Source organism: Pistacia vera, unplaced genomic scaffold (assembly GCF_008641045.1).
Source record: "Pistacia vera cultivar Batoury unplaced genomic scaffold, PisVer_v2 Contig891, whole genome shotgun sequence".
Lineage (NCBI taxonomy): Eukaryota > Viridiplantae > Streptophyta > Magnoliopsida > Sapindales > Anacardiaceae > Pistacia > Pistacia vera.
In genome coordinates, this window is record NW_022196769.1 from 1 (window position 1) to 72,089 (window position 72,089).

Sequence of the window (72,089 nt, forward strand, 5' to 3'; positions counted from 1 at the left end):
GGAATTTTGTGAAAAATCTGATATCTTCTTTAAATATCAGGACCGACAATCAGGTGATGACGAAGCAATGGCTCTGGATGAGACATTTTGTACGGCTTTAGAGTACGGATTGCCTCCAACTGGTGGATGGGGTTTGGGAATCGATCGGCTGACCATGTTGTTTACCGACTCACAAAACATCAAGGTTTGTGGTCTCTCATGCATTTCTTCCCTGTCATTGGTTCGCACTGTTAGCAGTCATTCATCATCTCTTGTATTTTATTTGTCACAGGAGGTTCTTCTCTTCCCAGCCATGAAACCTCAGGATGAACCATCTGCCAAAGGTACTCCACTTATATGTTCCATTTGGAAACTTTATTTTAGTGCCTTGATACATGTTTGTTCCGGTTGCAATTAGTGTACAATTTGTTGCATATCACAGAGATTACCATTCTTTGACGTTGGCGAATTTGTTTTCTCGTTTATTGGCAGCTGCAGCAAATTAGGTGTTTTGAGGAGCTGAAATCTGATAAGTAAATTTATTTTGGGGCTCTAATCGAGAATCGAAGAGGCAATCCTGCGGTCAAATTTTTGTTATTACTTTTGCACCAGTTATTTTATTTTGTATTTTTGGTCGTTAAAAGGGTCTTATTATGTTATATTATACAACCCATTATATGATAAGAGTAGTGCTCTCAAGTACACACCATAAAATGCTCATATTGAATATATAACATACTTATCAGCAATGTTTTAAAACCCGGTCCGGCCCGGCCGGTTTAACCCGTTTGATCGGGAACCGGTCATTGAGCCGGGCCGGGTTAAGCAAAAAACCGGGATTAATGATTCACCTAGATTGACCTGTGGTTGGACCACAGTAATTGTAGCGAACCACTGGTCCAATTGCTTTAAAGCCAAAATCGGGTTACTCTTAACCTTATCCTAATTTGTAAAAACCTAAATCTAATTTCTCTTTTTCAGTTTTCATTTGACATTCTCTCTTCCACTCACAGTTTCTTCATTCCAGCTTCATTCAATCTTCATTCTTCACTTCAGCTTCATTTCATCTTCACCATTTCTTCATTTTTGTATTTTCGGTAGTTGTCGTCATATTTTCCATAGTTTTAGTATTATATTTTCATCAAACAAACAAATATTTAAGATCAAACAAAAAGTTTCAAGGATTATGAAAATTTAGGATTAGGTTATTAAAATTTAGGGTTAGGTTTTGTATAAGATTAAATGTTAAAATATTAAAGCAAAAAATAAAATGGACCATGAGTGCATTTAGAAATGTAATATTATTTATAGTAATTTAAATTAAGATTAAATTTATCAAAACAAAAAATAAAGGGAGAACGACATTTTCCCACCCAAGGTTTGGTAAAACCACACTTTCCTATCCGTTAAGTTTCAAAATGATACTTTCCCACCCATCGTTATGTTCTGTTAAGAAAATTTGTTCTGAAAAAGGGTAGGATGGTCAATTTATATGAAGCCACATAAATCAAAATTTAAAAATTGAAATATGCTTTTTCCTTCTCTTTTCGTTTGCTCTCTTTTCTTTTTTCTTTATTATTTTTTTTCCTTGTCTTTTATTCGCCATCATCTCTTCCTTCTACGTTGGAGGCTACAACACCGGCGTAACCTGCAACTGCCAGCTGAGCTGGCAGCGTCGCAACCTTTAGCCACGAGCTGGACTGGCTACAACACCACCAATTTAGTTTGCAGCCAACCAAATCGCGGCCGAAGGTAGCATCACAGACACCCAACTCGACCGTGACGCTGACGCCGACACCACAACCCCCTTTCTTTTCCCGCATACTTTTTCTTTTCGATCTTATGGTTTGTGGGTTTGTGATTTTGGGGTTTATTTTTTTGTGGATTTTTAGTGGCCGGAGGATTTGAAGATTCTTTTCTTGAAACGAGTGTTTAGCGTTTGTTGGATGTTAAATTTTGTGTTGTGTGGGTTTGTGAAAAAAGTTAGTATATGAATTTTAATTGTTAAATTTCTGTAGAGATCAAAAAACTTCAATGGGTTTGCTGGATGTTATGTTGTGTTGTTTGGGTTCCTAAAAAAATCTGTATATGAATTTCAGTTGAATAATATTAGTAGAGATTGAGAATTTTAATGGGTTTGTTGGAGGAAGGAGAAGAAGAAGAGGTTGAAGAATGAAAGAGAGATGTTAGAGAAGCCATATGGGTTCTGGGTAGTGGGTAATATGGTCTATGCGAATACTAGAAAAATAAAACTTTGATTCTGCAAAATGTTGTTGTTCCAAAGAGTGTGTGGTGTGGGTAGTAAAGAAGTGAAAGGAGAGACAGAAACCAATCAAAAAAATAAAAAAAACTAACTGATCTAGTTTTGTCATACTTATGCTTCTTCTCTCTTTGTAGAATTTTCACAATGCTTATTTTGATATCCACCCAGCAACCTTTTATTACTGCTCAATTACAGGGTATTATTATTGTTAATGGGAATGTAAATTTATAATTTGTCTCTCTAACATTTTATTAAAAATAATGTTTTACGAGAATTTAACTAAAATTTATATACAATTTTCAAATTTAAGGAGAGGTATATTGGTAATTGACCCTTCACGACATAAAATAATAAAAAAATTATTAAATCAAATAGTAAAAAGTATTTTTGTCTTTATAGTTGAATAGTAACAGATTTTCCTAATGAAATATAATGGTGGGTGGGAAAATGTCATTTTGAAACTTGACCGGTATCGTTCGCCAAATCTTTCATGGGAAATGCGTTCTCCCAAAAATAAATTTAAAAGTAGCGGTAATCGTCAATTAGGTGGAGGCTAAAAATATTTTTTTTTCACTTATAGATGTAAATAATAGAGCCCGTGAGCCCAATTTTTTTCTTTTTGTTTGGGCTTTTGTTGAACTGGTGTAATATTGCTGATTACATACCTAAAATTTATATATGAAGTCATAAACTCTTTTTAATTGGGGTTACATTAACTTTTTAAAGAAGTAATTGTTCATAGTAGTGAGTAAAAATTAACATTTATTTTTTATCTAGCATAGTACGTAAAATTAATAAGAGTTTTTTTTCTTCTTAAATTTATATATTTGCATTCATTTTAGTTTTAGTATAATTCTTATACTAATACATTTTTGTAGCTTATGATTGCTTGAAAAATATTCAAAATTTGTAAGAATGTCAATCAAATAACCCTTTCAAAAACATTCAAGTTTAGAGGTTAATTTTATCTGGGGAGACTAATAATTAAGAGTCTCACCTATTTTCAAAAACCATTAATATACCTCTATTTAGGGTTTATTGATAATTACAAGTTAATATACGAAAATTATTCAGTTAAGATCATCCTGAATTCCTGATATAATTATATGAGGACCGTATTTAAATATGGTTGAATTCACTCATTGGATTGAATCAATATATATATATATACCCAATTAAGCTGGTTATAAATAAAAATAAATTCTACATTGTAATAAGTTATAGGTCTCATCTTAAGGAACTTCCTCAACATAGCAATAATTATTTGTATGTTACAAAAAATATTTGTTATGCTACATTAAAAGTTTAAGACAAAATAAAAGATTTATCTCCAATTATTCGGGACAGTAATTTACTTTCGAGTTATTACCACATCTTTAAACTTGCAGATATGTAATAACTCATCAACGTAAACACCTTTTTGTTAAAGCTAAAATATTTATAAGATTTTAAACATGTTTAAAGCTTCTTAACACAATACTGTCTATCTCTTTTATTAATGTTTAAACCTTGTACTCAAGAGCGAATGCGGTATTAGTTGAGGGTGGGCTACTTAAATTTAAAAAAAAAAAAATATTAATACATACAATTATTGGATTTTAGCCATCTTAACAGAAATATTAATAAACGAAAATATTAATGTATAATTAGTTTTTATTTTGACCCATCCTAATATAAATTTATGGATTTGCCTCTACTTGGATTTGACATGTTTCATTAATTAATTATTAATTCAGTGTATACTTTACATCTCTTCCACATGCTCTATGGATAACTATATATCGAATTCCAAAAAACAAAATGGTTTAACCTAGAATTGATAACAAACAAGTTTAGGTGATATTCAGTAGAATTCATGAGGATCAATTAACCTAAATCAAATCTGCTGTCGGAGAATTTAGATATGAAGTAAATCCAATTTGAATTCAGCATAATTGAAATTTTAGACCCTCGGTTCAATAAAAGATTGTCTCCAAAGTAAATGTTGACTGAAACTTTCCTCAACTTTTAAAGATCATGTGACATAAAGTATATCAATGAACTCATTATTGAGTTACACACGCATAAGACCAAAGGGGTAGCTTGGTAAATACGTAATACGCACCCAATGAGGTAAATATTGTTATGATGATCAAGAGCATAGAAATTATTGATGCCTCATTGGCGGTCATACCCAAAAATGGAGTCAGCACTCAGGAACAGAAATTACATACACATTAATAACAAGCCCTTTGCTTGCAAGTTACTCTGCTCCTGCTCTTTACACTCATCTCACAAGTGGTATCAGCAAATACTCTGCATAGAACAGCTGCAAGAGCAAACAATAATCATGAAATTATAATTTGACATAATTTCAGGCAAACTTTAATTTGAAAAACACAAAGAAATTTCCTTTGAAGTTTTAAAAGCGACAATAAATCTCCGATGAAGTTCTTCAAAGACTTCACCTAATTTTTTTTTTAAAATTTCATAAAATTTATCAAAAACATCTAGTTGAGAGATCCCAACGTATTTTTCAAATCAGAAAGGCTTGCCTTTAACTAAGGCAAACTTTAGGGAAGGTGAATGAAATTAACGATCTCTCAAACAATGAATATGTAATAGCGTGCCAGGGCATCAAGAAAGGTAGAGCTGGTGATAGGTCAAAATGATATTCGAAACAAATGAATAATAGAATTGAAATAATCGAAATTTCATAATGTTCTAGCATACATAATAAGATTGGTGGTTGGTTCATCAGCTCCTAAATGCAAAGGCCATAACTTAGATATAATTGTTAAGAGAGTGGCTGAATGATTCAATAACCACTTGTGTCAAAACCTGGATTGGTGTTTGAACTAATGAAGAGGATATACAGAAAAGCAATATGTAAAATCAACTTGTCCAGCGGTAGCTCATCTAACAAGTTGAATTGACCCCCAACTCCGAGTAAAATAGTCACAGGCTACATTGAGTTGTAAACTTTGATAGCATTCTTGCACAAAATTTGCATTAAATAAGCTAAGAATGATGGTTACCTTCCAGACGAACATATAACAGGAAGTTATTGCAGTTTTGCTCTTTAAATCGACAGATTTGGCACGGTTCCATAGTATTGAAGCCAACATGCCATGACCCAAAACCTGAACCAATTCAGAGAGAGTAAATCAATTTCTAGGGCTCCTTATTCAAAAAATCTATTGAATTGTTTGTTAGATATTAAAATTTCACTTGGATAAAATCATTTTGTGATTAATAAGTGAGCGAAAAGCCTCTACTACTACATGAAACGGTTTTTTATTCATAGAAATTCTTATGATGCAATAACGAAGCCTAAACTACATAGGAAAGAGAAGCTGAATCATTCAATTGTACAAAATTTTATAGATGCCATTGATGTGGTTCACTGATTAAGAAACTAATGACATTACAGTGATGATTTTGCTCCAAACGAAGGAAGATGTCGCTCCAACTAAAATGGCAACACCATAAGCCATTTGTAGTAGAGAGATACAAGTCCAAAACACCTGCCAAGTCAATTACGCACATGAGGATATTAAGAAAAAATTGATAAAAGTAACCCGAGGGATACTTATGCTGAGAAGCCTTTATTTGAAACTGACCCGCTCTTGACCCAAACGTACTGTAAAAGATCGAATTCCAAATATTTTATCTCCTTCAATATCAGGTATATCCTGCATAAAATCTAGTGTGAGCTTACAAGAGAATATATCATTCAAATTGATAGAGCTGCAAGGCCAGACTTTTTTAATTACAAAAAATGCATGTTGTACAAAGAGAATAAAACACAAAAAGTAAAACAAATTTAACATTTTACGGGATCAACATTTAACCATATTCAAATGAAACCCCAATTACCTTAAATAATGCTATAACAACTGAGAAGAAGCTCATGAATGCAGTTGCAAAGATTAGAGGCCTCGAAAACACAGCTGGTCTTCCGTACACATGGGTCTGGAAATTGCCTATCACATTAGTATTCAGGAATTCAAGGTGCACAAACTATGCAAGAGGAAACAGTTCAAGGTAAGTTTTAGCAGATTAGCAAGTAATGAAGGCGGACAATATTTTGGTCCCTGAAATCTATGTGAAAATTATCAAGTTTCTGAGGTCCCCATTGGAGTTCTCAAAAACACAGATTCGACAAGTCATGAATTGAGAGCAATCTCGATTCTGTATATAATACAAGACAGTGTTTCAAGTGCTTATACAAAGGAGAGCCTTGTATCATGCATCAATATGGTTTTGATATTCCTCACTGTCATCAAAATCAATATCAGTGTGGTTATATAGACATCCTGATTTTTAATCAGAAACGAGGTCTATAAGCCATGTATCTCACACCAAAGAGAGAGTAATGTTCAACGGGTGGGGCAGAAAAAGAGATAAAGAAATAAAGAGAAATAAGGAGAATAGAGGGCCAATAAACTAGAAGAATCAGAAAGGGGACAAAACATTTGACGAAGAAACTCAGATTTCCTTATTCAATAACCATCAAGTCTTCTACAAAACTGAGAATAAGAAGACAACTTATATATTGGCCAAGACCTAAATAAAATACAGAACAAAAATTTACTTACAATAACTAACATAACACCAGCTCAAATAAGAAAACTCAGTCAAAGAAATTAGATAAAATCAAAATAACAATATGTTTAATCGTAAGATACAAAATTTCCTAAGGCAATAATTAAACTTCTAAGAGACTTGAAAAGGAAATAGGTGAAAAATGACCTGCATGTGAAGATAAAAAGCAAGTTGAACTATTACTGCTCGAACTGCTAGGATGCACATAGCTGCAACCACTGCAAACCTTTTCCATCTCAACAGTGGCAACTGAAATAGCACAAAGATAAATGACTGTTAACTCTAATAGCCAACTCCATAATTTGAATGAATGTCTCTACTCCAAGCAGCACAGAGATTTTTTTGAAGTTTCTAATGCTATCTCAGCCCTGAAAGCAAATAGAAACCTAATATACTTCCACATAGATATCTAGCTTTGTATTTAATTAGTTGTGATGCTGAAGCAAATACAAGCATTTTCCAGATCAAGCGCTTAAGAGGAATGCAGAGTAGACATTATCTCTGATATGTTTTGTAGATACTTTAGATGCGTAAAATTGACAACATGACTGCATTGTATTCCTGTAAATCTAACGCAGTACCTCTTGACTTCATCACAAACTATTTGAAAGCATGAAGAGGACCATACAAATGCAAGATTATGCAATGAAGAGTCATATGTATGCTGCACTGAGAGCAGTAAAACATATCAATTTGTGCTTCCTAAAATTAGTTGGGAGTGAAAACAAATCACATGCCAATATTGTAATAATAACTCACATTGATTGAATATGCAGTTCCTAGTACAAAACTGATGAAAAGAGCCCAAAACAGCGGCCATGAACCAACAACCCATCCAAGCCAAAAACTCTGTAAAGGTAGAAAGGAAATTATTTAGCATCTTTGCAGTTAAGAATCCGGATCGTGAACAATCAGATTTGCAGAGTTAAACAATTGAAACAACAGTAGCCTACTTTTACAAATGGCACATTACACTTCATCTGTGTTTACCTAAAAATTACTGAGAATTCAAAGTTAAATCCAAGAGGTTTTTACCTGGTCAGTTTATTCATGTTGCAAAATTTAAACAAGGAATTCTATTGACATTTCAAAATCACAGTAACTATCTACTGGAAAAAGTAAAAGACCCCAATTCATTTCAGACAGACAAGTTAGAATCTTTGGGAAGGGCATTATAATAAATATCCAAACTCTAAAAATAAGCCATATGTGAAGTACAAAATAAGCTACTGATGGCACAATCATTGTTGGTTTCGAGAAGTAAAGCTCTCTTTAGAAGGTAAAGAGAAGAGCCGATGAGATGTTTTCCTACCAAAAACTTTTTCTAATCCAAGATCCAGCATGTGTGAGGGTCATTTTATGTCTATTGGATTTATTACTGTTTTGCTACTAGAATATAAAAAAAAATTCTTAATGTCAGAAAAAATTCAAGTTATTGTATCACAGGTACTATAGCTCTAACCTTTCAGAATCTCAAATAGAGCACTGAAGTTCTGAAAGACCTATTCCTTGTTTGATTATCCTAGTATATAAAACTAGTAGTTTATTTTTCAAGATGAATGAAACATGATCAGCTTTATATACTCTTTTTTCCCCCTTGCTTAATCAAAGCCACTTATATTTTGATGATAAAAAAGTAAGACAGAAAAATTAAGATTGTTAAAATAGGTTACAAATGAATTCAATTAAGAAACTGATATTCCTTCTCTAAAACAGAATAACTTTAACCACCACAAGATCTATTTAGTCTCTTCTTCAACAGTAATATTTAGTTGATCATAGGGGGCAACAACTGAGGAAAATTTTCCTGTCTGCAATTTGCAAATTAAATTTATACCACTGTAAACAGCAGATTATTCAATTATAGTTAAATCCAAACAAATTAGAGGAATAACTTTAAAGCTCATACCATGATGGAAAAGGATGCAACAATCAGCACACCAGTTTTGAAAGAATATTCTCCTGATGCTAAAGGAAGATATGGCTTGTTGACCTGCAATGTACAAATCTGCAATTAGATGATCCAAATATGTATCCTTGAATCGTTGTTGTAATTCTGTCCACACAAAGAATGTACAGAAAGTTAGAGCTCTTAACAATAAGTCATGGGATACTCACAAATGCTCTATGGATAACTATATATCGAATTCCAAAAAACAAAATGGCTTAACCTAGAATTGATAATAAACAAGTTTAGGTGATATGCAATAGAATTCATGAGGATCAATTAACCTAAATCAAATCCGCTATCGGAGAATTTAGATATGAAGTAAATCCAATTTGAATTCAGCATAATTGAAATTTTAGACCCTCGTTTCAATAAAAGATTGTATCCAAAGTAAATTGTTGACTGAAACTTTCCTTAACTTTTAAAGATCATGTGACATAAAGTATATCAATGAATGCATTATTGAGTTACACACGCATAAGACCAAAGGGGTAGCTCGGTAAATACGTAATACGCGCCCAATGAGGTAAATATTGTTATGATGATCAAGAGCATAGAAATTATTGATGCCTCATTGGCGGTCATACCCAAAAATGGAGTCAGCACTCAGGAACAGAAATTACATACACATTAATAACAAGCCCTTTGCTTGCAAGTTACTCTGCTCCTGCTCTTTACACTCATCTCACAAGTGGTATCAGCAAATACTCTGCATAGAACAGCTGCAAGAGCAAACAATAATCATGAAATTATAATTTGACATAATTTCAGGCAAACTTTAATTTGAAAAACACAAAGAAATTTCCTTTGAAGTTTTAAAAGCGACAATAAATCTCCGATGAAGTTCTTCAAAGACTTCACCTAATTTTTTTTTTAAAATTTCATAAAATTTATCAAAAACATCTAGTTGAGAGATCCCAACGTATTTTTCAAATCAGAAAGGCTTGCCTTTAACTAAGGCAAACTTTAGGGAAGGTGAATGAAATTAACGATCTCTCAAACAATGAATATGTAATAGCGTGCCAGGGCATCAAGAAAGGTAGAGCTGGTGATAGGTCAAAATGATATTCGAAACAAATGAAAATAGAATTGAAATAATCTAAATTTCATAATGTTCTAGCATACTTAATAATATTGGTGGTTGGTTCATCAGCTCCTAAATGCAAAGGCCATAACCTAGATATAATTGTTAAGAGAGTGGCTGAATGATTCAATAACCACTTGTGTCAAAACCTGGATTGGTGTTTGAACTAATGAAGAGGATACACAGAAAAGCAATATGTAAAATCAACTTGTCCAGCGGTAGCTCATGTAACAAGTTGAATTGACCCCCAACTCCAAGTAAAATAGTCACAGGCTACATTGAGTTGTAAACTTTGATAGCATTCTTGCACAAAATTTGCATTAAATAAGCTAAGAATGATGGTTACCTTCCAGACGAACATATAACAGGAAGTTATTGCAGTTTTGCTCTTTAAATCGACAGATTTGGCACGGTTCCATAGTATTGAAGCCAACATGCCATGACCCAAAACCTGAACCAATTCAGAGAGAGTAAATCAATTTCTAGGGCTCCTTATTCAAAAAATCTATTGAATTGTTTGTTAGATATTAAAATTTCACTTGGATAAAATCATTTTGTGATTAATAAGTGAGCGAAAAGCCTCTACTACTACATGAAACGGTTTTTTATTCATAGAAATTCTTATGATGCAATAACGAAGCCTAAACTACATAGGAAAGAGAAGCTGAATCATTCAATTGTACAAAATTTTATAGATGCCATTGATGTGGTTCACTGATTAAGAAACTAATGACATTACAGTGATGATTTTGCTCCAAACGAAGGAAGATGTCGCTCCAACTAAAATGGCAACACCATAAGCCATTTGTAGTAGAGAGATACAAGTCCAAAACACCTGCCAAGTCAATTACGCACATGAGGATATTAAGAAAAAATTGATAAAAGTAACCCGAGGGATACTTATGCTGAGAAGCCTTAATTTGAAACTGACCCGCTCTTGACCCAAACGTACTGTAAAAGATCGAATTCCAAATATTTTATCTCCTTCAATATCAGGTATATCCTGCATAAAATCTAGTGTGAGCTTACAAGAGAATATATCATTCAAATTGATAGAGCTACAAGGCCAGACTTTTTTAATTACAAAATATGCATGTTGTACAAAGAGAATAAAACACAAAAAGTAAAACAAATTTAACATTTGATGGGATCAACATTTAACCATATTCAAATGAAACCCCAATTACCTTAAATAATGCTATAACAACTGAGAAGAAGCTCATGAATGCAGTTGCAAAGATTAGAGGCCTCGAAAACACAGCTGGTCTTCCGTACACATGGGTCTGGAAATTGCCTATCACATTAGTATTCAGGAATTCAAGGTGCATAAACTATGCAAGAGGAAACAGTTCAAGGTAAGTTTTAGCAGATTAGCAAGTAATGAAGGCGGACAATATTTTGGTCCCTGAAATCTATGTGAAAATTATCAAGTTTCTGAGGTCCCCATTGGAGTTCTCAAAAACACAGATTCGACAAGTCATGAATTGAGAGCAATCTCGATTCTGTATATAATACAAGACAGTGTTTCAAGTGCTTATACAAAGGAGAGCCTTGTATCATGCAGCAATATGGTTTTGATATTCCTCTCTGTCATCAAAATCAATATCAGTGTGGTTATATAGACATCCTGATTTTTAATCAGAAACGAGGTCTATAAGCCATGTATCTCACACCAAAGAGAGAGTAATGTTCAACAGGTGGGGCAGAAAAAGAGATAAAGAAATAAAGAGAAATAGGGAGAATAGAGGGCCAATAAACTAGAAGAATCAGAAAGGGGACAAAACATTTGACGAAGAAACTCAGATTTCCTTATTCAATAACCATCAAGTCTTCTACAAAACTGAGAATAAGAAGACAACTTATATATTGGCCAAGACCTAAATAATATACAGAACAAAAATTTACTTACAATAACTAACATAACACCAGCTCAAATAAGAAAACTCAGTCAAAGAAATTAGATAAAATCAAAATAACAATATGTTTAATCGCAAGATACAAAATTTCCTAAGGCAATAATTAAACTTCTAAGAGACTTGAAAAGGAAATAGGTGAAAAATGACCTGCATGTGAAGATAAAAAGCAAGTTGAACTATTACTGCTCGAACTGCTAGGATGCACATAGCTGCAACCACTGCAAACCTTTTCCATCTCAACAGTGGCAACTGAAATAGCACAAAGATAAATGACTGTTAACTCTAATAGCCAACTCCATAATTTGAATGAATGTCTCTACTCCAAGCAGCACAGAGATTTTTTTGAAGTTTCTAATGCTATCTCAGCCCTGAAAGCAAATAGAAACCTAATATACTTCCACATAGATATCTAGCTTTGTATTTAATTAGTTGTGATGCTGAAGCAAATACAAGCATTTTCCAGATCAAGCGCTTAAGAGGAATGCAGAGTAGACATTATCTCTGATATGTTTTGTAGATACTTTAGATGCGTAAAATTGACAACATGACTGCATTGTATTCCTGTAAATCTAACGCAGTACCTCTTGACTTCATCACAAACTATTTGAAAGCATGAAGAGGACCATACAAATGCAAGATTATGCAATGAAGAGTCATATGTATGCTGCACTGAGAGCAGTAAAACATATCAATTTGTGCTTCCTAAAATTAGTTGGGAGTGAAAACAAATCACATGCCAATATTGTAATAATAACTCACATTGATTGAATATGCAGTTCCTAGTACAAAACTGATGAAAAGAGCCCAAAACAGCGGCCATGAACCAACAACCCATCCAAGCCAAAAACTCTGTAAAGGTAGAAAGGAAATTATTTAGCATCTTTGCAGTTAAGAATCCGGATCGTGAACAATCAGATTTGCAGAGTTAAACAATTGAAACAACAGTAGCCTACTTTTACAAATGGCACATTACACTTCATCTGTGTTTACCTAAAAATTACTGAGAATTCAAAGTTAAATCCAAGAGGTTTTTACCTGGTCAGTTTATTCATGTTGCAAAATTTAAACAAGGAATTCTATTGACATTTCAAAATCACAGTAACTATCTACTGGAAAAAGTAAAAGACCCCAATTCATTTCAGACAGACAAGTTAGAATCTTTGGGAAGGGCATTATAATAAATATCCAAACTCTAAAAATAAGCCATATGTGAAGTACAAAATAAGCTACTGATGGCACAATCATTGTTGGTTTCGAGAAGTAAAGCTCTCTTTAGAAGGTAAAGAGAAGAGCCGATGAGATGTTTTCCTACCAAAAACTTTTTCTAATCCAAGATCCAGCATGTGTGAGGGTCATTTTATGTCTATTGGATTTATTACTGTTTTGCTACTAGAATATAAAAAAAAATTCTTAATGTCAGAAAAAATTCAAGTTATTGTATCACAGGTACTATAGCTCTAACCTTTCAGAATCTCAAATAGAGCACTGAAGTTCTGAAAGACCTATTCCTTGTTTGATTATCCTAGTATATAAAACTAGTAGTTTATTTTTCAAGATGAATGAAACATGATCAGCTTTATATACTCTTTTTTCCCCCTTGCTTAATCAAAGCCACTTATATTTTGATGATAAAAAAGTAAGACAGAAAAATTAAGATTGTTAAAATAGGTTACAAATGAATTCAATTAAGAAACTGATATTCCTTCTCTAAAACAGAATAACTTTAACCACCACAAGATCTATTTAGTCTCTTCTTCAACAGTAATATTTAGTTGATCATAGGGGGCAACAACTGAGGAAAATTTTCCTGTCTGCAATTTGCAAATTAAATTTATACCACTGTAAACATCAGATTATTCAATTATAGTTAAATCCAAACAAATTAGAGGAATAACTTTAAAGCTCATACCATGATGGAAAAGGATGCAACAATCAGCACACCAGTTTTGAAAGAATATTCTCCTGATGCTAAAGGAAGATATGGCTTGTTGACCTGCAATGTACAAATCTGCAATTAGATGATCCAAATATGTATCCTTGAATCGTTGTTGTAATTCTGTCCACACAAAGAATGTACAGAAAGTTAGAGCTCTTAACAATAAGTCATGGGATACTCACAAACCAACCAAACAAACTCTTATACACAAACTAATCTGGTCCTTTGTGTCATTGCCACATCATCTACTTTAATTTACTTAACTATTTCTTTTTGCTATTTTGCTCCTCCATTTTTTTTATGCCACACAGTTTGTATGGTTAGTTTACAAAATGTAGAATCACACATTAATAAACAATAGAGCATCACTAATTGCCGATTTCCACATATAGAATCACATATGCTGTGTCTCAACTACATACTAGAATTGGATACTAAGAAGAATAGTGAATAGGCGGGAGATGTAGATTGTTTGATCAATTCAGTATTTGGCCATTGATGACATATGCAGATTGATGATCCAATCAACAGATCCTCCCAGCATTTGCACCAATATTGCAACCGTTAGTGAAAAGATTCAAGGTCTAAAAGGAGGTAGTTGAAACTTCAATTATTATTATTATTTTTTAATTAAACAATACTGAAACATTATCAAAATGATTCATCCATAAACCTACCTTGTCTATCTCAATGTCTGACAATTGATTCAAACCAACAATATAAATATTCATCATGAGGGCAGCAGCAACAGCCTGAAAGATAAATTAACATATGTTTAATAAATCATAATGATTAGGCATAATAATGAACTGTTCAAACGGTTCAGATGCTTGGATCATACCTCCAAAACTCCAGTAAAAAATAACGGAGATATATCTGAAAGCTTTTCAACAGCAAGGAGAGCAACTGATACAATGCTTAATGCCTGTAAGGAGAAAAAGTACAGTCTGTGGCTTAGTGCTTTTCTCCCTTCTTCTCAATAGAACCAAAAATATAAAAGTAAAACCATATAACTCAAATTTACAAATAAATTACACAAGGAATCTTGAGGAGATCCACCAATCAACATTTAACTTTTATTGAATCTATATAATCAAATGTAAACTTAACTGTGCCTATGATTGTGTGAGGCCTTGAAAACCTGTAAAATGCGTCTATGGCTTTTGTAACCATGTCTGAAACGCTCTTGGGTTTATAAGCTTCAGGCTCACAATCAAGAGGGTTACCCGAGGCTGAATTTGCCAGGAACTTTGGATTATTTCTCTGGTGGAATGTTGATCCAGGCTCTATAGCTCTAACACGAGACTTTTCTAGGATGTTCCATGATTTGGACCTCGAAACTCGAACTCCGTCACAAGAACCTGTTATCCGAGAGACTTGAATTGTGTTAATGAAGGAGTAGAACTGATGCTGAAGAACAGAATTTGAAGTATTTTGTTTTCCGGATCAGTGAGAAAATAGCATCATAATATGTGGCAGATATCTAGCCACAAACAAGGTGGACTATTAGAACAATCTATGAATGCCAGACCACATATGCATTTCTAAGTCTCTAATAGAACACTTAACTATTTCACCTAGGAATTAGGCTTAGCAGAGTAGACAGTATATTAGATCATCAAAATACTAATTCTAAACCAATTTCGTAAATCTTTCATAGATTATTTTATTATTCAAGTAGAAGATACTGCAACAAACAAGTTACTAACCTAAAAAAAAAAAGAAAAAATCAAAGCTCCAATCCTAAAATATAAACCTAAGGGATCTCAAATGTATTAATCAAAAGCTTAGTCAAAGTTACAGTTTGGCATCACAGAAATCATTTAAATTGCATTAAAACCTCATGAAGTTTGACCATCTCTCAGCCACTATTCTATGATAATATTACAGAACTTTCAGAATCAGGCCTCTATGCAACTATTTTCATCCTTCATTTTCTTAAAAAAATTTAATCTCAAAGGCAGAGTAAAGTAAATCCAAGCCTATAATTTACATGCAACCAGTACTAGATTATAAGAAGAGAAAAACTTACTTGGAAAATGACATGCCTTCAAATTTTTACTCCTGCAAGAACTACTTCTACCTATAAAATGTACACCATGCATCAGTTATAATGTACAACATAGTCTGTTTCATAAAAATAGTGTCTTTCAACATAAATAAAACTCTAACCCTGCATGGTCCTATCATGGATTATTACCTACCTCTACAAAAATTGAAATAAAGAAATTAAAAATTAAAAAAAAAAAAAGATACCCAGATGAGTAAAAGCCAAAAGGAACAGAAAAAACACATACCAGAGAAAACTGAAGGAGAAACAGAGGACAGCGGAAGAAGGAAAGTCTCCATAGGAGTGAGAAAAACTGCAGCTTGCTCCAGCAAATCAAAGAAAAATGTTAACTTTCTGCACAGCTAGTAGAGCTTGCAAGACTTTTAAACACGTTATTGAAAGTGAGAGTGATGACGACAATCTTTGTCGCATTAAACAAAACAACAAGCGTGTAAGCTCGTTATTCTTGTTAAATCTCAATTGCTGTCAAGTCAAAAGTACATAATTTCATGTCAAATTGGTTTTCTTCTTTTTTATTTAAGAAATGGTGAACAAAAATTCTTGAACCGAAAAAATAAGAAAAGAAAATGAATATTGTTGTGTGCAGAGCCAGAGACCGAGACTGATAGAAGACAGAAGACAGATGCCAGGTGAATGTATGAGCTTTTTTCATGAAAAAAAAAAAAAAAAAAATTAATTGTTGGATGAATGGTGAGGGCCTTGGCTCTTCTTTATGGAGACCTCATTGCCCCGTGTACAGTTAAATTTGTCGGTTTGCTGAGTTTTAATGTTAGCGGACTTCTATATTACCGGGGTTAAACCGGTTACCCGTGACTCACAACGTGAATTAAGAGTTGATTGAACTATATAAATAATTCGACGAAGAAGCGGATATCAGGATATGTACATATTCCGCAAAAGAATTTGGATATATATAATCAATATGTATCCTTTATAGTAATTTTATATAAGAAGACGATGATTTAACGAAGTAATTAAAATGAATAGTTTATTTGTATTTAAATATTGTTGACTTGGAATCAAAAGACAATAATACATGGTGCATGTTTGGTTTAATATTTTTATCCCTATTCTGGATCCTATTCTCCAAATAGCATTTAGTACAATATTCTAAAAATATTACCCTATTTTTTTAATTACATTTTAACCCCATAAGGTTATTAATTTCACTAAATACCCTTGAAAAAAAAGTTTAAAAATTAACAAAAACACCCCTATCAACCCAACTTGTCAGATTCCGGCAACCACCGTCGGTGATAGCCGGAATCTGTACAACAGCCTAACTTCCGACCAGAAATGGCCGGAAGTTCACCGCTGTGGCCTTTTCCGGCCAGATCCACCACGGATCTGGCCGAAAAAAGCCAGATCTGGCCGTCAGCCACGGCCAAATCTTAGCCATCGTTGACCGAAAACGACGGCCACATCTTTGGCCGTCGCTGACGGCCAAAGATGGCCCTCGTTTGGCCTTTTCCGGCCGTCGACGGCCATAACAGACCGTAGATCTGGCCTTTTCCGGCCAGATCCACCATGGATCTGGCCGGAAAAGGCCATAACAACGTGTTACGGCACAGATCCGACAAGTCTGTGCCATAACAAAATTTTTCGGTCAGATTCCGGCGGTGGTGGCCAGAATCTGACACTGCAGGTGGTGGGGGTGTTTTTGGCATTTTATATGTTAGGGTCTTTAGTTAAATTAGTAAACCTAAGGGCTTTTTTACAAATTTTTAAAATTTACCTCGTAATACTCCCATATCCAATAACCCAATACTATCCCTAAAATCCTATCCAAAATACTAAACCAAACGCACCCATGTATGTCGAGTAGCTGTTAAATTTAATAACCATGAGTGGCATAAATTTACTGGACGATGGTAATATAGTCTTTGTATTCTAGATTTTTCCCTAAACATGAGGTGGAGCAATTAAACAAAAAACAAATATTTTCTCTTTAAATTTATGTAATGTATTTTAAAAATAATAATTTTTAGGCAGTGACTCATCGGTCGTCCATGGGCTTAGGGTAGTTACAGGGGTGGAGCCAGAAAATTTTTGTGGGGGGCCAAAATAATGCTTAATGAAAGAGAGGGCCAGATAAATTAGGAAATTACATTTATACGTGTCACTGTGTTTAAGTTAAAAAATTAAGGGTGAAAATAAAAAAAATGAATTTACCGGGAGTAAATTAATTTCCCATTTAAGTATACAATTGCTGCTTAGATTAGATGCTCTATTTAATAATAGGTTAATTTATGTTTCCCTTAAAATCAATTAAGGGAGTGTTTGTCTAAGTTTATAAGCTGGTCAAACTAGTTTATAAGCTGGTCAAACTAGTTTATAAGCTCTAAAATTAAGTTAACTTATTTGTTTATAACTTTTTTGAGCTTATAAGCAAAAAAATAAAATAAAATAAAAATAACCTAAGTTATTTATTTATTTATTTTACTTATAAGCTAGTTTGATCAAGTATATTATCATATTATCCTTGTTTAATTTTAAAATTTTATAGTATACCCTTGTTTAATGTAATACCCTTTTTAGTCATTTTATAATAAAATATACTTATAAGCCACATTTTATCAAACACTTCAACTATTTATCAGTCACTTATAAGTACTTTAACCAAACATGTAATTGCTTATAAGCTAAAATTAGCTTATAAACACTTGTTGTTTATAAGCTAATTTTCATAAGCTCAGACAAACACCCCTAAATTTGAAGTTAATAATTGTACCCAAATGCATGACACTTTGAATGGACTAACCATCAAACCATTAAAAGTAGATACCATAATTAGTATTTAAAAGTTGCACTTTAATGAATATTGTTTTTTTGTTTTATTTTTTTAGAGTGTTGAAAATGACGGGGGAGTACGAAAAATTGGATACGTTTGTCTAAAAACATGTTTAACATATTTATATGAGAACACAAAGAAAAATAAAATAAAATACAAAATTCCATAAAACAACTTCAAAGTATCACTTATTTGTTTTGTCTTGGAGGGTTCGTTTATTCTATTTGAAATTGTGTTAAAAGTCTTGATTCGAAATGAAAGTTTCTGTTTTAGGAAAGAGAAGATAAAATATATATATATATATAAAGATAAATTTTCGACACTAACTAGATAAGTAAAATTCATAAATGAATAGAACCTAAGTTCTAGCGTTGATTGATTGTGAAACAAGTCCTTTGGAGCCCACAAATTATGGCGTGTGTTTCATATTTATCTTTCTATCTTATTTTGATTAAACATTGATGTTTAGTAGTCAATTTCATTACTAAAAGATGGTTTGCTCACTTTTCTCTTACTAGGACTTTTTGGCTATGTTTGGCTTAGTATTTTTATCTATATTCTGGATCCTATTCTCCAAATAATGTTTGGCACATTATTCCATAAATATTACCCTATTTTTTTAATTACTTTTAGATCCCCTAAGGTTATTAATTTCACTAAATACCTCCTGAAAAAAAAATTTAAAAATTAACAAAAACACCCCCATCAACCCAACTTGTCAGATTCCAGCAACCACCGTCGGTGATAGCCGGAATCTATACAACGACCTAACTTTCGACCAGAAATGGTCGGAAGTTCACCAATGTGGCCTTTTCCGGCTAGATCCACCACGGATCTGGCCGAAAAAGGCCAGATCTGGCCTTCAGCGACGGCTAAAGAAATGGCCATTGTTGACCGAAAACGACGGCCACATCTTTGGCATGGCCATCGGTTGGCCTTTTCCGGCCGTCGATGGCCATAACGGACTGTAGATCTGGCCTTTTCCGGCCAAATCCACCATGGATCTGGCCGGAAAAGGCCATAACGACGTGTTACGGCACAGATCCGACCGGTCTGTGCCGTAACAAAAATTTCCAACCAGATTTCGACGGTGGTGGCCGGAATCTGGCACTACAGGTGGTGGGGGTGTTTTTGTCATTTTATATGTTAAGGTCTTTAATTAAATTAGTAAACCTAAGGGTTTTTTTATAAATTTTTAAAATTTACCTCGTAATACTCCCCTATCCAATGACCCAATACTATCCTCAAAATCCTATCCAAAATACTAAACCAAACGCACCCTTTGATATTTTCTTTAATCAGAATATTGAATTTGAGACGTTAGATTTTTTGAATGGTTGAAATTCATTGAAAATATCAATGTACAATTGTACCATTGAAAATATGGTAAAGAAAGTTAAAATCATGTACAATTGTAATAAGGTGTCTTTTTAATTTGAATAAATTTCAAACATCAACAGAATATAATGTCTCAAATTTAAAGTTCGTCTTTTTAATTTGAATGAATCTGAAACTTCTCAAATTTAAAATTTTTGTTGTAAAATGTAATCCAAAACAGTACAAACATGCAGTAACCAAAATGCAGCAACCACAAATATTGAGTACAGTAATAACGATTAAGCAAAAATAAAGAAGAAGGAAAAGAGAGATGACACCAGACATATAGTGGTTCGGTAATCTTAACGATTACCTACATCCACTCTTCAGAGCAAGAAAGAAAAGTTTCACTTTGAGTTTGAGAAACCTTACAGAAGAATTGGCTCACCCCTTTACACAGGCACAAACCCGAAACAAAACCCTTCTGATTTTACACCCGTATACCCAGATGCTCTCACCACTCATACCACATCAAATAGGCCGAAATTAGTATCAATTTATATAGCAAAAGAAAGACTAAACAATAAGGACAGCTAACACCTACCATCACCGTTGATTCCATGGACGAACCTCAGATTTCCAACACAACACCTCTAACTGATTTCTCTCTCTGTTAACCAAGAGAGAATGGAGAGAAGTGAGCTGCGCACAAGGCCTAAAACAGATTAGGTCGTTCAAAGATAGCAAAAAGACTAAACTATCCCTCAAGCCTTAACAATTTACATTGACCAGCCACACTACAAGTTGACTTCCACGTGTGTCATCAAGTGTCACATCACAACAATTTTGATGATAGAAATTACCAGACGTCTTGATAAGAGAAAAAAATAAATATAAATATTAAAACAGTTTCACGAGATAGCCACCCATTTGTACAATATACCTCGTGTTGTATTTCAATCCTGAGTAGTCGCTATCTATTGGGGCCAACAAGATATTTTATGCTCAACCACATAAAAGAAAATAAAAAAACCGAAGACCTTTTCGTACCAATGTGATAGTGCGGGTAAAAACCATTTGCCCCTCGGTGTATCCAAAATTACTGTTAGGTCCAAACCTTTGGGGTATTATAAGAAAACCTCCTCAACGGTCAATTTTCACTATTAAAACAGTATAAAAAATAAAAAAGTTATTTGATGTGAAACTAATGATTAAATCAAAATAGTGGATAGGATTATGTTGCAAATCTTTCATTGGAAGATTCATACCAAGTTATGCAAATACAGCACGTGGATTATTAAAAAATAAAATTTCAAAAAAAATTTAACTTAAAAAATTTCTGAGCACGTCATTTCATCACTTATATTATGTGGACTGAAATTAAAAAAATATTAAGAAAATTTTATGATTTCTCTAGTAATTTTACTAATGTTGTTTCTATATTGATGTGAATAAAATTTAAATTATTTATCGATTATTTTGTATTACAAAACAAAAACAATTAAACCACGTGACAGAGAAATGCAAAATTTTCAAATAATTTTACAGATGACATTGTTATAATAACTTGAAAACTATAAATTGTATAAATGAATATTCAAGATGATAATAATAATAATAATTATTATTATTATTAATATGAAAAACGAAAAATATTGAAAAATGGGCAACAACAATATTCAAATATGGGCAGCAACAATATTCAAATATGTTTTATGAAGATTATGATTATTTCAAGCTTTTTCTACATAATTACATGACATTACAAGGATGATATTTTATTCCACAAGATATATATATATATATTTTTTTTGACCGAGGTGTCTAGGTCAATTTACGTATACCTCAATATAGATGCTAAAATGTTCCGGTTGCGGAAACAGAGTTTGATCCTATGAGGTTGAAGCCACTGACAATCCACTGTACTGCACATAAAGCAAACAAGAGTGGAGCTTACGTGAACACCAGTGTGGTGTCTGCCGTAGGTACTCCGATGCTCAAGTTAGTTAGATTGAATGAGGCAATTTAGTGAGGGTAAGGGAAGGAAGGGTTACTAGAGGTTAAGTCGGAGACTAGAACCACGACGTAGTAGTATAACTCTTAGGAGTAAGAGCTTGGGTGCTGGTAGGTAGTGTTGAGATTGAATGTCTAAATAGAGGAATGACCTTTTGTAGGATCTTCGTATCCTGATAGGACTCTGAATCCTTAAGGGAAGTGGTCTACTGAATGGGAAAGATCTTGGTTCACTTGATTTGTTAGTAACAGGAGTCCTAATTTACCTAGGATATGAAATCTTGGGCCGAATTAGGATAGAACCAAACAGGAAGAGTCCAACTTACCTCGGTCTGGAAGGCCTGGCCTTAAGTGCTGATGGTGTCGCCCATTCTGGAGGAAGGCTGGTTTTGGGGCGCATGTTTATCGACCCACGTCATGAATTCTAATGCAGACCCAGCCAAAATTGGATCATAAGCTTGGGTCGTTGTAGTGGATCATGCCTATTTGAGCTTGATAAGGGCTCGGGTGATTTTTGACCCCTGCACTCAATTAATCTCCGGGTTTATTAGATATCTAGCAAGGGTCACAGGATACGTTGTTGCCCTTTTTTCAATAGAAATTAATTAATTGTTATTTACACGAGACAATGTCAAATCAAGTTGAATCATAAATCCAAAATCTCAAACTGGGGATATTTTAGTTAATTCATTAATCAGATATGGTCTTCAATAAGATTATTTAAGAGTGAAAACTGACGATAAGGGAGTTTTTGTGTAATACCCAATGGTTTGGACCTAACTAATTTGAAATACACAATGGGGGCAAAATGGTTTTCTTCCAGATAATAAGTTGGGAATTTTTATTAATAGATATATCTATAAGTTGGAATGGAGTGACGTTACAATACATTGAAAATTAGCAGGTCGAGTCTTGGACTTTGGGTTGGCCGAAAAGGCTTGCACCCATCACTGCACAACCCAATTGGCCAATGAAAAGAAGTTATATGAGAGGAAAATCCAACACCAATTACCTTCTCTTACAAACTCTCCTTCACAACCCTAATATGGTAATTCATAATTGATCAGTTTACAATGAGTTCTATGTAGATCCCACTTGATAAATTATAGTTGACCAATTACGAATTGTCATATCGGGGTTGTGAAAAAAAATATTTGAGAAGTGATTATGAGTGTAGTATTACGCTATGAGATAACTCGTGTATAGTTATTTAGTAATAGTTCAATAGTTAATACAATGATTAATTATCTTTCACATCGCTGAATATAATCTTGCGTATGATTAAACTGAGTGACATAAACTCACACATAAAATATTATTTCTTTATTTTCTATTAAGTCTTTTGGAAAAGATACAGCCACCGAAAGTTATACACCGAATTCATGCACCAAATAACGTGATAAAATCCTGACCGTCGATTAATATTAAATTAAAATTAATCAACGGTCATGATTTTATCACGTCATTCGATGCATGAATTCGGTGCACTACTTCGGTGACTGTAGCATTACTCTAAGTCTTTATGCCGTAATCAGTGTTAAATCTAGTTATTCTCGTACTAGATTTTCATCGCAAGATTATCACATAAGGAAAAGAGCATTGTGAAGCACTCCATTGAGCATGTTATACAGCGCTAGATGTGACGTATTTATGAAATCATGCTTCCGTATTATAATTATTATTTTATAGACTTGAAACATAAACATAATCGATAAATGTATAAATAACATTAATGTTGTTGATGCTTGATTTTGATACCAACTACTCACACGTGTAAAATGCTAAAATGACTTAGAAGTCACACGTGATATGAGGGGATTGAATCAAATAAAAGGTGAAGAGCAATATTTAAAGTGATTCGGATGCTTTAAAACGAATCATATGTCCACTGCTATTGTATTAATAAGAGAGAGTGATCAAGTCGCGTTCAGCGAGCTGAGTTGCAGTTTAGAGAGAGAGAGCTATTTTAGCGTAAAATTAGCTAATCCCCACAAATGAGAGGGAAGTCCTCTATTTATAGTGGGAAAGTTCAAGGTAATGATTATGAAAGCTGCAAGTGGGTAGGGGCCTTGCAAATCATTTCTTTGCATCCCATTGACCACCTGCCCGAGGGATTTCCTTGATTAAAGTAGGGCTTTGACATGTGGGCGATCTCTAGCCGCTTGCTGGCCTGGCACTCATCTGTTGTACTAACATGAGCCATGCCACTTGCGCTAGGCGCGACGTGGCCGCACTTGGATGGTACGGAACCCTTATGAACTCTGACCATCCTTTACTGACGAGGCTCCATGTCAGCCCTACTTTTTCTGGCATAATAGAAGTGCCCCAGTTTTTAAGGTTTAAGGATTGGACCTTGAGAACTTCATAATTATGCCATGATTTGACATATCCAAATGACGCTTGGTCGAGTCGACCTGGCTACAAGGAGGTCCCAGAACATTTTTCTATGAGCAACCTAAGATGGTCTTCTTCCGCGAAGTCAATGACTTGGATTAGACCCTACTCAATGCCGTATTGATGAACTTCTTATCTTAACCGAGGTTCGCGACCTGATTACACTTGGCATATTTTTGTTGGAGGCAAGGAATCACCTCGCTTTGCAACTGACATGCGATGAAGAGTGTTATTTTCCAATGACCTCTTTAGATGTTATCCGTTGTGATTGACAGCTAATCCATTAATGAATTGTCCGTTATTTTGACAAACGTGTCCTGTGCGCAATAAGTGCCAGCCATGCGCATTAAATGTAAGACATGCTAAAACGTCATTCCTTATCAGGGCATTAAATGTGGATGAGAGTGCATTTAATGTGGAGGAGAAAATCGAGCTATCGATCGATTATTTCAATGGAGAGACGCAACGATTGGATTTCTCGAAGCGTGGTAGTTACTCCTTCTTGCCGATTGATGACATGTGGTCTTGATCAATGGCGAGAGACGCATTCCGCCCAAACGTCACTTGGCTTCGGGAAGACCAATCATCGTTTCCTCTACTATAAAACCCTAGGCTCGCCTTAAGCAATGTCACAGTACTCATACTTTCAGAAAAAGCAGAAAGCTCTCGCGAGACCAGATTTTCAATCCTTCAAGTTGGTGTGCACTTTCCGTTAACAGTAAGAAGTTCGACCTCCATAACCAAAAAGGTAAGGAAGATCCTTCCATTGCTTTCTTTTTTCTATTTAGTGGACAACTTAACCAGGTGATAATGGTGGGTGTTTATGGCTAGACTTCTGTAAGGAATAGGTTTTTAGGGTACAAACTATTGGGGGTGGTCCCCAAGGGTTTTTTAGGATTTTTGGAAGATACATTAGGGTATTGTTCTTCCATGTTGTCGTACAAAATTCTGTATGGAGATTGAGTAATCTGTATGTGTCCCCATTTTTCAGACCATAAAAGAGATAGACCCTACAACGACCAGAACAAATGAGAGTACGAGCTCGCAGGCGCAAGACACCCCAATGGGTCATGCGCAAGAGATTTTGTCAGTGGTTACCCGAGAGGAAGTACAGAAGGCAGTAGACCAATACGCACTTAGCATAGACGTCTACCGATACAAGTCGCATATAGCTTGGAATCCACCAGAGGGAATGGCTGTGATCTCTGAAGCTATATTCAAATGCGAAGCACTAATTCCTTTCCATCACTTTATCAAGTCGATCCTCGATCACTTCGGGGTTGCACATTTACAGCTGATGTCTAATGCATATATGATAGCCGTAGCTATGTATATCACGTGCGCTGAGTACGGCCTTGGCCAGCTGACTGCGCTGGAGCTCGCTTGCTCGTACTATTTAAAAAAGAGCAAGGACAAAAATTCTTACTACCTCTCGAAGCAATCCACGATCGAGGGAGGCATATTCAATTACCCCAGTAATGTCGGGGCATACAAGACCAAGTTTTTCTTTTTCCATTACGATGGCATCTGCCACTTTAGGGAGCTGAGTAGGTCTTCCCTTTTTGCACTTAGAGAATTTTTTCTTTTCTTTTTGGGATTTGCTTTCTAATGATCTTTCTTGTCTCTTCGCAGGAAACAAGTCGACCAGGTTGACAGATCTCTTTGACTTCAACCGAATAGTTTCATTCGGTAACCTGCCAGATCACTACCGCGACGTGAAACTGCTTGTGACAACCGCCAATTTGAGGAAGTATGACTTCTTCAATTTTGAAGTGACTTTGGAACCCTTACTTCGTAAGTGTCTGCAGTCTTTTCAAATTTTTTCTTTTGCATGTAGCGAACTCTTTTACTACCAGTACCTACATGCAGCGAATATGCTGCCCAAAGTGCTAAGGTCGTTGACAGAGAGGGGGTTCACTTTCCCATAGGTTGGTGCCACGGAAACAGCCGAGGCAGGCCCTAGCGACACCCCTGTCGAAGGAGTGCAGGTGGGGGTGTAGCCACCCACCGAACAATCAGCAAAACCTTCTCAGCCCTAGGGTGTGCGAAAAAATCCAATATCTGGTCCGTATCCGATCTGATCCGAAAAAATTGGATATCCAAAAACTTGGATCGGATTCGGATATCAATTTTTGGAATATCCAGATTTCGGATCGGATATCGGATCGAATCCACAAAGAAACAGGATATCCGGATCCAATCCGATTTTGTCCATAACTACAAGTTTTAAGAAGTTATTTTGGGGTCCTAGGTGAAAAGTGGTAAAGTATGTGGACATTTAGAAATACGATGACAACTTTGGGGGTCAAAATGCAATAAAATGATGATGTGGTAGGGGGTAAAAAGAATCATGCAAAATTTTAGGGGATAAATTGATGTGGTAGGGGGTAATAGGACTTCTGGGAGGTCGTCGACCCAATTTCCCTCGACAGCGCTAAGCTTAGCCTTCAGAGTATGCTTGATGGTCTTATTGACAACTTTAACCTGACCATTGGCTTGTGGTCTTGCGACTGAGGCAAATTTTTTATAGATCCCCAGCTCATCGTAAAACTGAATTTCTCATTGTTAAACTGCTTCCCATTATCAGAGATGAGTGTATGAGGAATTCCGTAGTGGCACACTATATTTTTGAAGACGAAGTCCTTGAGCTTCTTGGTAGTGATCGCGGCCAATGGTTCAGCTTCGGCCTACTTGGTGAAATAATCCACTATGACCACAGCATACTTGACCCCTCCCTTTCCGCCTGACATGGGTCCAATAAGATCAATTCCACACATGGAGAATGGTCAGGGGCTGGTCATTGTTATCGGCTGGTGAGAGAAGCTCGCGGTATGTTCATGAACCGCTGGCACTTGTCACACTTTTTTACAAAGTTAAAGAACTCTTGAAGCAGAGGCAAGTAGTACCCTTGACGAACAACTTTGTTAGCGAGGGATCGCGCGACAGTGTGATTACCACAAATCCCTTCATGTATCTCCCTCATGAGATAGTTTGCTTCCTCGTCGGTTACACATCGGAGAAGAGGGGCGCTAAATGCTATCCTGTACAACTTATCTCCTATGAGTGTGTAACGAGCAACTCTGGTTTGCAAGGTTCTTGCCTCAACCTTGTTATTGGCCAAGGTCCCATCTCAGAGATACTGAATAATTGGGGTCATCCAGGAAACTGATTCTGTCGTAACCATGACCTGTTCAGGCAAGTTGATACTAGGGATCTCTATGTACCAAACATGAATACTGTATGGGCCATCTAAGTCCAGCGATGAGGCAATTCTAGCCAGGGCATCCGTGACAGAATTATTGTCTTTAGGAATCTACGTGATCGCGAAGTGCTTGAAAGACTCGAGTGCGATCTTAGCTTTCTTCAGATAACTAATCATGTTTTCTTCCTTGGCTTGATACTTTCCCAAAATATGATTAACAACCAACATGGAGTTGTTGTGAATACTGATCGCAGTTGACCCCATTTCTGTTGCCAACCGCAGACCAGCGAGCAATGCTTCATACTCGGCCTCGTTGTTGGTAGCTTTAAACCCGAACCAAAGAATACCGTGGATGCGAGTCCCCTCGGGACTAAGGAGGAGAAGACCTGCCTCGGCCTTTTTCCTTTTCGAGGATCCATCGACATAGAGGTTTTGAAAGATCAACATGCATGAAGAGTGGTGGAGATGAACAGTGAAAGCATAAAAGGATGGATTTCAAAAACCGTTTTCAAACAAAGCTTGGAAAAAAGGATTATACCTACTTATTTGCTTTGTATTGATGAAGATTAGACTCAAAGTAATGAGACCTCCACACTTTAACACCACCTTGAGAGATTTAAAGAGTGGCCGTGGCTTTGAGAGAGAGTTTTTAGTTTGCTTTGAGTGAACAATGTGTGTTATGAACTAAAATGCAACCTTTTGCATTTATATATACTTGGGGCAATTTTGCAATTATTTGCTTTTCACTTCCAAGCCTAATAAAATCTTATTTTAAAAAGGGAGCCCAAGTATTTATTATGTCACCCTTTGAATAATCAATATTATTCAAGGGTTCATGTAAACTAAACTAGTTTAGATTAACAACCCATAAATTTACCCTTTTACCCTTTAACTATTAAAAGGTAATTTTCGGTCATCTCATTAATCTTAACGCTTTTAGATATAATAATTAAATATAATTAATTATTGTTTGACCATTTTAACCCTTAAAATATCACAAACAATTTTCTATGTAATTATTACCATAGAAATCCCGTTATTACCCTCGGAAGGTGCTAGCCCTCTTCGGATAATCATTTCTCTCTCTCATCCTTCTCTAACTTCTCAAGGTTATTGGTGTGACCATGTAAGTCCACCGTGGATTAGCCGTGAGCCGGTTCTGGATGAATCCGAAAACTTGTCCAGAGGCCCAACGACTATGGTAAACATCTAGCAATGTGTCATAGTCCCTGAACCACGATGAAAAAATAATTCATTAAACCATTTCAGATCATGCATACCATGTAGGTAAAGTCCCTCCATTGAAATATCCTAATCAAGCATGGATTCATGGAACGTCAAAATCCTAAACTCGATCTTCTACCGAATCGTCGATCAATATGTCAGGAACTCGTCATCACAAACTTGCTTTTGTATGACTAATAATAGACTCTGGCCAGAGATTTTGATTTTCGATATTTATCGACGTTCGTCTAGGAACTTGAATCAGGATGGAGTCCACGGTACTCCTGATCCTATATTTCCGAGTCAATGGATCCCCTCTTGACCATCGTTCGTTTTCGCATATGAACAACGCATGATCAAATAGGCTTTATTGTACGAAACATGATTAGTCTCGTACTTATACACCGTATGAACGATACGCATCCGTATCAGATCCGACTACAATGTCTCAGGTCAAAGGACTACATAGTGCATTGATATAACCAAACGATAAATCTTAACTACATGCTTTTCCAAGTGATTTGTCGTTATTCAGTCACGTTTGAAAAACAGTTCACCAACCGCTAATCCATACCAATGCCCCAATGACGTGACTATCATCATCATCCGTACTTATATCAACTCATGATATCTTTTGAAGCATCCGATATGCCTAATGTGTAATATAGTTGCCCAAATTATATTGTTTCCGTAGGGAACCCTTTTCAATAATTCATTTACCCATTAAATGAATCATCTGGACAATTCATACATATACTTTATTTTAAAGGCATGACTGAATAAAGGAAGCAATTTATATATATGAATTGAAGAACTCTTTCTTCTATTATTTATGATGTATAGATACAAGACAAAATGCTCTGAAACCGACAACACGAATGGTTTCTAGGGCATACACTAATATACATTAATAGGTTCCAGGTCGATAGATTCTAAATAGTTTCATGGGTGACTTCACTAGATTATTGTTCAGATTCCTAAATTAGTTAGAGTGAAAACTCTGAAATGAAATCGGTAACAGCCTGCCCTTTAATGGTTGTTTTCGGTCTGTACTGCAAATCGAACTGATTTAGTTCCATCGCCCACTTGAGTTATTTACTTGAAGCCTCTGGCTTTTGGAAGACTTGCCTAAGCGGGTAGTTGGTTAATACATGAATAATGTGGGCATGGAAATTAGGTCACAATTTTCTGGAGGCGACCAACAAGGCATAAGCTAATCGCTCAATTTCTGGATACCATATTTCGGCTTCTAGCAGAAGCCTGCTTGCGTAATCTACTAGCCATTGGACTCTGTTTTCTTCCCGAATCAGAGCTGCACTGATTGCATGTCGAGAGACGGATAGATACAAGAGAAGAATTTCTTGAGGGAACGGCTTGGATAGGAGAGGTGGCTTTTTGAGGTGCTCTTTTATGCTCTGGAAAGCCTGTTCGCAGTCCAGAGTCCACTTGAACTTCTTGTTGGCCTTGAGAATATTGAAAAATAGCAAGCATCGATCTGTTGCTCTTGATATGAAACAACTAAGAGCCGTTATTCGCCCATTAAGACTCTGAATCTATTTTCGGTTGGTCGGGCTCCTCATATCAAGGAGAGCTTGAATCTTTTCGGGGTTAATTTCTATTCCCCTCTGGTTACCCATATACCCCAAGAATTTTCCCGAGGATACTCTAAACGAACACTTCAGGATATTGAGCTTCATTTTATACTTCAGAGTATACCGAACATCTCAGTGAGATGTGTTATGTGATCTGAAGCGACATGTGATTTGACCAGCATGTCATCAACATAGACTTCCACTGATTTTTCGATCTGCTCAGAAAATATTTGGTTAACCAGTCGCTGGTAAGTCACCCCAACGTTTTTGGGGTCGAAGGGCATAAACTTATAGCAATACATCCCTTAATCTGTAACAAAAGAGGTATGCTCCTCGTCCGACGCGTACATCAGAATCTGATTATATCCCGAGTAAGCGTCCAACTCAACAGCTTGTGTCTAGAGGTGGTATCGACAAAGTTGGTCGATTCTCGACAAGGGAAAGTTGTCTTTCGGATAGGCCTTGTTGAGGTCGGTGAAGTCAACACAAGTCTACTATTTGCTGGTAGGTTTCTTTACTAAGACTAGGTTGGCAAACCAGCTCGGGTAAAGTGCCTCTTGGATGGACCCGTTCAAGAGGAGGTTATCTACCTCGACTTTTAAGGCGGCATACTACTCGGGGTCCATTGCTTTCTTTTTTGGTGAATCGGCCTGACTGCACTGTCAATATTCAAGGCATGACATATAACATTCGAGCTGATCCCGACCATGTCAGCATGAGTCCATGCGAATACGTCGACATTTTTCTTGAGGAAGCTTGTCAGGTCGTTGGCGAGCTAAGGACTGAGATTACTCCCGATCTTCAACACTCGGGTCAACTCGCTTTGATCGACCAATACCTCAGATAGGTCCTCGACTGGCCCACTGTGAGGGCATTCCTAGGTGCAAGGATCCATGTCATCCTCAACCGGGCCATGCTGTGGCTCGATCCTATTAATCGCCATTGCCTGCTAAGGGATGCCAACTAGTGCTCCCTTTCCCTTGCACGCCATCTGCACTACCCTTACATAGCAGTCGCAAGATGCGTGTTGAGATCCAATTACTTCCCCTATTTCCGTCGGGGTTGAGAACCTCATCTTCAGATGGTATATGGAGGTGACTACCTTGAAGTTTTGTAGTAGAGGTCATCCCAAGATGCCATTGAAAGCGGAAGGACAATCTACTACTAAAAACTCAATCTTTTGGTCAGCTTGTTGGTTTCCCCCAACGTGACCTAGAGCGAGATCATCCCCTTGGGAATCAAATAGTCGACAATGAAGCCGTACAAAGGGATAGAGGCAGGCTTTAGATATGCCTTATCTAGTTTCATCTTCTCGAAGGCTCGCTGAAATAAGATATTCATGACGCTTCCATTGTCCACCAGCATCTTATGGACTTCGCACTGAGCTATTTCAAACGTGATGACAAGGGCATGCTCATGAGGATAATGCAATCGCACCGTGTCTTTCTTGGAGAAGGTGATTTCCTCCTCTCTAGGAACCTTTATGGGTCGCGGCGTCGTGCTCATGACACTTATAGGGTCATGACGGGCTTCCCGAGCATACCTTTCCTAGGCATCTCGAGAGTTCCTCATGGGGTGTGGTCCTCTAAAGATGATCCCCACACTATAGAGACCTTTACGACTACGATGTCTTTCCTTGGTTCCTCTTGATTTTTCTCCCAAACAGGAACTGAGTCATCAACATACTCTTTGAAGTGCCCCTATTTAATGAGGTCCTCAGTTGCTTGCTTGAGGGCCCGACACTCGTCAGTGTGGTGCCCATTATCCCAATGATAACGGCAATACTTTTTATTGTTTCTAGCTGAGAGGGGATTCTTCATGGGCTTGGGCTCTCCAAGCAAACTGGCCTCCTCTGATTTATCTAGAACAGCCGATACCGAGGCTTTCAAAGGAGTGTATTGACTATTGTCGTGATCACGACGAGGAATTAGGGCATAAGATTTCTTAGGCTCGTACTTACCGCTGCTTCTTTTCTTTTTGCTGATCATCATTAGCCCATTTATGATCAGCCCTTTTATCCTCCCCCGGGTTGGGAGCACTGCTCGATGGACCGAGGTCATGGTGACTAAGAGCTGTCATGGAACTTTCGATTCGAAGGTACTTTTTAGTAAGGTTATAGAAGCGAGTGAGGGAAACATCGTCCTCAGATTGCAGTTCCTTCCATAAGTCTATCTGCGGGCGAACTCCTACAACAATGAGAGTCCAAATAGACTCTTCGGGAGTATGAGCCATTTTGTGGAGCTCTCTGTGGAACCTGTCTATATAAGATTGGAGGGGTTCATCCCTCTCCTGCTGTATATTGCTTAGGTAGCTTAGCGGCATTGAGAACTTTCTGTTCATTTGGAAGTGCCTCAAAAATGTCGAGCTCATTTGAGGCCATGAGCTGACCGATCTTGCTGGAAGCAACCTGAACTAGCGATTGGCATGGGCAGTAAGGGTTACTACCAAGCAACGACATTTTGCCAAGTCAGAGACTTGGTGGAGCTCCATGAGGTCGTTGACCTCGTATAAATGATCCTGCAGATTAGAATTCCCATCGAATGCTCGCATGTCGGGCATTCTGAATCTTGATAGGAGAGGGGTTGCTAACACTACCGGAGAAAAGGGAGACGCCTCTGCGACCTGCCCTTGCTCATTCTGCTGAGCCTTAAGCTGATCCAGAGCTCGCTGTAGTTTCTCAATCTGAGGTGGCGGAGCTACTTGGGGATCACTTTCTGCAACGTGGGTTCGACCCTCACGGTTGCGGTTAAGGAAATACCGTAAATCAGACTCTTCCTCACCTTGGCTGGAAGCTCCGGCCAATCTTGGTACACGCTGGCTAGAGTCATGTGATTGCATCGGGTGATTCGGGGAGTCTTCCCGACCTCTGCGGTGGTATGAATAGACCCGCGGAGGATGGGAATCCCCTCATGATGATGACCGAAGTTGTTATTTTGGCGATATTGGGGATCTCCCCGCCTTACACCTTTATGGGAATGCCCATGCGTCATGGCGCAGGACAGCTCATGCTGCAACATATCGCCAAGTCGTAATGACACGGGTAATTTACTGAGGGCGCGATCAGTGTTCACTAGTCCCTTGGAGCCCTTGGGTCCGTTGTGCACCACTTGCTTTCCCTTTCTCTGATGTGTTGCAGTGCGCTCGGTATGGACTTTTGCCCTTTTCCGTGCTTTCATGCTCCTACAGGCGTTTTTGGCAGTGGCACTGCCTCATTGGATTCGGGTGGCATGACTCGATTCAATCGGTCTAGCCTTTGGCAGACCGTTTGAAAAGTATTATTAAACCTCTCCAAGTAACTCATGACGACTAGGTCAAGCCGCGAGCTTGAAGGAATATCCCCTGTGATATTTTGCTGGACTGGCGGCATTTCGGGAGAAGTTTCCTCCTAGATCTGGGGGATTTCTTCATTGCCATGATTGGTTCATATTCAAAACCGCGAGCCATTTGCTGTTGTGGGATCGATTAGTCAGAGATTTTTCTAATGAAGAGTAAGTAATAAATCAGGCCCTCTTTCTAGCGCCAAACGTTGATGCTTGATTTTGACACCAACGACTCGCACGTGTAAAATGCTAAAATGACTTAGAAGTCACACGTGATATGAGGGGATTGAATCAAATAAAAGGTGAAGAGCAATATTTAAAGTGGTTCGGATGCTCTAAAGCGAATCCTACATCCACTACTATTGTATTAATAAGAGAGAGTGATCAAGTCGCATTCAGCGAGCTGAGTTACAGTTTAGAGAGAGAGAGAGAGAGAGCTATTTCAGTGTAAAATTAGCTAATCCCCACAAATGAGAGGGAAATCCTCTATTTATAGTGGGAAAATTTAAGGTAATGATTATGAAAGTTGCAAGTGGATAGGTGTTGTGCAAATCCTTTCTTTGCGTTCCATTGATCTCGATTAAAATAGGGCTTTGACACGTAGGCGATCTCCAGCTGCTTGCTGGCCTAGCACTCACCTGCTGTATTGACAGGAGCCATGCCACTTGTGCTAGGCGCGACGTGGCCGCACCTGAACGACACAGAACCCTTTTGAACTCTGACCATCTTTTACTGATGAGGCTCCACGTCAGCCCTACTTTTTCCAGCATAACAAATGTCATGACAATCCTCCAGTAGGAATAGAACTATACAACAGAAGAAAAAAGGATGTATGATAATTTTTACTAAAAAGTATTTTATAAATTAAAGAATTAAAATTATTTATTAAAATTTAACGGATATGATTTTACAAAATTATAATAATAGTATTGTTGATGTGGAAAATTGCACCAACGAGAGGTATGTGATTGACAATACTAGAACTATGTAGGATGAATTAATCTTGATGGATCACCGATAGAATAATACGATGATGAATGTGCAGTAATTAACATAAAATACTAAAGAACAAAAAGGACTTTTAAAGTGGTTTGGTTGTTTATCACGCAAAACCTACGTTCACCATTACGTTATTGAATCTGCGACTTTGACGATTTCTCTTTACAAGAGTTTTTAATGAATTCTCTATACAAACTATATAATGGGGTTTATATACTGTGTCGGTCACAACATTTAGTTGAAGAAAAACTCAAATTCGACTAAATAGAAAAAAAGCGTGATCTTTGACTTTAAATCATGAAGCCTGCATCGCGAGATATAATTTGCATGCCAATGGGGATTTATCCACTCCAAATTTCCCGCAAAAGTATATTCCTTAATAGATAATTAATTTGGATATAGTTAGAATTTATTATTATTATTTTTTATATAAAATTTGACTCGTATTAGCTGACCAAGATCCTCTCCTAATGCAAGTTCTCTGAAACAAACAGATAAATAAGCTTAGAGTTAATAAAAGTAATGTAATAAAGTTAATCTGACAGTTAATGACCTATCTTAATTTAAACAAACCACCAATTGATCCAAAGGGACGGCAATTTATATTAAGAATCGGCAATTTATATTAAAAATAATGAGTAACACATAGTGACAGAATTTTGCATTGATTTAAGAGGTCGAAAACTGGACAAAACTATTTAGTTCCATTATATGTGGATGATTTCATTGTTTCATTCAAACTTAATTGTATAATTAAATTGATAATCTCCAAGCTTCAAATTAATTGTCATCTTCAATACCTATGATCAATTGGATGAAATCACTATCATACTTCACTAAATACATGGGTTTTTATGTAAACTGTAAGAGAACTTCAAATATATACAGTAAAACTTCAAATTAATTGTCATCTTCAATACCTATGATCAATTGGATGAAATCACTATCATACTTCACTAAATACATGGGTTTTTATGTAAATTGTAAGAGAACTTCAAATATATACAGTAAAACCTCTTTATAATGATACTCTATATAGGAATAAACTATACATAGTCATAAAAAATTATAGTCCAAATTTAAGATAGTTATAAATAAGAATAAACTCTATATTGTAACAAGTTATAATTTTTCTAATTCCCGTCTTAAGTAAAGTTGCTTTCACATAATAATAATTATCTGTATATTACTAAAAAAATATATGTTATGTTACATTAAAAGTTTAAGATGAAATAAAATATTTATCTAAAATTGTTTGTGACAATGATTTATATTTTAAAGTTGTTACCACATCATTTATTTTGCTAGTATATAATAACTTGCTAGTATGGACACATTCTTGTTGAAGCCAAAATATTTTTAGCTTATCATTACAGCTTCATGGCACAAAACTTTTTGTATTTTCGTACTATCATCCTTAGGATTATTACCTTTATCTTCTTGTCTAATTGTAGTAATGATTTCTTCTTCGGTTAAAACATACACGATTTGTTACTCATTTAGATGATCGAGGAAGACATTAATATACATTCGATTAGTGTAGTGAAGTTGTCGAATCTGATCACTTAATTTTGCAATGACTCTTTTATTTCCTCGTCCACTTCATTTGTAACTTGCAATTCATCGAAATCAGGGGTTCTAATTTTGCAATGCTTAAAACCATTGGCAAGTGTTTGTGGCTTCACATCAATTGACCATGCATCAATTGCATTTATAGTTCTATCAAAGACACTTATTTTTGCTGGTTTCAAGATACGATCTTCTATCATAGGCAATTAAAGTGCTGAATTGAAATCTTAATACTACTAAAATATGAATTGAAATCCTAATATTGTACTACTAAAACATGAATTAAAAAATAAGAAACCATAACTATAATTTTTGTAACTACATCTCCATTAAGTTATAACCTCCTCAAAATAATAAAATTAGTTGGTTCCATCATTATGACTATAGAGAGGTTTTACTGTATATAGAAATTAATTTTCTTTTTAAATTCCAAAGTTTTATCCCCAAAATTTTGTTTCTACTATATATATATATATATATAAAATAGACCGATAAACATTTCAACAAAATGAAAATCACCCAATATATCCATTTGGTTTAAAATAATATCGTTTTTTTTTTTTAATTTTTTTTAATCTTTTGAAACTAGTTTAAGAATAGGCACACTGCATTGAGGGGTGGATTCAAGGTCCCTCCTTTATATTCATATGTTGTAATGACTCAGAATAATCATAATATACAATAATAACATACATATAAATTATAAAGTTGGCAAAAATTAGGATCCCAACTTATATGCATAGAATTATTATGATATATAACTATGAGGTACGTATAGGGATGAAAAGTGTATCCGAAAATCTGAGAACCACCCCGCCCTACCCTGTATAGGACGGGGATTCCCTGAAGTAAGTAGGGATGGAGACGAGGACAAAATTATTCCCTAAAAACGGAGACAGGGAATGGGAAATCCAGCCCCGCCCGGTTGCCATCCCTAGACTAACGTTGGTATCATTCTTGAGAATAGATGAGAAATAAAAAATATGTAACATAAAGACATGTTTGTGATATGACTGCTATGTGTGTTGGCTATTCCCTATTTTTTTACTATTCAGAGATATATGTATTAAAATTTTACCCTAAATAATATAATATATCATCTTATTTCATATTATCACTTCTTATATTAGAGTGGATATTATTACTTAAAATTTTAACTTTAATTTTTTGATATTGTTTGTGAACCATTCATTTTTGTTCACCAATGGTGTTGAGCGGTTCTGTGATAAAAGATTTGGTTTAATACTGGACTACAGTGGTATGATGATGTCATGAATGACATATAGTTATTATATATTTAATAAGTATCAATCACGATAGAAAATTTGACTAAGATAACATAAATTATGATGGTTGGCAATGCGATGCCGTATTCGGATGGCATCTTGATTTTTCCAGACTTTGATATTATGGCACTTACTCTTTCGTCTCTGTATAAGTAAACCTAATTTGTGCATTAGTATTCACTTCATCCATGGAACTCCTCTCTCTTCAATCCTCCTTTTCTTCTCCTCCTCTCTCTTTTTTTCTACTTCTTCGCTTCACCAAAACAAACCCTTAATGGCTTCAAACGTTACCCTTTACTCGGATGCTTACCAGGCTTCATTATAAACGACCACCGCCTCCTTGAATGGACAAACCAAAAGCTCAAAAACTACCCTACAAACACTGCCGTAATTCACAATCCCGGCACAGTCCATGGCGTCCTCACTGCAAATCCTTCCAACGTGAATACATCCTCAAGACTAACTTCGAAAACTACGGAAAGGCGACGTGTTCACGCCCTCTTGAAGATTTGCTCGGCCGAGGAATCTTTAACTCCGATGGGGAGCTTGGAAAGTTCAGCGCAAAACGGCTAGCCATCAGTTTAACACAAAGTCGCTTCGAAGTTTTGTTGTGGAGAAGTGAAGTTGAGAATGTGCGAGGTTGGGTGCCCATGCTGACAAAAGCTTCGGAAAGAGAAGAAGTTTTGGATTTGCAGGGTGTTTGGAGAAGTTTGCTTTGATAACATTTGCAAGTGGGTGTTTAATGTCGATCCCGGCTGTCTCGGCGGCGATGGAGCCGGTGTTGGTGCCGAGTTTATGCGTGCGTTTGAAGATGCAAGACCGAAGCTGTGGGAGATTAGGTATGCTTTTGAATTTCTATGGAGGTTGAAGAAGTTCTACAATATAGGATCAGAGAGAGAATTGAAAAAATCGATTGCAATAGTCAATGAATTTTCTACGATATTATAAGACAAGATTGGAAGCAAACAAGGAAAATGAAAACGATCAGGATTTACTATCTCATTTTATTGGAAGTAATTATAATCTTGTATGAACTCACCTGAGCTTATCGGATATGGTGATAAATTTTATTCTTGCAGGACATGACTCAACATCGTCAGCTCTAAGTTGGTTCTTTTGGCTATTATCGTCTCATCCGGACGTCGAAGAAAACATATTGAAAGAGCTTGAATCCATTCGGACAAAAAACCAAAAAATAATAGGCCAGTCTTATGAGTTCGATGAGTTAAGAGAAATGCATTATCTCCATGCGGCATTATCGGAATCGTTGCGATTGTATCCACCGGTACCGCTTGATTCAAAAGTATGTTGCAACGACGATAAATTACCGGATGGTACATTTGTCGGCAAGGGATGATTATATCATACCATGCATATGCAATGGGGGGCATGGAGGGCATATGGGGCAAGAATTGCCATGAATTTTGCCTGAAAGGTGGCTTGAAAATGGGATGTTTCGGCAAGAGAATGCTTATAGATTCCCGGTGTTCCATGCCGGGCCAAGAATGTGTATTGGGAAAGATATGGCTTACATTCAAATGAAGTCAATTGTAGCATCTGTGATTGAAAGGTTTATTGTTGATGTACAGGATAAGAACAAGTCTCCCGAGGATGTTTATCTATGACACTAAGGATGAAAAATGGATTGAAAGTAAAAGTGAGGAAAAGATCCAGGATTTTATCAATTGAATTATGTTAGGATCCTCACATCTATTAAGTAAAGATTAGTGGGTGGTTTATTAATCTTTAGGCTCCCTCTCCATACAAACCGGTTTACCCAACGCATTCATACAATTGGTATCAGAACTAGCTCTCATAGCCTGGAGGGCCGACGCTGGCATTGACTCCCTTATAAGTCCGTTTTAAGGGTGAGTTCTACCAGAGAATAGTAACAAATTATGTTTTTTTGTATGTGATATAAATAAACACTTTAAGGGGAGTTCTATCTAGTGGATAGTAACAAACTATGTTGTTAATAGTGATATAAATAAATACTTTATATCTTTATATACCAATGAATTTATATCTTTTTAGACAAACTTGTGAGATGAATACATAATGATATGGTAAGATTAGTGATGGGGATCTTGGACTAGCTAGGAACTTTAATATTTATTTTATAACATTTTATTTATATTTTATAATTGTTTGATATATATAGTATGATATAAGATACCATGTTGGTTCATAAAATAGTGAAGTCCTACTAGTGGGTTGCATTGACAAATTTTTTTCAAGTATTTAATATGAAGCTTAGTAATTACCTGGGAGTGGCAGTTTCAGATTATGTGCATTAACAGGTTGAAACATATAAGCTTTTAATATCTCTTATAAGAAGTCTTACTCAATTATTTATCACAAACTTTTTACTTCGTTTGAGCTTAATTAATTTGGTGCAACAAATATTATTAATTCTCATACGCTTTACATGATCAGCATTTGATGAATACGATTAATTAAAAATTGCTACATGAAGTAGCCAGATATTGGTAACAAATTTAAAATTGTCAAGGAAAACATATTTTTTTGCTACATAATAAGTATACTACAAGCAGCTACCAATCTCAGAGTCGTCAGATTGTATGTAACTTAAGTGACTGGACATCTTTTGAAGATTCAATGCACATCAATGAGTATGTTCCAAATGAGATTGAACTACATTCCCCAATCTCAGTCAACATTTTCGCATCGCTTATATCTTGTTTTTGGTCAGTAGATAAATACCCTTTTGAGAACATAATCCCCTCCAATTCCACTGCAACTTCTCTCATTGATGGCCTATCCCTCCCATTTTAGTGTAGACATCTTTTTGCAATGTAAGCAACTGCCATTAGCTCTTCCTTTCTATCTTCCTTCATTACTTGAGCATCGAGAATACCAATTAAGTTGTTTTGATCCAATGATGAAATGAAATATGCAACTAAACTTATATTTTCCTCTTCTTCAGTAGAAAAAATTGGCTTCTGCCTAGTCAAAAGCTCGACCAGAACCACTCCAAAACTATAAACATCACTTTTTTTTGTGAATTGGTTACAGCAAAAATATTCAGGATCCAAGTAGCCAAAAGTACCTTTCACTTGTGTAGTTAAGTGCGTTATATCAAGAGAAACTGACTTTGAGGTTCCAAAATCTGACAATTTAGCTCTGAATTTTTCATCTAATAGGATGTTAGAAGACTTGACATCTCTATGATAGATGAGAACAGAAGCTGAAGCATGCAAGTATGCAATTGCACTGGCAACTTCTGTGGCTATACGCAATCGAATTTCCCAAGAAAAAGGAAATCCCTCTGTTCGATATTGGATAGCGTGGTAAAGAGTTCCATTTGGAATGAACTCATAAACAAGTAGAGGAACTTCAGTCTCTAAGCAACAACCTAACAACTCAACAACATTTCTATGATTAATCTGTGAAAGGATAACGACCTCATTTATAAACTGCTCAAGTTGTGCCTTATCCATTACTTTGGACATTTTGACTGCAACATTTCTCCCATCAGATAACATTCCTTTATACACTGTGCCTTGCCCTCCTTGACCGATGATTCTATTCTGATTATTCATATTAGTAGCAATTTCTAATTCTGTTGAAGTAAAAAGTTTAGTTTTCTCGACACTACCTTCATTTGAAGATAATTTTTGCTGCAACAATAAACCACCATTTCGTTTGAAGAATTTCTCTTTTGAGTTCAATGCTTTTTCTTTTTTGCAGTACTTTGTAAGACCATAAAGCTCCAAGAATTACAAGCAAAAGTCCTAAGCCTGCACTAGCACCTGCAGATATATATTTATATATTTAAATTATAAAGGTCAGTATCTTACGTTACTAAACAAAATGTGTTTAATTAAGCTACAGAAATTTACCTATTATAGCTGTTCTAACCCACTGTTTGTTTTCAACGCAACCAATTCCACCTCGACTGCCATCACCACTGTAACCTGAAGGACAAGAACATTGGTAGTTCCCTGGGGTGTTGATGCAGATTTTGACACAATCATTCAGGCCCAAATCCTCACATTCATTAACATCTATAAAAATAATAAGTTAAACAATACTTTTAATCATTAATTTTGAGCAGTGAAGAGAATTTAATTAGTAGCATTTACCTATGCATCCTTGTGGAAGATATGGGTTCCCCGCAAAGCCTTTGGCACATGAGCAAGAAACAAAGCTTTGATTCACTGAACAAATAGCATCGGGGCCACAAATTTTGCATGTCTCATTTGCAGAGAACTTCCAATCAAGCACTGCAGGAAAGAGGTCCGAAGGCATATAATAAAAAGGGTAAGAAAATGATTGGTTAAGAAACCACTCTTGGTCTACCAGGAAGGCATACTTGCAGGTCTCGTAACTACCATCTTTGTTTGTCCCACTGACACTCAAAGTGAAGTTCTTTAGTCCATAAGGAATCATAGCCTGGCAACAGGTGATTCCATAACAACTAGCTCCTGAACTAGAGGATGAGGCATGGCTCTCATCGTTGCAAATAGACATGCAACCTCCAATGAGTTCATTATTTTCACTGATTGTGGCCTGCACACCACAACCCAATGCCGTAAACCTGTTACCTTTTTCTGAGTAGAATAAATAGGGATTGTCTCCCAAGTTCTTGCTTATATTCACAAGTCCGGAACATGAAGAACAAATCTCACTATTGACGCGCATGGAACCTCCTGGGATATTTATTTCCAAAATCTCAGCCTGAGGATTTGTCAATAAAGGTTTAGGAGGGTTGAATGAAGTGTTACATATAATAGAGAACGACTCATCTTTAGAGCAACCAGATCCAATACCAAAAGGGTAAGAGATTGTGAAATTGCCGCATTGATTTGGACAATTGCGCAGCGCTGGATAACCAAAATTTGCATAAACTGAAACTGTGCCCAACAAGAAAAAGGAAAATTGTTGGAATATTATGCATTGCAATGCCATGATTGATCTTATAGTAACTACTGAACAAGAAAGGATTAGGTAGGAATTCAGCATATCAGCCAACAATAACAAATCGTCAATTTATAGAGATTGAAATAGCCAGGTTGTCACAGTATGACCGAGTCATTGCAAGACAAATTTCAAAGAACTTGCCAGGATATACAGATAAAAATTTCCATGGGATTACTTTGAGTCTAAGTAAGAGAAATTTCAACTTCTTCATTGCTTATAGGAGTGGATAAATTTTTAATAGCTCTAAGTCAACATTCCAAAAGATTGGGTAAAAGAAATTGTCTCTATGTGTTTGTTGTGCACTCATAGTCAAGAAATATATTTTTTAAATCGGATTTCCCAAGACATGGGAAATTCCATTATTTGATCATGGATGTGGGAAAAAGTTCCATTTGGAATGACCACAAAAACGAGTGGAGGAACATCTGTTAAAATATAAACAACCACCTAAAAACTTAACAACATTTTTATGCTCAATTTCTAAAAGGATAAGCACCTCATTTATAAATTGCTCAAGTTATGCTTCATCAATTACTTTGGACATTTTGGCCGCAACAATTCTACCATCTGATAACATTCCTTTATACACTGTGTCTTGCCCTCCCCGATCGATCTGTCAGTAGAAATTTCTAATTCTGTTGAAGTGAAAAGTTTAGTTTTGTCCATACTACTTTCATTATTTGAAACCAGTTTTTGCTTCTACAACAAAGTAACCAACCACCATTTCGTTTAAAGAATTTCTCTTTCAGTTGAATTATTTATCTTCTTTGCAGAACTTTTTAAGACCATAAAGCTCCAAGAACTATAAGCAAAAGTCCTAAGCCTGTACTAGTACCTACAAATTATATTTTTAAATTATAAAGATCAATACCTTACTTTATTACCCAGAATGTTGAATTAAAATAAAGGGCTTTACCTAGTATGGCTGGAGTCATCTAAGGTTTGTCTTCAACACAACCAATTAATTCCACCTTTACGGCCATCACCATTGTATACTAAAGGGCAAGAACATGTGTAGTTTCCTTTTATATTGATGCAATCTTTGACACAATCATTCAAGCCCAGATCCGCACATTCATCAACATCTATAAACAACGACAAGTTAAACAAAAACATAAGTTAATCATTCTGGCTGTAATTATACTTTCAATCCTTAATTCCAAAGAATATTATTAATTTTTTAGTAGCATTTACCTGTGCAACCTTGTGGAAGATATGGTTTCCCCTTGAAGCCTTTGGTGTAGGAGCAAGAATAAAAAATTCACCATGTCTTAGTCTGACATTGATATTTAAGCCAATGGCATTAGGGCCAAAAATACCCCATTTCTCATTTACAAACATTTTCCAATCTTTATCTAGCAAGAAGGCAAATGTGCAGGCCTTATAGCTACTATCTTTCTCATCACATTGACACTCAAAGTGAAGTTCCTAATTAGTCCACGAGGAATCATGGTCTGGCAACAGTTGATTCTATAACAATCAGCAACATAAATTCTAGTTGATATTATAAAGGAAGGTTCTGAGCATCAACAACAAAGCATTAAAGAGACAAATCAGCCTTAAATCTTGCTGTATCAGTTTATAATATTTTTGTAATTGTGTAACTGATGTAGATTCTGCAACTGAAGCCTTAACTTAGTCTATTAGCTGTATATTTCCTAAAATAGAGCTGACATACGTGTATATATAATTCTGTCAACACATCAATGAAAGTATGAAAAATTCTTCATCGACCCTGCAGTGTTATTTTCTCTATATGGTATCAGGAGAGCCGATCTCAAACGAACCTACAATCCAACACTCAACAATGTCTTCCTCAACCGATCAAAATCCCCAAATTCAACCCAAATTCAACCCATCTCAGCTTCCGAAAAACCTATTATTGCTCTTAATATCACTGCCCAAATCAATGAAAAACTGACACCCTCCACCTTCCCTCAATGGCGAGCACAGTTTGAAGCCTTGCTTAAAGGCTACGACTTACTCGACTACGTAAATGGTGATTCTACCTGCCCCTCTCCTGTTGGTACCCCCAATGCCGAATTGAACAAGACTCACTGGGTTCGTCAGGATAAGCTTATTCTCAGTGCAATTTTAGCCTCCACATCACCCACTATTACCCCTCTAATTGCTACGGCAAAAACCTCTCATGAGGCATGGAAAAAACTCAACACACTTTATGCTAGCCGATCAAGAAAAGAGCTATGCAACTTAAAGAGGAACTCACCTTGATTCAACGTGGGAATCAGTCGATTCCAAACTACTTGCACATTGTCAAGGCCCTGGCAGACGAAATCGCCATTATTGATCATCCTATTTCAGCAGATGATCTAACCCTCTATTTGTTGAATGGTCTAGGACTAGAATTCCGGGAGATCGCAGCGCCAATCCAAGCACGGGAGAAACCTTTGGCGTTTGAAGAACTACATGATCTCTTAGTGAGGCATGATGCATATCTACGCCGGCTAGAGGCTACAAATCAACAGCACATCATTGCTGCAAACTACACGAGACGATCTACATCGCAAGGAAGCTCATCCACTAAGGGCTCTTATAAGCAATCTGGGCCAAACAAATATTATACCTCGAGCCCAACTCACGACCAACGTGATGGCCGAAGGCAAGGAAATGGACATGGCAAGTCCAATAACTCTAACAAACAGTAGCCCAAATGCCAAATGTGTGATTAGCTCGGTCACATTGCCAAAGCCTGCCCACAGTTGCACCAACGTGAGGTAACTCTCAACTGCACTACAATCGCTGCTACAAAAGATCAAAATTGGCTTCTAGACTCAGCTGCCTCACATAATATTACGGGCGATCTCGCGAATTTAAACATTCAATTCTGAATATGACAACACAGATGAAGTCGCGCTTGGTGATGGTTCAGGTTTGCCAGTTTCGCACATAGGTTCTTGAGTAATGCTAACTTTACATTACTTCTCTATACCACCCTCTTATAGGGATGAGCATGGATAGTGGATAGAATCGAAACATGTGGATAGAACCGGAATCAAAATCTACCCAAAACAAGCACTATGCGGATAGGTTCCAGTTCCATTTTATTAAAACCGATAATGTATGGTTCTGGTTCCAGTTCTTGTGTGTGAAGGAACCGGAACCAAGAAAAAGAACCTAAAACGGGTACCTTGTTTGGAGCCTGTAACAGGTACCAGGTTTAGAACATGTTTGGAACCTATTAGAAACCTGTTTGGAACCTGGACTGAAATGAAATGTTTTGTAAAATGTCAATAATGGGGGGTTTCATTATTTTACATATAAAAAAATTAATATAGAAAAAATTAAAATTTTTAGAATAACCTAATTAAATAAATATACAATTATATTTATTACATATAAATTACACCATATTAAAAACTTTAATATATTATAATATATTAATATTAAAGTTTTGAATAATTAAGTAAATAATTGGAATTATGATCCAATTAAAAGTGTTGATGATTATTTAATTGATTATGACATTATGTTATAAATATTAATTGTAACATTACATTATAAATAAATGATTACTTAATTAAATGATCAAAACTTTAATTAATTAAACATTATATTATAGTTAAATAATTACTTAATTAAATTATAACATTACTATATTACATTATATTATGATCACTTAATTAATTATAGCATTTCATGGTTAAATGATTACATAATTAGTTATGAATTTATAACATTACATTATAAATATTAGTAATTTACTATATTATTACATTACTTAATTAAATTATTAAAAATTTAATTAATTATAACACTACTTTATATATTTATAGTATGAGTACTTAATCAATTATAACATTTCATTGTAAACATTAGTATATTAATTAAATGATTAAAAATTTAATTAATTATAATATTAAATTATAGATTTATAGTATGATTATTTAATTCATTATAACATTGCATTATAGTATAATCACATAATTAATTATAATAATACATAATTAAATGATTACTTAATTGATCATGACATTATATTATAAACATTAATAATTTACTAATTTACACAATACTTAATTAAATGATTAGAATTTTATTAATTATAACATTATATTATAAATTTATAGTATGATTACTTAATTAATTATAACATTTTATTATAAACAATATTACAATACTTAATTAAATGATTAAAAATTTAATTAATTATAATATTACATAATTAAATGATTACATAATTAAGTATGACATTATATTATAAACATAAAAAATAAATAAATAATTAAATTATTATAAATTTAATTGATTATACCATTACATTATTGTTAAATAACTACTTAAATAATTATAAGTATTTATAACATTACATTATAGTATGATCACTTAATTAATTATAAAATTACATTATAATTTAATAATTACTTAATTAATTTCAATATTACTATATTATATTATAAACATTACTAATTTATAATATTAAATTTACTACATCATAGTATTTGTTATGAGTTATATTGGACACAAATGAATGAGTAATCAAAATTTGTTAGGGGTGTATTTGTAACCTTTTAATGTATTTTTGTCATTTTTTAAACTAATAGGGGGGTAATTGATTTTTTATAAGATACAGGGGAAAGGAACCGGAACTTGCATTTTAGGTTCCGGTTCCTTGAATTGAAGAACCTGTACTGTGTGGTTTCGGTTCCAATTTTTTTTTTTGGGAACCTATACTATGCGGTTCCAGTTCAAGTTCCCTTAAAAAAATACATGGTACTAGGAAACACTCACCCCTGTCCTCTTACATCATGACGTAACAGCTAACGTGATAGCACCATCTCATTTGCCACGTCAGCGAGCTAACACCTCACCTCTCCAAAAAAAAAAAAAAAGAAAAAAAAAAAAGGGTTCTCGAAAAAAATTCAAATTCCATTCTCCCTGAATCTGATGTCTTTCCCCAAATTATTTTCCCTAAATTCAAATTCTCCTTCCCCTAAATAAAAAATCTCTCGCAAAATTGAAATTGCTTTCCTTCCCCTAAATCAAATCTCTCCCAAAATCAAATTGGAACCGCCGTTGTCTGTCGTCTACCACCACCATCGGCGGCTATCGTCTACCAAAAAAAAACTTCAGTTCTCTTCAATTCACCCGAAAAGCCAAAACACAAACACAACCAAAAACATTTCCTTCCAATTCTCTCAAATTTCCTTCCATGGCTTTCACCAACTCTCTCTTCTCTTCTTCAACTCTGCCTCGAACTCCACTCATCGATTTCGATTTCTCCCGTCTAATTTCTCACGACTCGTTCATCTCAATTTCAGTGGCAATTTTCTCCGATTTCTTGCAATTTCTCTCAAAAACGACTTCTCCACACGAGAAAACAGTAATCAAATTCTTCTTCTTCTTCTTTGTTTTGTTTGATGAAAAATTGAAAATAATCGTGTTAATGCGTGCGATTTGTGTTTGTTTTCTTGATCGTTCTATGGCTTTTTTGGGTTGTATTTTGATTACGAAAGAAACAAGTGGAGGCTTGGTTCAATTATGGCATATTTAGTCGATTGGAAGGGGAAGATTTTTGATAAATACATGAAATTTGGGGAGGTTTATGATAGTCTTCAAGGAAATTTATTTGTGGAGAAGGGAGTAGCACATTGAGTTATGGTCGTTTTTAGGCCGTTGTGACAGATTCCGGCTACCACCGATGGTGGTTGTTGGAATCTGGTAAGTATGGGTGGGTGGAGGTGTTTTTGTTAATTTTTAAACTTTTTTCTGGTGGTATTTATGAAATTAATAAACTTAAGGGGTCTAAAAGTAATTTAAAAAATATACTAATATTTCTCAAATAACAAAACAAACAAGTATTTTGGGAATAGGATTGAGAATATGGATAGAAATAATAAGCTAAATGGAGCCTACATTTTTTCAGAGAAATTTTTTTTTTTTTTTTTTGAGAGGTGAGGTGTTAGCTCGCTAACGTGGCAGATAAGGTGGCACTGCCACGTCATGATGTAAGAGGGTGGTGTAGAGAAGTGATGTAAAGGTAGCATTACTCTAGGTTCTTTGGTCTTGCACTCACCCAAACGAACCTTTGTCTTACGTGATACACTTTGTGTACCTAATCTTTGCAAAAATTTAATTTCTGTCCATCATCTTACTAAACAAAACCATGTTTTTGTAGAATTTCACCCATCTCATTTTTTTGTGAAGGACAAGAATACGGGGGCTATTCTACTAAGAGGAGCATGTGAAAAAGACGTCTACACTTTTCCGGAATCAATGGTAGCACCTTCATAAAAAATGGTTGCTAATGTGCATGAACGGACTTCGATTGATGGGTGGCACAAGCAACTTGGACATCTGTCAATACCAATAATAAAAAATCTTGTTCAACTTTTTTCTCTTGCTATCACCACAAAAAAATTGTCATCGTTATGTAGTTCTTGTTCTATCAATAAAGCACATCAACAACCTTTTTGTGTTACAAGTTTTCAAAGTAATGCTCCCCTTGAAATAATTTACACTGATGTTTAGGGACTCGCTCATTATACTAGAATTGACGGATCTCGATATTACATCATTTTTGTTGATCACTATACCAAATATATGTGGTCCTATACCAAATATATGTGGTTTTATCCTATGACTACCAAATCCAGTGTGTCTAGTATTTTCCCACATTTTAAAATTTTTGTTGAAAATCGTTTCCAAACAAAAATCAAAAGCATGTACTCTGATAATGGTGGTGAGTTCATTGCACTAAAATCATACTTGTCCACTCATGGTATTAGTCATTATACCACAACCCCACACACCCCACAACAAAATAGTGTCTCTGAGCGTCGTCATTGTCACCTTGTTGAAACCGGTCTCACCTTTCTCCATGATGCATTATTGCCACTCTCATATTGGCCACATGCATTTCGAACCGCCTCATATCTAATAAATAGGCAACCCACACCTCTCCTCCAAAACAAATCACCATTTGAGATTCTTTTTGGTCAAAAACCAAATTACCTCAAATTAAAAAAAATTGGATGTCTTTGTTACCCACTCACACGGGCATTTAATACAAATAAAATGCAGCCAAAATATGTATTGTGTCTTTATTGGGTACTCCTCCACTCAAAATGCATGCAAATGTTTCGACCCACAAGCCCATAAAACATATCTCTTGCTGCACGTGTTATTTGATGAACATAACACTATGCTCTCAACTCAATTGCCCTCAACCACGACAAACACGATGCAACCCACATCCAAACTTTTCCCTCTTCTCCATGCCAAAACACCAACTATTCCTGTGCCTCCGATGGTGCCATCTGCTTCGATGTCGTCACCAATACCTCCAGAAAGTGTTTCTGTCGCCATCGCATCCTCCTCAGGTAACCTCGGTAACTCTCAATCTTCACATGATTTTACTTGTGTAGAAACCCTAGGTCAAAATTCATCCAACCCAAATGCATCTCCATCACTTATTCATGCCATTTCTGATGCATCTCACTCACCTGTGTCTTTCCCTATTACCTAAAACCTAGATCAACCCAAGATACCTCCAAGGACAAATACCCAAAATTCTCTCAATTTGGATCCTCAAAATCAACAGGTTCACACCATGGTAACCAGGTCCATGAATAATATTTTTAAACCCAAGCAAATTCATATTGTGACCAAACACCCAGTCCTTCAGACCATAGAACCCACATGTGTGAGTCAGGCAGTCACTCAACCTCACTGGCACGAAGCCATGTCTCATGAACTTACAGCTCTAATGAGGCATGGAACCTAGGATTTAGTTCCACCCCTTACTAATTGCAAACCAGTAGGGTGTAAATGGGTGTTTAAAGTCAAGCGGAAAAGTGATGGCTCGGTGGATAAGTTCAAAGCCCTTCTTGTTGCGAAGGGGTATAACCAACATCCTGGACTTGACTACAAAGAAACTTTTAGCCTAGTAGTCAAACCTGCAACAAGTTTTATCTATAGTAGTTATGAATGGGTGGAAATTGAGGCAAATAGATGTTAATAATGCTTTTCTTCACAAGGATTTAACTGAAATAGTTTATATGTAGCAGCCTCCTAGTTTTAAAGATCAAAACAAGCTTGATTATGTTTGTAGATTGAAGAAAGCCATATACGGACTTAAACAAGCCCCCAGGCTTGGTATACAGCCCTAAAAAATGCTCTTCTTGAGCTTTAGTTCCAGAATTCCAAAGCTGATCCATCATTGTTTATTTATAAACAAAATTCTATAATTAGTTATTACTTGGTGTACGTTGATGATATTGTCATTACAAGCAATCAACCAAGTTTTATGGCTGCTACTATTAAAAACTTGGGGCATAGATTTTTTATAAGAACCCTCTCCAATAACTCAACAATTTAGGTTGGGCCATGGGTCTTTCATGGGCTTAGGTAGAATTCTTTTTGGAAACCGGCTTGCCAAAGGAGGGTGCCCAAGCCTTTATAACCCACATGCCCACCCTTTTCCCTTTCTATGTGAGATCCTAACATTCCCCCACGCTTTGAGACCCAACGCCCTCGTTGGTCTTTTTTCCAAAGAGCACCTGCCCTCATTGACTACCCCGCCCTCATCAGCCTTTACTGCCCTCCCGGGTCTTACTTCGCCTAGAAGCCTATTAGCAACTCTCCTTCTCGACCCCTCAGGGGGCCCGTCGGGCCCTGCTGCGTGGGCTCCATGTCAGCCTCTTTACCTCTTGGGTGACTTTGCGGATCCCTTTTCCTTGGGGTAGCAGCCCGGGCCCAAGGTCAGCCTACCACGTGTGCGCAGGATCATGCTTTGATAACAACTGATAGGAACCCACTCCAATAACTCAACAATTTGGGTTGGACCATGGGTCTTTCATGGGCTTGGGTAGAACTCTCCTTAGAAACCCAGTTTGCCAAAAGAGGCTGTCCAAGCCTTTATAACCCACATGCCCAGCATTTTCCCTTTCAATGTGGGATCCTATCAATTTTCTATAAAGGATTTAGGCTCACTTCATTACTTCCTAGTAGTGGAAGTTATACCTACTCGATCTGAATTTTTTTTGTCACAACACAAGTATGTTCGTGACTTGTTGGCTAGCACTAATATGAGTGGTGCAAAGGATGTCTCAACACCACTCTCCACTAGCACATCTCTTCAGCTAGTTGATGGTACGGCTACTGTGGATAGCTTAGAATTTCGGCGTGTAATTGGAAGCTGTGGAGAAATATTTTTCTTGTATTTCATAATGAGATGTACAATGAATTTATAGCAAAAACAAAAAACTAATCTAGAAAGTAATCTAGGAAGTAAATTGTTACATTCCTATTATAATTCTATTTCCTATATTACAATGAGAATAATTCTATTTCCTATATTACAAAGAGAATAATTCTATTTCCTATTTCACATTTCAACACTCCCCCTCAAGCTGGAGCATATAAGTCATATACACCTAGCTTGTTACAAATAAAGTCAACACGAGAACCTTTGAGAGACTTAGTGAGGATGTCTGCTAACTGGTCGTTGGAACTAACATAACTAGTTGCAATACACCCTGATAGAACTTTCTCTCGAACAAAGTGACAATCAATTTCTATGTGTTTAGTCCTCTCATGAAACACTGGATTTGAAGCAATATGAAGGGCAGCTTGATTATCACAGAGTAACTTCATTTGTGATACTTCGACAAATCTCAACTCTTGAATTAGTTGTTTTAACCAAACCAGCTCACAAGTGGCTAAGGCCATTGCACGATACTCTGCTTCAGCACTTGATCTTGCAACAACCGCTTGTTTCTTACTTTTCCATGAAACTAGGTTTCCTCCAACAAGAACACAAAATCCTGAGGTAGAACGTCTATCAGATGGAGAACCTGCCCAATCAGCATCTGAATATCCGACAATATGCGAATGACCCTTATTTTCATACAGTAAGCCTCTACCTGGTGCTCCCTTGATATACCTTAAAATCCGGACAACTGCATCCCAATGACTATCACACGGAGTTTGAAGGAACTGACTCACAACGCTGACAGAAAAGGAAATATCCGGTCGTGTGATAGTAAGATAGTTAAGTTTTCCAACAAGTCTTCGATACCTTCCAGGATCAGTAAGAGGCTCCCCCTGTCCAGGTAAAAGTTTTAAATTAGGATCCATAGGAGAGTCTATTGGTCTGCAATCTGACATCCCTGTTTCCTCTAGAATATCCAGTACATACTTCCTCTGAGAAATAACAATACCAGATTTAGACTGAGCGACTTCTATGCCAAGAAAGTATCTGAGTAGCCCTAAGTCTTTCGTCTGAAAGTGTTTGAACAAGTGTTGCTTCAACTGTTCAATGCCATCTTGATCACTTCCTGTAATAACAATATCATCGACATAGACAACCAGATAGATACACTGCCCTGATGATGTATGTCTATAGAAAACAGAGTGATCAGACTCACATCGAATCATACCAAACTCTTGGATAACTGTGCTAAATCGTCCAAACCAAGCACGAGGAGACTGTTTTAGACCATATAGAGAACGACGAAGTTTACATACCAAACCAGACTCCCCCTGAGCAACAAAACCAGGAGGTTGCTCCATATAAATATCTTCCTGAAGTTCACCATGAAGAAAAGCATTCTTAATATCCAATTGATGCATAGGCCAGTTTCGAATGGCAGCCATAGCAAAGAACAACCGGACGGAAGACATCTTAGCAACAGGAGAAAAAGTGTCAAAATAATCTGTCCCATAGATCTGAGTGTATCCCTTGGCCACCAAACGGGCTTTCAGCCGATCAACCTTACCATCTGGACCAACCTTTATAGTGTAAATCCATCGACAACCAACAGTCGAATGGCCCGGAGGTAAGGAAACTAACTCCCAAGTATGATTATGATGCAAAGCAGACATTTCTTCAACCATTGCCTGACGCCACCCGGGGTGAGAAAGTGCCTCATGAACATTGCAAGGAACAGAAACAGAAGAAAGGGTGGAGACAAAGGCATAATATGAAGGATATAAACGATGATAACTCAAAAAATTGTAGATGGGATGAGGGTTGCGTGTAGACCGCATACCTTTACGAATAGCAATGGGAAACTGATCAGCTGGAGACAGGACCGTGGCATTGGAGGAATCGGGCACAGGACCTGCAGTAACAGGGATCTCAGGAACGGCAGCGGGAACATCAGGATCACCTGTAAAAGGAACAAGACTATTGTCGACAGGAAGAGTGGTATTAGTAGGAGACTGAGGTATCGAAACAGACGAAGGTGGGAAAGCAACGTATGGAATAGGTAGAACATCTACTACCGGATCAGACTCCACTGGAGGATGAGGAAAAAATGGAGAAGACTCAAAGAACGTAACATCAGCAGAGATGAAGTAGCGATGTGTGGCGGGAGAATAACACTTGTAGCCCTTCTGAAGACGTGAATACCCTAAGAAAATACATTTCGTAGACTTGGCTGACAGTTTATCCTGACCAGGAGGGAAAATGTGAACAAAACAGGTGCTCCCAAAGACACGCGGGGGAAGAGAAAATAATGGAGTATCAGGGAATAATATGGAGTGTGGAACCTGGTCTTGTAAGACAGAAGAAGGCATGCGATTTATTAAGTAACAGGCGGTTAGAACCGCGTCAGCCCAAAACCGGAAAGGGACGTGGCTATGTAAAAGAAGAGTGCGAGCAGTTTCAATGAGGTGTCTATTTTTACGCTCAGCAATGCCATTCTGTTGGGGACTATAAACACAAGAAGACTGATGAAGAATTCCCTGAGATGTCATGAATTTAGTAAAGGAATCAGAGAAATATTCACGAGCATTATCACTTCGTAATATACGAATGGTAGTATTATGTTGAGTCTTAATTTCAGCACAAAATGATGAAAATATGGAAAATAATTCAGAACGAGAGCGCATAAGAAATAACCAAGTGCAACGGGAATAGTCATCAATAAATGTAACAAAATATTTAAATCCCAAAGTAGAGTTAACACGACAAGGACCCCACACATCTGAATGCACTAACTCAAAGGGGGACGCAGCCCGTTTATTGACATGCTTTGGAAAAGAACTACGAGTATGCTTTCCAAGCTGACACGACTCACAACTCAAGGACGATAATTTAGATAGACCTGGGATCATTTTCCGAAGTTTGGAAAGACTAGGATGGCCCAAACGATTATGAAGGAGATCCGGAGACTCGGAGACAATGCATGCTGTAGATGGGATATGGAGATGATAGAGACCCTGTGACTCACGTCCTGTGCCAATCATCCGTCCCGTGTCGCGATCCTGTATAACAACAGAGTCAGTATCAAAACGAATAGAGCAATTTAAGGAGCGGGTAAGTTTACTAACAGACACGAGATTAAATGGACATTTGGGAATATAAAGCACAGAGTCTAATGCTAAGGAGGGGAGGGGTTTTGCACATCCAATAGCTTGAACATCGGCTTTAGACCCATTGGCTAAAGTAACAGGAGGTAAAGATACAGTATTTGTAATCTGAGTAAGTAAATGAGGGTTACCAGAAATATGATCCGAGGCACCTGAATCTAGGACCCAAGGTCCTAAAGCGGAAGACTGAGAAAGGCAAGCAACTGAATTACCCGTTTGAGCGACGGAGGCAATGGATGAAGAAGACTGCTTACTGGCCTGATACTGTAAGTATTCATCATAATCAGTACCTGTGAGAGTTAAGGAGGGCTGAGCTAGCACTATAGAGGACTTAGAATGAAGATCAGAGTGATCAGCCTGAGCAATATTAGCAGCTTGGGTAGGTCGACCATGTAACTTAAAACATTTCTCTCTGGTATGCCCCCACCGATGACAGTAACTACACTTGGGCCGATTTTCTCTGCCACTTCGATCGCCCTGTTCTCGAAAAGTTTGGGACTAAGAAACAAGGACTGAAGAGTCACCTGGGGAAGGTACAGTAGTAGGGGAGGAAACCCAAAGTAATCTGGCAAACATTTCGTCAAGGGAAGGCACAGTGGAGCCAGAAAGAATTTGATCTCGAACAGGTGTAAGATCTGGACCGAGAGCTACAAGTGTCAGGACCATAAAGAACTTGTCCCGTCGAGCCAAATCTTCTGCCGCAGATTTACCAGTTGGTAACAGCAGATTGAATTCTGTCTTAAGTGAAGCCATCTTACCAAGGAAATCCGACATATTCATATCCTGTTGTTTGAGATGAACTAGGTTGGATACAACAGAATATAAACGTTGAATGTCATTTGTATAGAGAAGTTTAGCCTGACTCCAAATATCAACACAAGAGCGGTAAGATTTATAAATAGCGTGAAGGGGGGATCAATAGTTTGCCATAACATACTACACAGCATAGCATCAATTTTAGTCCAGGAAGACTTATCTGACGTAATATCGGCAGCTTTGGTGGTCAAGTGATCCTCCAGACCTTGACCCATACACATAATTTGACAGAGGCAGCCCATGATGAATAATTAGCAGTCCCAATTAATCGCTTAGTGGTGATGGGAGGGAGAAATACAAAAGAAAAACCACTTGGATTCGAAGGAGAGGCTGTTTTTGAAGAATCCATGAAGTCTTGAAACTGACGGAAACATAGAAACTTACGCTTGCCGAAAAAACTGAACAGAGGAGGGGCTGCTGGAAAAACGATCGGCTCGTGAGGGCGCGTGCAGCGGCGGCCGACGAAGAAACCACTCGGGTTAGGACGACGAGGAGAAGACGATCAGTCCGGTGTGATTGGACCAGATTCTGATCGTTGCCGGAGAACAGTTGCCGAAAAAAAATCCGAGAAAGAGAGAAAATTTTTGAAATTTCAGATAAAAAGCTCTGATACCATGTGGAGAAATATTTTTCTTGTATTTCATAATGAGATGTACAATGAATTTATAGCAAAAACAAAAACTAATCTAGGAAGTAATCTAGGAAGTAAATTGTTACATTCCTATTATAATTCTATTTCCTATTCCTATTATAATTCTATTTCCTATATTACAATGAGAATAATTCTATTTCCTATATTACAAAGAGAATAATTCTATTTCCTATATTACAAAGAGAATAATTCTATTTCCTATATTACAAAGAGAATAATTCTATTTCCTATTTTACATTTCAACAGAAGTCTTCAGTATTTATCTTTGACAAGCCCATATATTTCTTTTGCCGTCAACAAATTATCTTAGTTTATGCATAAGCCAACGACTACTCATTGGACAGCAACAAAAAGGTTACTCACATATTTGAAATAAACCATTTTTCATGGCATATAGCTTTTTCAAAATCTGGAACATACTCGGATGCTGATTGGGCGGGCAATATGGATGATCAAACCTCAACATTAGCTTACATAAGTTTCTTAGGCTCAAATCCAATCTCATGGAGTTCAAAGAAACAACGAGCCATTGCACGATCCACCACTGAAGCCGAATACCGAGCCCTTACAAACGTGGCATCAGAAACAATGTGGCTGGTTGCACTCTTTCATGAACTTGGATTTCCACTCAAAACACCCCCTGTAATGCTATGCGATAATCTTGGTGCCATTCATCTCAGTTTTAATCCGGTCCAACACTCGCGCATGAAGCACACTCAAATTGATATTCATTTTGTGCGTGAATTAGTGCAACGGGGAAATCTAAATGTTAGACATGTTCATACTTAAGATCAATTGGCAGACTTGTTGACAAAACCTCTTTCAAGGCAAAGAACAGAATTATTAAGGAACAAGATTGGTGTAGCTGATGGAACCCCAATCTTGAGGGATAAAGGAAGGTTACGAGCATCAACAACAAAGCATTATAGAGAAAAATTAGCCTTAAATCTTGTTGTATCAGTTTAGAATATTTTAAAATATTTTTGTAATTGTGTAACTGATGTAGATTATGTAACCGAAGCCTTAACTTAGTCTAATAGCTATATATTTCCTAAAATAAAGCTGACATACGTGTATATATAATTCTGTCAACACATCAATGAAAGTGTGAAAAAATCTTCATTGAACCTGCGGTGTTATTTTCTTTATAGATATGTCACGTCGTTGCAAATAGATATGCAGCCTCCAACAAGTTCATTAGTTTCACTAATTGTGGCCTGAATACCACAACCCCAGTAAATCCAGTGGCGGAGCTAGATATTCAAGTGGAGGGGGTGAGGGCGAGATTCACAGGTGATATACTTTAAAATTTTCAACATAATAATATAAATTGTAATTGTAAGAATTTCATACGATACTGTGATGACGTGGCATCAATTTTTTTACACCTGTCTACTTATATGGAGTCCACTGTTGGTCAAAGGCAATTTAAAGGAAGATAGGGGCATTATTGGAATTCTTTAATTGGAATTTTTGTTAGTCAACTAAATCTGCTTCAGGTCGGGATTTTTTTTTCCTTCTCGATTATTCTCTCTTGGTTACAAATAGAGAATGGTTGTTGCAAAGGAGATCGAGGTGGAGCTTTGAAGATCGCAAGATGAAATCAAATGGTGACGGTGAGAGTGAGAGTGGTTGTTACAGTTTTATTCATTTTCTCGTGTATAAATTATTTGTTAATTCATTGTATTTTGTATGTATAAGAGGTGAGGCACATGGGGTCTTTCGGGTGGTTTGCAAAGGGGTTTATCCTATGATTCTTCTTGTAAACAGGGAGCTACAAAACCTACTGTTGTAGTGCATATTTCTTACTGCCCTGAAGAGTGGACGTAGGTAATCATATTGATTACTAAACCACTATAAATTTGTGTGTTCTTTACTTTGTTTTATGCTCTTTTTATTTTTTATAATTGATTGTTGTGATTATTGCTTAATTAGAAACTTAGAGTTTCTTGATCTACTGTAGTTCGAATAATCTTTAGCTTCTACAAATATGCTAACAGTTATCCTCAACGAAATTTAATGTTTTAAAAGTGTTCACTGTCAGTATTGTTAAGCACATTAAATAAAAGAAAAAAATTGTACTATAAACAATACTAACTTTCTAAAAGTAAACTCAATTAAACAAACCAATTAGAAGAGGATTTCTAAAGTAATAAGAAATTTTTCCTACATTCAAACCATAATTATTAAACTTAGGGGAAAATAAGAGCTTTATCTTATTACAATTTTAAAACCTGAATAATTTGGATAAGTGAGGGTTAAAAAAGAAAATTAAGGTTTGGAAAGATACATCTCTAAAAAGATGGTGGAACTAATTTAATATCTTAAGGAAATTAGTGTACATCAAAAAATGATTAGAGTGAATAACTGTATATTATTAGATATATCGGTAAAAAGTGTGTGAGAAAGGGACGGATAAACAAAGTATAAAATGATAATTGTAGGAATGATAGGCGATTGATGAAGAGTGGCTGGTAGTTTCTAGTTGTAGAGTTGGGACAAGTCTTAGCTTCAAAGTTGGTCTATACAATACAAGGCCCTACTAACCTTAAAGAACGTTTACCGGCATATGGACGTATGGTCTGTTGAAATTTAATACAAATTAGCAGCGAAACAGTTGAAGAACAGTAACAAAAGCAGAAGAACAGCAGTGAAACAATAGGAAAATAGCAGGAGAACGGCAGAAAAACAGCAATAAAAATAGCAGCAAAACAGCAACGATACAGCAGTGAAACAGCAACAAACACAGCAGCAAAATAGCAACGAAACAACAACAATAAAGCAGCATCAAGGCGTGCAAAAGCACTGTCTTTTAGGGGTGGAAAAAAAAAAACCAAAAACCAGACTGAACCGAAAAACTGGACCAAAACCGGTTCGAAAATTCGGTTTTTTTCTGGCTTCGGTTTGCCATATTTTGTAAACCGAATATTCTGTTCGGTTTCGGTTTTTTTAAATAACAAAAACGGTTAACCGAACCGGATTTTTAAACCGGTTTAATGAATAAAAAAATAATTTTATATTTTTCAATTTTTAAAAAATTTATCCCTAGGTCTTCACTAATGCCCATTTACCAAAATTCAATTTTAAAAAAATAATTTTATATTTTGCACATTTTTTAAAAATTTATCCCTAGGCCTTCACTAATGTAATTTTAAATTATTAATACTTAATGTACATTAAAATTGTATGAATTCAAATTATTCAATTACAATAAATATAACTTTAATTCAAGTTAAAAAAAAAAAAAAAAAAGCCTAGAAAAAAAAAGGGACAAAGTGGAGGGTTTGACCGAATTGGGCCGAACAAACGCAGCCCATCACAATTAACCGGTTAACCGAACCGAATTTTTGGTTCGGTTTTAAACTGGTTTATAATCGAAACTGGACCGATTTCGGTTCAAATTTTTTTTTTTTAAACCAAAAACCGGTTTGGTTCAAGATACCGATTAACCGGTTTTTTCCACCCCTACTGTCCTTAAGATCAGAATTTCGCCCCTTCTAGAAGAATCTTCGCGGTACAAAAAAGCTCAACAACGGACTGACCTCCCGGATACAATGATGAACTTCTAGTTAAAGTGCACTCTTTAACAGAAGCTTAGAACAATATGAGGCAACGTAGAAGTGGTGAAGGAAAGCTGATAGAATAAAGATGCAGAAGCAAAAGTGGATTCTATTGAGTGAAAAGATTGCACATCAAAAGAGAATAAACACCCCTTTTTATACTTGACAATCCATTCATAACATCCCAACTTTTAATTTTGTAACAGCCATTATAATTGCCACCATTACACTCTAAATTAATATAAGAAACTGTCATGCTTTGAATTGCAGTAATCGAAGCAATTTGTTTTCAAATAAAACAAAAAACTGCAATTACTTTTAATTGCATAACAGTCCAAACAATTGGTATTTTGAAATACCAATAATAGCTCAGCTTTTATAACAATCCCCCACATATTTCAAAATAATCAATCACCACTAACTATATAATTTAATGTTTATGAGTTGGTGTCTTTCAAACTATGAATCAATCATTAGGTAACTAAACATGAGTTACAGAATTTCATGAAACTAAGTTTCTATGAACCAAAAATATCTTTATGTAATTAAGAGGAACACTAAATTCTCTGCATTGTATACTGTTATGCGGTTTGGCACTTTATGGCCTTGTGCTAGACTGGATTTCATGAGTGCTCTAGAGATGTCTGCCTAAGCTCTCATGGGAATCGACCAAATTCCACACTCGCATAGGTGAAACTCCATAAGGTGTGAATTGTAGTTTTTCACACCACTATTTATGTTGGCTATGGATTTCATTAAGAGTAATTTTACTCAACCTTATTCACTGCAATCAGTATTATCTCGCCATAGGGAGGACTCTTTATAGATGAAATTCGATAATATTTATCAAGACAACAAGTGACTTGTTATTACCCTTATGAACCTCCTTCATGGGATCTCCAATCACATAGGTAGGGTTTCCATCACTCTTGCTTATGCTTTGGGCATAAGTCCCATCCCCCTCGACGTGTATTCCACTAACCTCCTACTTAGTGGTTTAGTTAGAGGATCGACCAAATTTAACTCTAACTTCACAAAGTCTAGGCTCACTACCCCAGATTCTAACAGCTGCTTTATAATGGTTTGTCATATCTAGATATGTCTGCTTTTTCCATTATAAATTTTGCTCTTTGCCCTTGCTATTATAGCCTGACAATCACAATGTATTGATACTGAAACAGGAGGGTGAGTTTCAATGGGAAGATCTGCTAAGAGATTCCTTAACTACTCAGCCTCGGAACATGTCTTTTCTAAGGCGATAAGCTTAGACTCCAAGGTAGACCGAGCTATGCAAGTTTGTTTGGAAGACTTCCATGACATAACAGCTCCACCAAGTGTAAAGATATAACCACTTGTGGATTTTATTTCATCTGAATATGATATCCAATTGGCATCGAAATATCCTTCTAATACAGGTGGTGTACTTCCAAACGTTAGCCCATAATCAATGATGCCCTTCAAATATCTAGCATCTCTGTCTAATGCTATTCAGTGACTCTTATCAGGATTATGAGTATACCTACTGAATCTAGTGACAGCAGAAGCAATATCAGGTCTCCTACTATTCATTAAGTACATAAGGCTATCGATGATTTGGACATATCTATTTTGACTCACACTGTGTTATGTATTTTTCTTAAGTTGAGTATTTCCATCATAAGGAGTTGAGACGGGTTTACTGTCTAAATACCCAAATTTTCTTAAGAAATTTTCAACATAGTGTTGTTGTGATAACTTAAGACCATCATTTATTTTAATGATTTTAATCCCGAGAATAACATTGCATATCAAAATTTGAGGCAAGAAACTCTTTAGTCTTAATTATCACATCCATATTAGCACTACATATTAACATGTCATCAACATAGAGACATATTATCACATAAGTGATGTCTTCAAATGATTTAGGATATACACATTTATATGAACCATTAATTGTATAACCATTTGAGACTAACACTTGGTCAAACTTCTCATGCCATTGTTTTGGTGCCTGTTTAAGTCCATAAAGAGACTTTACTAGTTTGCACACTTTATGCTCATTACCTGGGATAACACAACCCTCTGGTTGTTTCATATAAATTTCTTAATCCAGGTCTCCATTAAGAAAAGCTGTCTTTATATCCATTTGATGTATATGTAATTTGTAAATTGCAGCTAAAGCAATTAACAGTCTAATTGATGCTATTCTTGTTACAGGAGCATAAGTGTCAAAATAATCTATATCTTTCTTTTGTGTACAACCTTTGGCAACCAATCTTGCCTTATATTTATCAATTGATCCATCGGTCTTTAATTTCTTTCTAAATATCCATTTGCACCCTATTGCTTTAGTTCTTGGAGGCAAATTAACTACTTCCCATGTATGATTACTCATAATGGACTCAATTTCATTATTTACTGCATCTTTCCAAAGGGATGCATCACAAGAATTCATTGCTTCTTTATAAGTCTGAGGATCATTCTCTGTAAGAAAGACATAGTAATCATCACCAAAACTTTTGGCTTTTCTTACTCTCTTATTTCTTCTTATTTCTAACTTTGAACTTTCAGAAGAATTCAGAAGAGTTTAATTTTGAGGTAAAGCCTTTTCACAATTGATTTTCTTAGGAAAAACATTCTCAAAAAAATCTGCGTTTTTAAATTCAACGATTGTGTTTCATCATACAAACCAGCCTCTTGCTTTATTACCATGAATCTACAAGCAACACTGTTCTAAGCATAACCTATAAACATATAATCAACAGTCTTGGGTCCTAACCTTTTCCTTTTAGGTTTAGAATTAGGACTGTAACAAAACACCCCCACACTTTAAAATATTTCAAGTTAGGTACATGACATTTCTAGAATTCATATGGTGTTTTGCCTGTTTTCTTAAAAAGAATTATATTTTGTATGTAACAAGCTGAGAGCATTGCTTCCCCCAACAAATTAATAAGTGCTCCAAAACTAATCAACATAGCATTCACCATTTCTTTTAAAATTTTGTTTTTCCTCTCAGCAACTCCATTAGATTGTGGAGAATAAAGACGTGTAGTCTCATGTATAATATTATGATCTCTACAAAAGGAATCTAAGTCATATGACTCATATTCACCTCCTCTATCCGTTCTTAACCTTTTAATTTTCTTATTTAGTTGATTTTCAACTTCATTTTTATAAGTTAAGAACATTTTAATTGCTTCATCTTTGCTTCTCAATAAGTATACTCTAGTATATCTAGAGTAATCATCAATAAAAGTTATATATGAAACTTTTTTCCTCCTCTGGTAATGGTTTGTTTCAAATCTCCAAAATCACTGTGAATTAAACCGAGAAGCTCATTTTCCCGTTCTAGAACTGGTTTACAAGTCTTTTTAGTGGATTTAGATTCCACACACACATCACATATATCAATATTTGAAATATTGACATTTGATAATAAACCAAGTTCTTTCATTTTTTTCAGTTTACCATAATTTACATGACCTAATCTATCATGCCATAAATCTATTGAATCAATAATATAAGCAGAAGAAGATGCATTTTCATTCATAATAATATTAAGTGCATTGAGTTTAAATAACTCTTCAGAACAATACCGCTTCCCAACAAAAGCCCTATTCTTGGACATTACAATTTTGTCACCTTCAAAGGAGACTTTCACTCCAGCCTTTCCCAATATATAAACAGATACAAGATTATATTGAATGTTTGGAACATATAAAACATTACTCAGTGAGAGGGTTTTCCTAGAAGTAAGTTTGAAAAGAATTTTTCATTTTCCCAAAACAGGAGTAGAGCGAGAATCACCAAGGTAAACACATTCTTCTCCATCCCTCACTGGTATGTATTCATAGAAAGAATTTCTATCTCTACAAATATGTTTTGTGGCCCCATAATCAATTATCCATTCTTTCTTTTCAGCAACCATGTTCACTTGTGAGACAACCATAATAGCAATAACATCATCTCCTTCAGCTAGATTGGCTTTAGGAGGATTTTTGTTGTCTCAAGTTTTTCTATATCTGCATTGGCTACCAAAATGTCCAGTTTTCGCATACACAAAACAATGTCCTTTCTTTTTGAAAGTGTTGGGGTTTCTGTTGTTAAACAATTTCTTGTTATTGTTCTTAGAACTCTGCGGTTTCTTGTTCTTATGTTGATGAGGACCCATTTGGTTTTCAACAACATTAGCTTTGGATGTCAATTCCTTAGCCTTATCGGCTTTATCTCTAAGCCTATTCGTCTCCTCAATCCTAATATGTACTATCACATCTTCTAAGCTCATTTGCTTCCGCTTATATTTCATACTATTCTTATAATCTCTCTATGAATTTGGAAGTTTCTCAATTAAACAACCAGCCAAAAAAGTTTCAGAAAGAATTATTTCTTCATTTTTCAAGTCATTTATCAATAAATGATAGTCATGAACTTGCATGGATACCTCTTTTTCTTCTACCATTTTAAAATCTAGGAAGTTTTCTATGTCATATTTTTGTGATCGAGCATCCTCAACAACATATTTCTTTTTTCAGTATTGTCCATATCTCATGTGCAGTCTTATAAGCGCAATAAACATCATAAAGCTCATTCGATAATGTACTGAGAATAGTATAGCGACATACCTTATTTCCTTTCTTCCATATATCAAGTTTTTTGTCCAAATTGTCCACTCTAGGTTTTGGTTCTTCTGTTGAGAGATACTCTGCAAAATCGAGCACATCCAAAGAGTCGAATATTTTTTCTTGCCACCTCTTGAAATGAGCTCCGACAAAAGGCTCAATTTTTGAGATGCCAGGAAGTGATTTGGCAATGAGAATTGCAGCGTCCATCTTGGAAATTTCTGATCTTAAGATTGTTGAAATTTAATACAAATTAATAGCAAAACTATGGAAGAACATCAACAAAATAGCTGAAGAATAGCAGTGAAACAATAGGAAAATAGCACGAGAACATCAAAAAAATCGCAGGAAAAATAGCAGAGAGATAGCAACAAAACAGCAACGTTACAGCAGTGAAACAACAACAAACACAACAGTAAAATAGTAGTAAAACAACAACAAAACAGCAATGATACAGCAACATCAAGGCATGCAAACCAATGTCCTTAATATCATAATTTCGCCCCTACTAGAAGAATTTTCGTGGTGCAAAAAAGCTCAACAGCAGATTGACCTCCAGGATACAATGAAGAACTTCTAGTTAAAGTACACTCTTTAACATAAGCTTAGAATAGTATGAGGCAACGTATAAGTGATGAAGGAAAGCTGATAGAATAAAGATGCAGAAGCAAAAGTGGATTCTATTGAGTGGAAAAATTGTACATCAAAAGAGAATAAACACCCATTTTTATACTTGACAATCCATTCATAACAGCCCAACTTTTAATTCTGTAACAACCATTATAATTGCCGCCATTACACTCCAAATTAATATAAGAAGTTGTCATGCTTTGAATTACAGTAACCGAAGCAATTTGTTTTCAAATAAAACAAAAAACTGCAATTACTTTTAATTGCATAACAGTCCAAATAATTGGGCTCCGTTTGGTTCATTTTCTGCATTTTTTAGAAATGTTTTTTTGAAAAAAGTTAAAAAAAGTTGAATTGGGCTAGTATTACGATGTAGGATTTGAAAATTAATAAAAATACCCCCTATGTTTGTTTATTTACTAAACACCCCTATAATAAAACTTTAAAAGTTAACAAAAACACCCCCAACCCACCCATTGAATAATCATAGTCGGCCACCACCGCCGGAGGGTGGCCGGAGTCGCCGTATCTGCATATGACCGGCTGGATCTTGTCAGTCGTGCGCCGATATGGCCTTTGCCAACCAGATCCACCGTGGATCTGGCCGGCAAAGGCCAGATCTACGGCTAGATCTGGCCATTGACGGCCAGATCTGGCCGCATTTGCTCGTCAACGACGGCCAAAGATACGGCAGTCGTTGATGGTAAACGACGACCATATGTTAGCCGTTGTTGACGACTGGTTACGGCCAAAGATCTAGTCGTCAACTGCCAGATCTTTGGCCTTAGATCTGGCATTTTCTGGCCAAATCCACTAGATCGGTGCACTACCGGCCAGATTCAGCCGATAGTGCGCCATTATATCAGATTCCGGCCAACTTCCGACAGTGGTGGTCGGAATCTGGTATAATGTGGGTTTATGGGTGTTTTTGCAATTTTAAAAAAAATATTTAGAGGGTTTAAAAAAGTTGAATAATATTGTGAGTTTTTACAATTTTACTGTTTAATTTTTTTTGGGAATACTAATAATAGTATTCCCAAAAACGAAACAAACGGAGCCTTGATATTTTGAAATACCAAAACGGCTCAGCTTTTATAACATGGTCGTCCATTATTTTGATTTAGCCCAAAACTAAAATTAAGATTGGGCCCTAAAATTTGTTATTGTTGGATTCAGTTTGTACAACAACCTTGGCATAATTCTCGACTTTATTGATCTTTTTATAAGGAGATTATGAGACATTAAATAACCTTAAAGGATTGGTCTGGTAGTCAAAGAGATTTATTCTATTTTTTGAGTTTTTGAATTCAAATAGGGTCATCAGACTTGTACGATATTTAATAGATGTGAGAGATTAATCGAGAAAGAGACATTAAATAAATGTACAATCAAAGTAGGAATTAAATCTATCACATTTTTTAAAAAGTATGGTTTCTAGCTCAAAAAGAGAAGTCATTATTCATTCTCTCTCTCTCTCTCTCTTCCTAGTTGTAAATTAGTTTTAAGAGATATTTTTAGAATTTTAGTGTTGTTATGGTACCGTTTAATAATGGATTAGAAGATGAGGTGCCAGTGGCAACAACCGTCCTTTCCCTCAACTTGCGCACATAATATCAACCAATTTGGACAGTGACTTACGAGGACGCATTTTGTCAATGTCAAGCATAAAGTTTGTGGGGTCTAGTTATTGATTATATTCAAAGTCTCATCCCCTCATAATTCACCAAGGAATCTACGGATTCTAGAATCCTTCAAGAAAATGCAACTTAAATGAATTGGATTAGCTTATGATTGTAACACGTTTGGTGTCAGAAGCTCCGCTTCAGATATTTGTACTACTGAAGATTTGTGCTTTAAGAAAATGAACGAAGAGAATCCAGGATTATCTTTGACTTAAATTTTTGGTTTAACTTTATGCCTTATCAAGTCATACTGAATGTGAATTATTTATGACCACCCGCAAGTAACCATAAGACGGGCATTGGCTTTCCCGATCCCGAGTTAAATAATATTAACCGTGCGAAGTCGTTTTCATTTAAAGAACCATTATCAATAAAATAAAGCGAAAATCCACGGAACTCAAAGTCAAAAACAATCGAAACTGCCGCCTATAAGTCTCGATTCCTTTTGTTCATTTATCAACATCTTTAAGACTGAAATTTTGTTGAGACAATCAAGTATAAGGTTGTTAGGATGGAAGGAGTGAACATGAAAAAGAGCGAGGGCAAGATTGTGGTAGCAGTGGATGAGAGCGAGGAGAGCATGTATGCACTTTCCTGGTGTCTCACCAATCTATTTTCTCAAAGTAGCAATAGTACTCTTGTCCTCCTCTACGTCAAACCTCCACCTCCTGTCTACTCCCCCTTCGATGCTGCAGGTTAATTACCACCCTATTCATTCTTAATTATTTATGTTTTTAAATTTAGACAAAATTCTGGCAAATCCAAAACCTATGATTTCATTACATTTCAGTTTATATGAACATTTTTTTTAATAAAAGACTATTCTGTAGGTTATTTTAAGTGATTTTTTTGCCTTTTTTTTTTTTTTTTGGTTTCATTTTTTCATATGACAGGGTATATGTTCACTAATGACGCGGTAAAGACCATGGAAAAATACGGAAGTGAAATGGTGAATTCAGTGATGCAACGAGCTGAAGCTGTGTATAGCAACTTCGGAAGCAGTGTAATCTTCTCGTCTCTTATTTTACAATTTCCTTTTTATTCAAATCATTGAAAAATGAAAATATATCTAAATGATTATCAATGTACTTTTTTCAGATAAATGTTCATAGAGTAGTTGGATGTGGAGAAGCCAAGGATGTGATATGTGGTATTGTGGATAAACTTAGAGCTGACACCTTGATCATGGGAAGCCACGGTTATGGTTTCATCAATAGGTATCACTTTTGAACTATCTCAATTTTATTTTAGTAGATAAACTGTCTAATGCTAATGCTGATTATTTTAATAGGGCTCTTCTGGGAAGTGTGAGTGATTATTGTGCCAAGCATGTCAAGTGTCCAGTGGTAATCGTGAAGCATGGGGAGGAGATATGAAATTAGTTTTTATTCCTTAAATATGATGAATGATTCTAGCTTTCCACAAGCACATGTATAAAGTTATAACAGAGTGTGGGTGATCTGCAACTGCTTGAATAGTTATGATACTTGCTTGTTCTTGTCTGATTCCATTTGTAAACAAATCAAATCGTGTTCTTTGGTAATCTTTGATACTTTTTCTAACACACAAGAAGATAATTTGTTATCCAATGATTTGTGCTCCTGATAGCTGCAGATGTTTACATCTTGGTGGACTCAAGACCACATTCATCGAAAGATATTTTCCTATTTTGTATTTTCCTTTTGAAAATTGGGAACGGGGCTAGCTAGCTTTTAGGATGCCTGGGTCCAAAGTGAGCCCATCAAAAAGGAAAGCCTAGTGAAACCAAACATAAAGAAACTGAAGGCTAAAGCTACAGGACCATAGGCCCCCTTCACCATCAAGGCATCAACAACAAAGGCAACTGAAATCAGCTTCTTCGTAAATCCGGAAAGTACATCGCCCATTGACGAAGCCAAACTGCTGAACTGACATGTGAAAGCCTGAACAGTTAATACAAGTTCAATTGTTCATATTAAAATGATCTTTGCAAATTTCAACCTATTGGCACAGGAAGGAAGCCATTGTACAACACTTTATTACATATAAGTTTATTTATTATTTGTTTTCATAAAGATTCAATTATAACAGACTTACCATTCAACAAATCCTAATTTCTAATCCATGGTCCGTGTATCCTTTAGTTGCTCATTAATCAAAATAAAAGCCAAATCCTCACAAAAAGAAAATCTTTCAACGGTAAAACTTCATTAAACTCTCCAGTCACTAGCTTAAAACCCAAAAATTCTCCCCAAACAAAGCAGCAGTGTCCATCTAAATCTTCCATAATGCCAAACAATGACCCTTTCCGAACTACATTTAACTTCAATTAGTTTAGCAAACATATAACAAGCAAATGAAGAAGGAAATTCTAGTAGATTTACACAAACAGGATCCTTGATACAAGAAAAGACCCCAACACTTCATATAGAATGAAATGTAGCACAAAACTGCAAACTCGAGTGTTGCAATGGGCGAAATCCCAAAGAAAACGGCCAACAAGACACTACATTCCATGACATTTGATAAGATGTATAATTAAAACCACAATCATTCATTAGTTGGCAAAAACTTTAAATCCATTATAAGCTTTATCGAATAATACTTAAAATATTAGTCCTGACGAATCACAATACGGCCGATTTACCGATCAAACTAAAGTATATCTTACAACAGAAAGAGACTAAACAAAAGCCATTGTGACAACTCAATGTTACTCCTCCTCAGCTGCAGATTCACCGTTCTTTTTGTTATGCTTCCTAGCGTACCTCTGGTTCCTCAGAAACTTGGGATCCATCTATGTCATCAAGAAGTAAATAATTAAAGCGAAATCGATTAACCAGATATAAAAACATGAAAATCAAAAGAGAATAGACAAAACCCTTTGATGGAAGCGTTCCTATGCTTTCTGGGCTTCTTGATACCGTTCTTGTGAGCTATGCGCAGTGTGGTTTTTTTACTTGGCCATTTCTCTGAAATTATACAACAAAAAATTAAATTTAGCAGTTAGCACGTAAATGGTTTTGAGTAATGTGTGAGCATTGATAATGGAAAATAACAAAAAAAAAGGTACTAGAGAAGAGGAGAGCAGAGTAGACTCGTGCTCTCGCGCACTTGTTAAGAGTTAGGGTTTGGGGACAACATACTCGATGAGAAATGGTAGATATACAAAACTCTTACAAAGTGACGTTTCCTTTTACAAAAATTATATGGAAATGCTAAATGTATAAGTGTAATACCAATAAATCTTATCTTCATTCATACACACTAATATAACAAAAAAGTTTTATACGATAAAAAATAAATAAAAGAATTAATTATAAATTTTACTTTTATTTATTTTATCACCTTATTTTATATAAAAATCTTTATAAATTTATTGTAAATATAATATATGAAATATAAAGACTAACGTGCCTTTGTACGTCTAACATTTTTTCAGAGTCAATAATGGGACGGAAGACAGGAATTCGGGATGACCCGATAAAAGAATCGGAAACTTAAAAAGGAGGTTCTTGGGTATTTTTTACTAAATTCTCTGGCACCAAGAGTTCATCATAATTGTATATACACCCTTGCCATTAGAATTCAATCTTGTTAATTAGGGGTGAGCACGGGTAGCGAGTAGAACAAAATGGAACCGAAACCTACCGGAACAGGTACTGTGTCGGTAGGTTTCGGTTCCAATTTTTTGGAACCGATACTGTGTGGTTCCAGTTCTGGTTCTTGTGTGTGGAGGAACCAAAACCTGTAAAAAGAGAACCCTGTTTGGAACTTGTAGGGGTTACCGGTTTGGAATCTGTTTTGAATTGTTTTGGAACCTAGACTACATGAAATATTTGTGAAATGGAATAATTGAGGGTTTCTATTATTTACATATAAAAAAATTTAAAATAGAAAAGTTAAATTTTTAGAATAACTAATTAATAAAATATACGATACAATTATACTATTACATATAAATTACACCATATTAAAAGCTTTAATATTTATAATACATTATTAAAGTTTTGATTAATTAAGTGAATAATTGGAATTATGATCCAATTAAAAGTGTTTTACTTTTTAATGTATTAAAAGAATTATTTTTGAATAAAATAGTATTTGGTGAGTAAATTTATAGTTATTACTCAATATTAAGTTCTAAGAATATCTATAATAAATTAGTAATTAATTAATTATATATGATAAATTGATAAACATTAATAAATTTAATTACTATAAATATCATACTAATTAATTATAACATTACATATAGTTAAATGATTACTTAATTATTTATAATTTATAACATTACTTAATGATTTATAGTATAATTAATTATAGCATTACATTAATTGATTACTACTTAATTATTGACTTATAGTTATAACATTTAGTATATTACTTAATTAAATAACTAAAAATTTAATTAATTATAGCATTACATTATAGATTTATAGTATAATTACTTAGTCAATATAACATTTTATATAAATATTAATTAAAACTTAATTAAATTATTAAAAATTTAATTAATTATAATATTATATTAAAAATTTATGTATGATTACTAATAGTTAATCACTAAACATACATTTAGTTAGATATATATAATTAATATAACATTACATAATTAAATGATTATTTAATTAATTATGACATTATATTATAAATATTAGTAATTACTAATTTACTATATAACATTAGCATAATACTTAACAAATGATTAGAAATTTAATTAATTAAAACATTACATTATAAATTTATAGTTACATTATAATTAAATTATTACTTAATTAATATAATATCTATTATAAACAAATTAATTATAATATTATATTAAAGACTTATAGTATAATTATTATTTCATGTAACATTCACTATTTCATATAGTATGATTAGTTGATTACATAATTAATTATAACATTATATGATTAGATGATTATTTAATTGATTATGACATTATATTATAAACATTAATTATAACATTACAAATGATTACTTATTAAATGATTAGAAATTTAATATTAAATATTACATTATAGTTAAATAACTTAATAAATTATAACATTATTACATTACATTATATTATGATCACTTAATTAATTATAGTATCATAGTTAAATGATTACTTAATTAGTTATAATTTATAACATCACATTATAAACATTAGTAATTACTACATTATTATTTATTACATTACTTAATTAAATGATTAAAATTTTAATTAATATAATAAACATTAAAAATTATAACTGTTACTTAATTCACTGTAATATACATTATAGTATGATCACATAATTAATTATAACTACATAATTAAATGATTACTTAATTAATTATGAATTATGATATTATATTTTAAACATTAGTAATTACTATTTACACATAACATTAGCACACTAATTAATAA

The 72,089-nt window shown here is 35.5% G+C and overlaps 4 protein-coding genes, 1 long non-coding RNA gene and 1 pseudogene across 5 annotated transcripts; 3 read left to right on the forward strand and 3 right to left on the reverse strand.

The window, feature by feature from the left end:
- The first annotated feature begins 44 nt into the window (after positions 1–44).
- LOC116119527 lies at positions 45–914 on the forward strand. Its single transcript, XR_004126405.1, has 3 exons — positions 45–184; positions 272–323; positions 472–914. It is a non-coding gene; the product is annotated as an uncharacterized LOC116119527 (long non-coding RNA).
- A 3,282-nt stretch (positions 915–4,196) lies between these two features.
- LOC116119520 (homogentisate phytyltransferase 1, chloroplastic-like) lies at positions 4,197–8,844 on the reverse strand. Its single transcript, XM_031405461.1, has 8 exons — positions 8,739–8,844; positions 7,589–7,678; positions 6,977–7,078; positions 6,101–6,196; positions 5,845–5,916; positions 5,653–5,748; positions 5,260–5,364; positions 4,197–4,550 (listed from the first exon to the last, which is right to left on the reverse strand). Exons 1-8 carry the CDS (start codon positions 8,739–8,741, stop codon positions 4,509–4,511), a joined length of 606 nt encoding a protein of 201 aa, XP_031261321.1. The 5' UTR covers positions 8,742–8,844; the 3' UTR covers positions 4,197–4,508.
- A 359-nt stretch (positions 8,845–9,203) lies between these two features.
- LOC116119517 (homogentisate phytyltransferase 1, chloroplastic-like) lies at positions 9,204–16,394 on the reverse strand. The gene is made up of 13 exons (XM_031405457.1): positions 16,011–16,394; positions 15,746–15,796; positions 14,824–15,074; positions 14,555–14,638; positions 14,391–14,465; positions 13,687–13,770; positions 12,537–12,626; positions 11,925–12,026; positions 11,049–11,144; positions 10,793–10,864; positions 10,601–10,696; positions 10,208–10,312; positions 9,204–9,499 (listed from the first exon to the last, which is right to left on the reverse strand). Exons 1-13 carry the CDS (start codon positions 16,060–16,062, stop codon positions 9,458–9,460), a joined length of 1,200 nt encoding a protein of 399 aa, XP_031261317.1. The 5' UTR covers positions 16,063–16,394; the 3' UTR covers positions 9,204–9,457.
- A 16,911-nt stretch (positions 16,395–33,305) lies between these two features.
- Positions 33,306–39,190, forward strand: LOC116119507 (annotated as a pseudogene).
- A 742-nt stretch (positions 39,191–39,932) lies between these two features.
- On the reverse strand, positions 39,933–44,771 carry LOC116119514 (wall-associated receptor kinase-like 8). The gene is given in 6 exon segments (XM_031405455.1): positions 39,933–41,174; positions 41,176–41,264; positions 41,355–41,519; positions 41,598–42,368; positions 43,352–43,520; positions 43,630–44,771. Coding segments are annotated over 5 exon segments (2,154 nt in total). The 5' UTR covers positions 43,371–43,520; positions 43,630–44,771; the 3' UTR covers positions 39,933–40,064.
- Positions 44,772–67,123: 22,352 nt separating this feature from the next.
- LOC116119524 (universal stress protein PHOS34-like) lies at positions 67,124–68,225 on the forward strand. Its single transcript, XM_031405466.1, has 4 exons — positions 67,124–67,410; positions 67,609–67,718; positions 67,814–67,932; positions 68,007–68,225. The coding sequence occupies exons 1-4, from the start codon at positions 67,227–67,229 to the stop codon at positions 68,089–68,091; spliced, it is 498 nt and encodes a 165-aa protein (XP_031261326.1). The 5' UTR covers positions 67,124–67,226; the 3' UTR covers positions 68,092–68,225.
- The last annotated feature ends 3,864 nt before the right edge of the window (positions 68,226–72,089 follow it).

Bases quoted from the DNA above. Each gene is read 5' to 3' on its own strand.
- LOC116119520 (XM_031405461.1), bottom strand. The intron at 7,079-7,588 runs GTGAGTTATTAT...GTGCTATTTCAG, and splicing joins GAACTGCATATTCAATCAAT to TTGCCACTGTTGAGATGGAA. The intron at 6,197-6,976 runs GTCATTTTTCAC...GGCAATTTCCAG, and splicing joins CTTTTTATCTTCACATGCAG to ACCCATGTGTACGGAAGACC.
- LOC116119517 (XM_031405457.1), bottom strand. From the start codon at position 16,062: ATGGAGACTTTCCTTCTTCCGCTGTCCTCTGTTTCTCCTTCAGTTTTC. The intron at 15,797-16,010 runs GTATGTGTTTTT...TACATTTTATAG, and splicing joins TTCTCCTTCAGTTTTCTCTG to GTAGAAGTAGTTCTTGCAGG. The intron at 13,771-14,390 runs GTAGGTTTATGG...TGTACATTGCAG, and splicing joins CAGACATTGAGATAGACAAG to GTCAACAAGCCATATCTTCC.
- LOC116119524 (XM_031405466.1), top strand. From the start codon at position 67,227: ATGGAAGGAGTGAACATGAAAAAGAGCGAGGGCAAGATTGTGGTAGCA. The intron at 67,411-67,608 runs GTTAATTACCAC...TTCATATGACAG, and splicing joins CTCCCCCTTCGATGCTGCAG to GGTATATGTTCACTAATGAC. The intron at 67,933-68,006 runs GTATCACTTTTG...TTATTTTAATAG, and splicing joins GGTTATGGTTTCATCAATAG to GGCTCTTCTGGGAAGTGTGA.